The following is a 72,089-nucleotide window of genomic DNA, read 5'->3' on the forward strand; positions in this document are numbered from 1 at the left end:
TATGGCCATCAGCTTGTGCTTTTGATCTCCATATCCAAAGCACCGACATGATGTCCATCATCACCGGCATGACACCATGATCTCCATCATCATGATCTCCATCATCTTGTTGCCATTGAGGTTGTGACAACAACTATGCTGCTACCACTATTGCTGTAACACGCAGGTTTTCACTCCTGTTTTTTTCCTTTGCGGGATTTGACCCCCGTCTTTTTTTCTCGGTGTTATCGGATTTCTTTCACTCCTCGTTATATGAAGGTGGTCATTTATCCTTGCCTTCCCTATCCAACCAGAGATTTCCCTCAGTCCAACCTTGCCATGCAAGATCTTTTCTCAGGGTTTTCCCGTCCTAACCATACCTTCCGAATTGCCGGAAGGGACACCCTAATCCTTTCAGTTTCAAATGAATCCAATTTCCTTTGCCCTGTTGCCTCCCCAACCTTTTTCCAATGATCATCCCTTATCTCTAAACCCTGGATATGCAAAAATATTGCTAAGTCATTTGCAATATTTATCATTTATAATTAATTCCTTTTTCTGTCAGATGAAGGAATTAAATCCAGGAAAATATCTATACATCTCCAAAGTTCATGAAAACTTGTGGAGATATTCTTCGTGATCATATTGAGCTCCCATAAAATATTTGCCATTATAAGATGAGTGAAAATGGCATTTTCCTATTTAATGCCAATATTGCAATTTGGGCACTTTCTAAAGGAACTACCATTTTGGTAGACAGGAAAAATCCCAAATAAATTGTGGAGCTTCTCCTATCCATATCTTCCCCATTTCCATCAAGATCCCAAGCCCCATAGTTCAAATTTCAGCACAACATCAATTTACCAATTCTATCCAGAAGGGAAATTTGCAAAGGAAGTGCTCTATTCCTTGATCTCCTTGAGATGAAACTTTTTATGGTGGTTTACATTGCTAAATCACTAATGAATACCAAAAATCAGCTCAATCCCTCTATCAATCTTTTCCCATCAATTTTCCTAAGTTTCTGCCCCTTTGGAAGTGTTGTGAAGGAAGTACCATCTGGCATCCCCAAATGAGCTGAAATTATTCCAACATCTCCATATATTCAAATAATTCCCTTGCACCAAATTGGTGACCAATCCATTAAGACATTTGAGCCCATCTCCAAATTCTAGTTTTTGGACCAAATTTTGGTTTGTGAAGGAAGTATATGCAAATGAGGTTTGAGTGACTTCAAATTTAGCAAGCTTATAATTCTCCCTATCATATTTCATTGTGACAAAGATTAAGCTCCTCTTATTCATCCATCTCTCCAGAAATAACCTCAAACACCTTGCTGTCAGAAACTTCTTTTGCAAGTTTTCCCATCCCAGCACCTTCCATTTGACTCCAACCTCAGATCTCATCCATTTGAGCAATGAGGGAGCTGTTGGACATAATTGGCCATGCAGGAAAGTGCTAGAGCTTGTAGTGCACATGGTGACGGCAGGCAGAGCGCGCCAAATGAATGCCCTATGCAATGGGGCCCTCGGCCTCATCCGCTTCCTCTTCTTCTCGAGTCCTCTCCAGGTCTAGTAGCTAGCCCGTGATCGTGCGGTCTTTTTCCCCCTCTTATCCTCGCCATGGACGCATCTGCCGACCACCGGAGCGACGCCGATCCTCCTGGAGCTTCGGCCACCGGCAAGAGATGCCCAGAACCTTCCTCCCGAGCCTATTTAAGGACCCACCTGAGTCCCTTTTCCTCTCCAGCAACCTCCTCGCCCCCCAGTCCCTCTTCTCAAGGCGGAGCTCTCTGCTCCTCTTCTATGGCCGACTCGCCGCCGCCGATCCCCTTGGCCGAATCGTCCCTGAGGCCCTTCCCCTGAAATTTTTTCTTCGGGTGCGGGAATCCCTGGGAGTCCATGAAGTTGCCGCTGGCACCCATTCCTGCGGGGAGGCCTCACAGATGACGCTCCCCCTCGTAGTTCTCCGGCCTCTATGGTCTTCCCGTGGCGCCGTCGTCGTAGCCTTCGCCAGGCGTTCCTGCAGCCACCAGCAGGTATGGCATGGCCCGGCGGAGCCTCCGAACTCGTCGAATAGCCCCCTCAGGCGGCGAGGCGGCGAACCCCCACCGGCGCCCAATGCCCTCTGCTCTCCATTGCAAGGAAGAAGATGAAGGTAGGAGGAGGAGGAGAGAGAGATAGATGAGGTGGGCCCCGCCCATCAGATAGAGAAGAAGTCAAACCCCCGAGACCGCACAATTTTAAGTGGAGGCGTATTTCTAAAAATACGCTTTCGCTTAGAATAAAGCGTATTTCTGGAGAAGGCGCCAGCGGCTGAGCTCTCACGACCCGATTGCAAATATCAGAATGGTCCTTCCACTTCAAATGCTTATATCTTTTGCTTGGGACTCCGATTGAGCCCCCTTCGAGAGAGATCAGTTTCCGGTGATCCTTTCCGCGCACTTTCCACACCTCTTCCGGGAGTATCCTTCGACGCCACGCAAGACGACCATCTAATATATGCCCTCAAGCTTTGCTCTGTGTTGTTCCTGCATGAATAAATTAATATGCTTGTGATCTTATGCATAGTAGTGTGCTGTATGAGATACTGACAAACCCTTGCTCGCATTTTCTTTAATGACGGCACCACGCCTGAGTCTGAGCTGCTTTCGGCCGTCCGGGGTGGATGGCAACTTTATATTTCTCTTGTCAACGGCTAGCTCGTGTTCTAAGCTACTTTTCGGCCGTCGTGGGCAATTTTTGAATTTCTTTCCGTGGCAGTGACCCTATGCTCTGAGCTGTTCTTGGGCCATCTTAGGGAACAACTACATTCTTCTTATCAACACCGCCTCATGCTCTGAGCTGCTTTCCAGACATCTTGAGCCGGGGTTGAGTGATTCCGGTAATGTCCCAGATCTATGTTGTAATGACCGTTCTGGTGGCTACCGATTTATTTGCCGGTTTTATGCGAGGGTCTAACTTATAGCTAGAACTTGTAAAGTAATAGTTTTCCATTTACATCCTGTCGTATTAATGACTCATGACATAGAGATAGGTTGTGGTGTTTCTATCGTTGCTATTTCATACACAGTTACCATCATGTTAAGTTATTGTTGATAAACAACCATGCTTAATAAATATGTTGTAAAACCAAACCTAGTGGGTCGATCTCGAGTCACCTGTCCAGGCTTATATGTGCAACCACATTTGCCGATATGGGACGACCGTGACTTGGGCTGATCGCGTGACCTTTCACCAGTACGTCTAAAGAGGGAGGGTTATGCACGTGTGCTACCCTGATCAGGTAGGCGGTGATAATCCTGTGAGCCCAGTTGAGTTTTTTGGGTACCTGTCCCCGGTTGGGACAATTTAGTTTCGCCACGACGATGGCAGGTGTCATGAGGACACAGGGCCACCCAGGGAAGGACTCCAGGGGAGTATGAATGCCGATGGTATGATGAAAGATTCACGGGTCAGACAAGTTTCGTTGGAGCAACACTGGTCCAGCCGAATGGGATCACGAGGTCAGTGCTCCATAGTGTGGGTAAAGTGTACAACCTCTGCAGAGTGTCAAATATATTCGAATAGCCGCGTTCACGGTATTGGACAGCCCGTCGAGACCTCAGTAGGGGGTCAAACATAGCAGTGATAATAATGATGGAAGAACTCGCCTTGTGCCGACATCGGATGATGTCCGGTATATGACATGTTAGCCATGGGATGGCTATGAGATGAGTGGTCGGATGACCACATGAGTTGGATTGGATCCAATTCAGATTGGATCGTGAGAATATTTGGAGTATAAATAATTTACCTAATATGCTTTACCTTATCATATTTACTTTAGTAGTTATCTTGCTGGATAATCCTAATATATCATGATACACTAGTAGAAAACAGGGCATTGAGCCAACCACATTTGACCCGGATTGGATATAAACCGGTTCTGAAGGGTCTGTCCGCTGGGCCCCCTCCCTGCAGCAAATGGCCGGAAGGCCTTTAGGACCGGTTTGTAACACAAACCGGCCCTAAAGGTTTTTGGACCGTTTGCTGCAGGGAGGGGGGCCCAGTGGACAGACCCTTTAGAACCGGTTTGTATCACAAACCGGTTCTAAAGGTTTTTCTCATTTTTGCAGCAACTGCAGGGCTTCGCTGTCAGACCCTTTAGCACCGGTTTTTGACACAAACCGGTCCTAAAGCCCTCCCCTCCTTCCTCCCTGAGCACCCTATATTCCACCCCATTTTTTCTAGCTCGAGCTCAACTCCATTTTTGCTCTCTCCTTCCTCTTGGGAGCTCTAATCCATCCCCATTTTTCTCCACCATTTGTCAAGATTGTTGGCACCCATCGGTCCTACGGTTAGCATCAACATTCCCTCTTCCGGCATTGCAAGTTTTGCTCGTTTTCTTGCTCATTTCATTTTTGTTGTGCTAGCTAGCTGTTTGATGAAATGCCTAAGCTAGAGAGAGTTCATCATTTGTTATGTATACATATGGAATTTGAGCTCAAATTTAATTATGATTTCTGGTTTTTTTAGTGTCACGTGCCTTGTCCCCTTCCTCACCGCCGTCGATCGCCCCGTCACCGACACAACCTTGGTGAGCCTATTGTTTTTATTTACCAAAACAAATTTTGATTTGTATGATTTACATATTTACTTGTATATAATTTTCTTATTGTGTAAGATTTGTTTTATATGTATAGCGCCATGGGTTTGATATCCGTCCCCGTTGGCCCTCGTCCAGTCTATGATTCGGATGTGGTATGTTATCTTTTATCACTACATATTTTCATTTCCTGATTATATGACAATTAATTACGCCGACCAACTTGACATAGATATTTTTATCTAGGAGGTAGTGGAACCGGAAATGCCAATCGACCCTATTGGTGAGAAGTTACACTTAGTTGAACAAGAAAATGTTGGCCTGAAAGAAAGATTGAAAAAAACTGAAGAAAGGTTAGAAAAAACTGAAAGAGAGAAGATGACCTTGGAAAAGATTCTTGCCGGTGTCGTCGATGGTCACAAGAGCGAGATGGACGCAATGCGTCTGAAGATTAGAAAGATTAGAAAATATGCAATTAGTAAAGAGGCTTGGTATCATTATGCCGTCGGGTCAATTGTTACCTTTGTTGCGATTTTGATCGCATTTGTTGTTGTTTTTAAATGCATTAATTAGAGAGAGTTTTTATGGTTGGTTTCAGTGTGTGTTTTAATGAGAACTATATATGTATGGTCACTACGCTACTTTGGTTTTAACGTGTGATGAACTTTTTGTATTAATTAATTAATTTAGTCATGATGATTTAGCATAATGGTTTTTGATAAATTTATATAATGCAGATGAACCGGCAATGGATGTACAGTGATCGATGTCGTCCCGAATTCCTTAATGGCATGCATAGTTTTCTCAATGTGGCTGAGAAAAACAGGCAGAATGGATTTATTTTTTGTCCATGTAAAAAATGCCAGAATAAGAGGAATTTCCCTAACTCAAGAACCATACACACCCACCTGTTGCAAGAAGGCTTCATGCCCAGTTATTTTTGTTGGACCAAGCACGGAGAAAGAGGGGTTGTAATGGAAGACAATGAAGAAGAAGAGGATAATGATAACTATCCTATGTTCGGTGAACACGGTGATACTGAAATGGGGGAAGACGAGCCTGAACTTGAGGACATTGTTGATGAGTCTGATGATGATCTTCGTCAGGTCATTCGTGAAGAACAGATAAACTGCGGAAGTGAAAACGAGATGTTGAAGTTGGAGCGCATGTTAGAAGATCACAAAAAATTGTTGTACCCAAATTGCGAAGATGGCCAGAAAAAGCTGGGCACCACCCTGGAATTGCTGCAATGGAAGGCAGAGAATGGAATATCTGACAAGGGATTTGAAAAGCTGCTGAAAATAATGAAGAAGATGCTTCCAAGAGATAACGTGCTGCCCTGCAGTACGTACGAAGCAAAGAAGGTTGTCTGCCCTCTAGGATTGGAACTGCATAAGATACATGCATGCATCAATGACTGCATCCTCTACCGCGGTCAACACGAGAATTTAAATGCCTGCCCGGTATGCGGTGCATTTCGGTATAAGATCAGGCGAGATGACCCTGGTGATGTTGAGGGCGATGACCGCCCGAGGAAGAGGGTTCCTGCCAAGGTGATGTGGCATGCTCCTATAATACCACGGCTGAAACGTTTGTTCCGAAACAAAGAGCATGCCAAGTTGCTGCGATGGCACAAAGAAGACCGTAAGGAAGACGATATGTTGAGACAACCCGCTGATGGGTCGCAGTGGAGAAACATCGACGATAAGTACGAGGACTTTGCACGTGACCCAAGAAACTTAAGGTTTGGTCTAAGTACAGATGGCCTGAATCCGTTTGGGGAGCAGAGTAGCAGTCATAGCACCTGGCCCGTGACTCTATGTATCTATAACCTTCCTCCTTGGTTATGCATGAAGCGTAAGTTCATTATGATGCCGGTGCTTATCCCAGGCCCGTCGCAACCCGGCAACAACATTGATGTGTACCTGAGGCCACTGGTTGATGAACTTTTAGAGTTATGGGCTGACGAAGGTGTACGTGTGTGGGACAAGTACAAACAGGTGGAATTTGACCTACGAGGGTTGCTGTTTGTAACCATCAATGATTGGCCCGCTCTTAGTAACATCTCAGGACAGTCAAACAAGGGATACAACGCATGCACACACTGTTTAGGCGAGACTGAAAGTATACATATAGGCAAGAATGTGTACCCGGGGCATCGTCGATTTCTTCCAGACAGGCATCCCGTAAGAAAGAAAGGAAAGCATTTCAAAGGCGAGGCAGATACGCGGAGGAAGCCAACCCTCCCTAAAGGTACTGATATATATGACATGGTCAAAGATATAAAAGTAATCTTTGGTAAGGGTCCTGGCGCACAATCTGTTCCGAATGACGCCGACAACCACGTAGCCATGTGGAAGAAGAAATCTATATTCTGGGAACTACCCTATTGGAAATTCCTAGAGGTTCGCTCTGCGATTGACGTGATGCACGTGACGAAAAATATTTGCGTGAACCAGCTAAATTATTGGGCGTGCATGGGAAGAAGTCGAGAGATACACCAAAAGCACGGCTGCACCACCAACGTATGCACGAACGAGACGACCTGATGAATCGAGAGAATTTCAAAGGTCCTGCCAGCTACGCTCTTACCAAGGAAGAGAAGGAGATCTTTTTCCAAGTCCTGAGCAGTATCAAGGTCCCGTCTGGCTACTCGTCGAACATAAAAGGAATACTAAACCTGGAAGAGAAAAAGTTCCAAAACCTAAAGTCTCATGACTGCCACGTGATCATGACCCAGTTACTTCCGATTGCATTGAGGGGGCTTCTGCCAGAAAACGTGCGAGTACCCATTGTGAAGCTGTGTGCATTCCTCAACGCAATTTCTCAGAAGGCAATCGATCCAGCAATTCTACCAAGTTTACTGAAGGACGTGGTCCAATGTCTTGTCAGCTTCGAGTTGGTGTTCCCACCAACCTTCTTCAATATTGTGACGCACCTCATAGTTCACCTAGTCCAAGAGATTTCCATTCTCGGTCCTGTATTCTTACACAATATGTTCCCCTTTGAGAGGTTCATGGGAGTCTTGAAGAATTATGTTAAAAACTGTGCTAGGCCAGAAGGAAGCATGGTCAAGGGCTATGGAACAGAGGAGGTCATTGAGTTTTGTGTTGACTTTATTCCTGACCTGAACCCGATCGGTGTTCCTCAGTCGCGCCATGAGGGGAGACTGCGTGGAAAAGGCACGCTAGGAAAGAAATCAACAACATGTATGGACGAGCAATCTTTCACTCAAGCACACTACACAGTTCTAGTTAATTCCAGCTTGGCGGCTCCATATATCCAGGAACACAAGGATATTTTACGCTCGGAATACCCGGAGCAACCTGAAGATTTCATTGCTAAAGAACACGCGAAGACTTTCGGCGGTTGGTTGCAAAGACGTCTCATTAATGACAACATTGTTGAAGATGAGCTATACTTGTTGGCCAAGCAACCATCTTCGACTGTATTGACCTTTAAAGGGTAGGAGATAAATGGTAACACATTTTACACGGCAGACCAAGATAAAAAGAGCACCAACCAAAACAGTGGCGTCCGGTTTGATGGAAATGACGACAACGGGCAAAGGGTCACATACTATGGTTACATAGAGCAGATATGGGAACTTGACTACGGACCTTCCTTTAAGGTCCCTTTGTTCTGGTGCAAATGGTTCAACCTGTCAGGCGTGAAGGTAGACCCGAAGTACGGAATGACAACAGTGGATCAGAAGAATCTTGGGTACGGCAATGATCAATTCGTCCTAGCCAATGATGTGGCTCAGGTTTTCTATGTGAAGGACATCCTATAAAAAAAAGTTACGTGAAGCCGCCTTCATCATATTCCGACGATTCCGTAAAACCCTAAACCGACGATTCCGACGATTCCGATGATTCATAGTTTACCCTAAACCGACGATTCCGACGATTCCGTAAAACCCTAAACCGACGATTCCGACGATTCCGACGATTCATAGTTTACCCTAAACCGACGATTCCGACGATTCCGTAAAACCCTAAACCGACGATTCTGACGATTCCGACGATTCATAGTTTACCCTAAACCGACGATTTCGACGATTCCGTAAAACCCTAAACCGACGATTCCGACGATAACGACGATTCATAGTTTACCGTAAACCGACGATTCCGTAAAACCCTAAACCGACGATTCCGACGATTTCGTAAAACTTTCCGACGATTACAATTCCGTAAAACTTTCCTACGATTCCGACGATTCCATAACTGCGGGGAAAGTTTTCGACGATTCCGACGATTCCGTAAAACTTTCCGACGATTACAATTCTGTAAAACTTTCCTACGATTCCGACGATTAATTCCATAACTGCGGGGAAAGTTTCCGACGATTCCGATGATTCCGTAAAACTTTCCGACGATTCCGTAAAACTTTGCGATGATTACGACTCCGACGATTCCGTAAAACTTTTCCGTAAAATTTCCGGTTCCGTAAAACTTTTCCGTAAATAATTTTGCTAAGTTAAATTCTTGTTACTAGCAGGTGTTGAGCTATGGATCCCCAAGAACCACATGATCAGCACGCCGATCAGCTCGCGGAAATGGGTGAGGCGGAGAAGGAAAGATACATGTGCCAGATGATTTTTGAAGATGCAACGGCCATATATCATGATGACGATGGTGGGCATGCGTTTAGCAATCAATTTTTGAACGACTCCGGTGATGGAGCTGAGAATATAGAAGATGTAGTAGATGAAGAAGTGCCCTCCGGAACAAACTCTGCCAATGTATATCTCAAGTCACTGTTGACACAACAATTAATTTGTATTGCACTTACTAACGAATCATTATTTTCCCGTTTAGGTGCCCTCCGGAACACCTAGCGCAAGTACTGAGACAAATTCGAAACGAGGCCCGGCCGCAAGGTTGAAAGATACTGCAAGGTACTCGATCGATAAAGTTGCTGCTGATGGCAAACCACTGGAACCCCCAGAAACTTATCGCAAATTTGTAAATCAGTGCGGAGTTGTTGTAAGAGACCTGGCCCCGATCAACTTAATAGAATGGAATAAGCCGAAGACCGGCGCCAACGTTGGAGCTACTTATGTCGATGACAGATTGAAAAGAGTGCTTTGCGACACGGTTTGGCTAAATTTCAGCGTAGCGGAAGATAAGAAGAAGAAAGTCAAGGAGTGGGCTTTGAAGAAGATGGCCACACAATTCCAGAGGTGGAAGAAAGACTTGTGGAAGAAATATAAGGACGAAGATCCAGTTTTCACTGGGCACCTAGTGAAGATAAGAGACGCTTGGCCTGATTTTAAGGCGTACAAGAAATCGGGTGTCTTTACATCCTGATCAGCCACAAATACGGAGAATGCGAAGAAGAAGAAATATCACCATATTTTGGGGTCAGGTGGCTACATGACTGCCCTGCCTAGGTGGCGACGCTATGAAGATGCGCTTCTGAAAAGAAATATCATTCCACAGACACATGACTGGCCCGATAGGTCCAAGTTCTGGTTGTTGGCGCATGGGGCAACGTTGGACGCTGAGACTGGGATGATTGTTGCCGAGGGACCATGGTCGGAATAAATAAGACAAGTCGTATCAGATCTAGAGAAGGCAATAGAAGTTGTTCGAAAAGGAACTTTTGTTCCCGATAGAGAGAACGACGAGTTGACGAAGGCACTCGGGAACCCCGAAAAGTGGGGACGAACACGAGGCTTTGGAGCCACTACCCCGTGGAACCAAGGGTTTCCAGCGGACCTTGGCACTTACAGAAGCCTTGGTAGAAGCAAGAGGAAGGCGCTGGAACGGATAGCGACATTAGAAGAAAAGGTGTCGTTTCTCTTGAAGAAAGGGGGACACCCTGTACCTGACACTGAAGAGGAGGAAGAAGATCCTGCACCTGACGCTGATAGGCAGCAATTAGAAGACGATCCTGTAGCAGATGCCGTCCCATCTCAGCATAGAAGCAGCGTGGGTTCCACGCAGCTGCAGCTAGAAGACGGTCCTGCAGTCGAACCGTCGGCGCCTCACTACCCCATGGATGATGTCACGGAGAAGACAAACTGTGAGATACATATGCCAATGGGGAACATATCCTTCATGGTGGCGTCAGGCTATGCTTTACCGAATCAACCTGGAGCAACCTACCATGGTGGTCAGATTCCAGCATCCCATGCTCGTGTCGGGTTGTCAACAATTACGCCGGGATGCCAGTCAATTGAGCTTGATATTCCTGGAGGTGAAGGCGAGAGTACACTGGGAGAAATGGAGCTTGGTATCATCTTGTGGAAGAAGAAACACATCGTGTTTCCTAACGCAGCGCCAGGGCCACCGACTCCTCCAGGTACAATTATGCACCACCTCCAACAATTACTGAATGTTGCACCACATGTAAGCCTATTTTTAATAGTTTTTTCACTTTCGTACAGAGAATGCACGACCTCCAAGTCCACCCCCCAACGCACCTCCAAGTCCAGCCCCCAACGCACCTCCAAATCCACCCCACAACGAAGATAGGGAGCCCGAGGCCGAGTGTCCATCGCCCGTGCACTCCAGTGAGCCGACGGATGCGCGCACTACGGGTACGGCAAAGCGGAAGCTGCAGTTCAGAAGAAACGGGAGTCCTCCCAAGAAGAGAGAAAGGAAACCCAATAAAGTCAAGACTCCCCCGAAGTTACCAGGCCTGATGACTCCGGAGGAACTAGACGAGGCCGTGAAAGCCAAAAACAAAGCATGGTTCGCACGGTTTCCCCTGAAGCCCCCTCCAGACATGTGGAAGGAAACTCTGAAGAACGTACCAAAGTGGAAAATTGAGCGCACCATCGACAACTTATATTATCCTGAACCGCCGCCACCGCCGCCCCTTTCAGACTATGAACGGTTCATTGAAAAGATGCACACCGCACAGATGAAGCAGGCGGAGCAGATGAAATGCGGGAAACAAGTTCCCCAGCTCGGACAACAAGAAGCACAGTCAATTGCCCCGCTCAAGGTGTTATCTGACCAGGCTTCAGTGTCCGGTCCATGCATGGGCGACGTAGGTTACGCTATTGCTGATGTGGTATATAAATATAAGCCCGAGCAGCCTCTGGTCGAAAATCCTAGTGCTCTAACAACCCAACTATAGAATTTACATGGTTGGTACTTGGAGGCCGCAAGGCAAAAGAGACACTGTATCATGGCGGCAGTTCAGGATCAACACTACTTCGGAGAGTACGGTGAGGAGGTTGGGTTCGATGATTTTTTCCAGATGTACAATCAACGTGCCCTCGACAAAGCTATCGTCAGCTGCTACTGTTTGTAAGTGATTTATTTGTGTAATTTAATTATTTAGTTAAGCTCGCGTTCATTGCCCGTATAATTATCACTCACGAGACATTCTTTTTGTACGCTACTATGCAGAATGAAGATTCGTGAATGCAGGCTGGCAGGAATCTGGGACTTTGGGTTCATTGACCCGTATTTGTTTCATCAAGAGACAATAGAAAAGTTCAACAAGGATACACCGGATGATTTGCTAAGGTTTTTGAAGCGACAAAGTACCAAAAAAGAAATACTTTGGCCCTACGCATTCAAGTGAGTGTTACTGTCTTGTACACATTCCATTTTGCTTACCTGATGTTAAGTGTAATTGATGAGTATGCATGACTGCGTGTGTACACGTGCGCAGGTCCCACTTCATATTGTTCATCATTAGAATCGATCAAGGAGTGGTTGAAGTCTGGGACCCGTTAACCTGGGACGCTGACAAATGGAAGAGCGCGCGTCAGATGCTTCAAAGGTATATATATATCGGCCTCTTTCGTTCATCGGCCTCTTTTTCGTTCATTTCCTGATATCAAGTAAGTAATAATTAACTCTTGTATTCATTTTTCTTTGTCGGCCAGGGTTTGGCAAATGTTCATCAAGGAAGAACCCGGTACATGGGCAGACAAGCTCCACTTTCAGATTAACAAAGTAAGTAGTACTACGTACCCTGGTTTCAATACCATTACCATTCTCTTGATTATTATTAATTTGACTGAATTATGTTCTCGTATATAGGGCGTCCCGCAACAACCACAGGGCACTGATTATTGTGGATACTACGTTTGCGAGTACATTCACAGGATTATCAATGAGAAATCCCGTACTTCCAGAAATCTAGAGGTACGCAACCGGATCTTCATAACTTCATTTATGTTGCCATCAATTATGTTAGTTTTGTTCATAACTTAATTGTTTTCATCCACTTATTTTAAAGCTGCAACGAAAGCGGGCGATGCTAAGACCAATCCAACGTTGCAAGGCAGTTGCAGAGGAATTGGCAGGATTTCTCCTCACGCAAGTCATAGATGAAGGCGGAGAATTTTTCCATCCTATGAACCAATAGCCTGCTCCCTTCTCTATGCAAGTATAGAGCTATATATAGGAAACAAACTTCAAATTATGTAATGATAATCGGTCCAGTACTTCGTGTTACATGTATATATGTACTTTTATTTGGTGCATCAACATTTAACCGCAAACACGGAATCGGAGAAACACTTAACCGCAAACACGGAATCGGTGTTTCCGGATACGTGTTTCCGATTACGTGTTCATAAAAAACGGAACACGGACACACGGAATCGGAAACACGGAATCGGAAAGACGTAAACGGAAATACGGAACCGGAAACACGTAAACGAAAACCCTAAAAATACGGAACACGGAAACACCGAAATACGGAATCGGAAACCCTGAAAAGAAAAGGAAAAAAAAAAGAAAAAAAAAGCATTAGGACCGGTTGGTGTTACCAACCGGTCCTAAAGGTCCTCTGCCTGCGCGCACTTTTCGGCGCCCACGTGGAGGCCTTTAGCACCGGTTTTGTAAGAGACCGGTGCTAAAGTGGGGGGCCTTTAGTCCCGGATACGTAGCACCGGATGTGTATCCGGGTCCAAAGGCCCTTACCAACCGGTTCTAATACCCCTTTCTCCACTAGTGATACTTAATCCTGCTAGGTAGGTAAGCTATGCCATGATAATTAATATTGCTCTAATAATAAATACATGCTTGAATGCCATAGATTGCTTTGCTTAGTGTATATGTTAGTTTGGTTTGCTTGCGAGTACATTCAAAAGTACTCAGCAGCTTTTAACATGGCCAGGTTCACATAAGGATCCGTCGTCTGACAGTGCGGAACTTGAGCGTTCGCGGACTAGGTGCGTAACCGAGTCAGATCCCTGTGGATTGGAGCCGCACCAGGACCATGCTGCCTTGGATAGAGCTTTTCCCGCTGCCATCACCCTTGTAGTTCATGATAGAAATGCCTGTGTTCATGATACTTGTTGTAAACGTGCATGCCAGAGTGATTTCCTGGGCTGGTGTGTGCGGTGACCGTCTGGCTACAGTGGTAATCAGGCGGAGCGCCACAATTGCTAACTCATAGCGATCAAGTAAAGCAAAAAAGGCACAAATAATTAAAGACAACCCTATGGCTCTTGTCGGTTGCCTTATTCATCGACATGCAAGTCGTGATAATCTATACAAAACATGATCAGCTCATACATAATATATATCTCATCATGTCCTTGGCCCTATCATATCACAACATACCCTGCAAAAACAAGTTAGACGTCCTCTACCTTGTTCTTGCATGTTTTACGTGGCTGCTATGCCTGACTAGCAAGAACCATGCTTACCTACTTAAATTCACAATGTTGATATGCAAGTTGCTATTTAACCTTCTACAAGGACCGCCTTTGTCGAAACCGATTCAACAAAAGTGGGAGAGACAGACACCCGCCAGCCATCTTTATGCAACAAGTTGCATGTCAGTCGATGGAACCAGTATCTCGTACGTGGACGTAAGTTTGGTCCAGGCCGCTTCATCCCACAATAACGCCGAATCAAGATAAGAGTAACGAAGTAAGCGATCTAAACATCAACACCCACAAACACTTTGTGTTCTACTCGTGCATCTTATCTACACATAGACTTAGCTCTTATGGCACTGTTGGGGAACAACGCATGGAAAACAAAAAATTTCCTACGCTCACCAAGATCTTCTATGGAGATCAACAACTATGAGAGGGGGAGTGCATCTACAGACCCTTGTAGATTTCTAAGTAGAAGAGTATATAACACGTTTGATTTACTCGTGCTCTTCACGATCCAATCGGGTTCCAATCCGATCGAGCGCTAAACTGACGGCACCTCCGCGTTCATCACACGTGCGGCTTGATGACGTCTCATCCTTCATGATCCAGCAAGAGAGCAAGGAAAGTAGATGGGATATCAACTAGCATGACAACATGTTGGAGATGGTGGTGTTGGAATTATGCCCTAGAGGCAATAATAAATATAGTTATTATTATAATTCCTGTATCAAGATAATCGTTTATTATCCATGCTATAATTGTATTGAATGAAGACTTATATACATGTGTGAATACATAGACAAAACACTGTCCCTAGCAAGCCTCTAGTTGGCTAGCCAGTTGATCAAGGATAGTCAGTGTCTTCTGATTATGAACAAGGTGTTGTTGCTTGATAACTGGATCACGTCATTAGGAGAATCACGTGATGGACTAGACCCAAACTAATAGACGTAGCATGTTGATCGTGTCATTTTGTTGCTACTGTTTTCTGCATGTCAAGTATTTGTTCCTATGACCATGAGATCATATAACTCACTCACACCGGAGGAATACTTTGCTGATTGGAAACAACGTAGAGTTTTTGGAGAGCATAAAGGATTACTTGAATAAAACTTCCTCTATGAAGGACCTAGGAGAAGTTGCTTACATTCTAGGCATTAAGATCTACAGGGATAGATCAAAACGCCTGATAGGACCTTCACAAAGCACATACCTTGATAAAGTTTTGAAGAGGTTCAAAATGGAACAGTCCAAGAAAGGGTTCTTGCCAGTTTTACAATGTACGGGATTGAGTAAGACTCAGTGCCCAGCAACTGATGAGGATAGAGAGAATATGAGCACCTTCCCCTATGCTTCAGCCATAGGTTCTATCATGTATGCAATGCTGTGCACTAGACCGGACGTTAGCCTGGCCATAAGTATGGCAGGTAGGTTCCAGAGTAATCCAGGAGTGGATGACTGGACGACGGTCAAGAATATCCTAAAGTACGTGAAAAGGACTAAGGAGATGTTTTTCGTGTATGGAGGTGACGAAGAGCTCGCCGTAAAAAGGTTACGTCGATGCAAGCTTTGACATAGATCCGGACGACTCTAAGTCGCAGACCGGATACGTATTTATTCTTAATGGGGGTGCGGTAAGCTGGTGCAGTTCCAAGCAGAGCGTCGTAGCAGATTCTATATGTGAAGCGGAGTACATGGCTGCCTCGGAGGCGGCTAAGGAGGGTGTCTGGATGAAGCAGTTCATGACGGATCTTGGATTGGTGCCAAGCGCACTGAATCCAATAACCTTGTTCTGTGACAACACGGGTGCCATTGCCCTAGCAAAGGAACCACGGTTTCGCAAGAAGAACAGACACATAAAACGACGCTTCAACCTCATCCGCGACTACGTCGAAGAGGAGGACGTAAATATATGCAAAGAAGCATGATCAACACCAGAACTGTATGGGTGTTAGATTTATTACAATGTAATTCGCATGATGATGTGGGGGCTAGATTATTGACTCTAGTGCAAGTGGGAGACTGTTGGAATTATGCCCTAGAGGCAATAATAAATATAGTTATTATTATAATTCCTGTATCAAGATAATCGTTTATTATCCATGCTATAATTGTATTGAATGAAGACTTATATACATGTGTGGATACATAGACAAAACACTGTCCCTAGCAAGCCTCTAGTTGGCTAGCCAGTTGATCAAGGATAGTCAGTGTCTTCTGATTATGAACAAGGTGTTGTTGCTTGATAACTGGATCACGTCATTAGGAGAATCACATGATGGACTAGACCCAAACTAATAGACGTAGCATGTTGATCGTTTCATTTTGTTGCTACTGTTTTCTGCGTGTCAAGTATTTGTTCCTATGCCCATGAGATCATATAACTCACTGACCCCGTTGGGAAAAGGGGGAAGGACTCCTCCTTCCAAACCTAGTTGGACTCGGTTTGGAAGGGGAGGGTTGCCCCCCTCCGCTCGGCCGACCCCCTTGGGAGTCCTTGGACCCCAAGGCAAGGCTCCCCCTCCTCCCCCTATATATACGGAGGTTTTAGGGCTCATTTGGGAAAACGTTGCCATGGCAGCCCGACCACATATCTCCACGGTTTTACCTCTAGATCGCGTTTCTCCGGAGCTCGAGCGGAGCCCTGCCGAGATAAGATCATCACCAACCTCCGGAGCGCCGTCACGCTGCCGGAGAACTCATCTACCTCTCTGACTCTCTTGCTGGATCAAGAAGGCCGAGATCATCGTCGAGATGTACGTGTGCTGAACGCGGAGGTGCCGTCCGTTCGGCACTAGATCGTGGGACTGATCGCGGGATGGTTCGCGGGGCGGATCGAGGGACGTGAGGACGTTCCACTACATCAACCGCGTTGACTAACGCTTCTTCTGTGCGATCTACAAGGGTACGTAGATCAAATATCCCCTCTCGTAGATGGACATCACCATGATAGGTCTTCGTGCGCGTAGGAATTTTTTTGTTTCCCATGCGGCGTTCCCCAACAATGGCATCATGAGCTAGGTTCATGCGTAGATGTTTTCTCGAGTAGAACACACAAGTTTTTCTAGGCGGTGATGTGCGTTTTGCTGCCCTCCTTAGTCTTTTCTTGATTCCGCGACATTGTTGGATCGAAGCGGCTTGGACCGACATTACTCGTATGCTTACGAGAGACTGGTTTCATCGCTACGAGTAATCCCGTTGCTCAAAGATGACTGGCAAGTGTCAGTTTCTCCAACTTTAGTTGAATCGGATTTGACCGAGGAGGTCCTTGGATGAGGTTAAATAGCAACTCATATATCTCCGTTGTGGTGTTTGCGTAAGTAAGATGCGATCCTACTAGATACCCATGGTCACCACGTAAAACATGCAACTACAAAATTAGAGGACGTCTAACTTATTTTTGCAGGGTATGCTTGTGATGTGATATGGCCAACGATGTGATGTGATATATTGGATGTCTGAGATGATCATGTTGTAATAGATAATATCGACTTGCACGTCGATGGTACGGCAACCGGCAGGAGCCATAGGGTTGTCTTTATACTAATGTTTGTGCTTGCAGATGCGTTTACTATTTTGCTAGGATGTAGCTTTAGTAGTAATAGCATGAGTAGCACGACAACCCCGATGGCGACACGTTGATAGAGATCATGGTGTGGCGCCGGTGACAATAAGATCGTGCTGGTGCTTTGGTGATGGAGATCAAGGAGCACGTGATGATGGCCATATCATGTCACTTATGAATTGCATGTGATGTTAATCCTTTTATGCACCTTATTTTGCTTAGAACGACGGTAGCATTATGAGGTGATCTCTCACTAAAATTTCAAGACGAAATTGTGTTCTCCCCGACTGTGCACCGTTGCTACAGTTCGTCGTTTCGAGACACCACTTGATGATAGGGTGTGATAGACTCAACGTTCACATACAACGGGTGCAAAACAGTTGCGCACGCGGAACACTCGGGTTAAGCTTGACGAGCCTAGCATGTGCAGACATGGCCTCGGAACACATGAGACCGAAAGGTCGATCATGAATCATATAGATGATATGATTAGCATAGGGATGCTTACCACTGAAACTATACTCAACTCACGTGATGATCGGACTTGAGCTAGTGTAAGTGGATCATGAACCACTCAAATGACTAGAGAGATGTACTTTTTGAGTGGGAGTTTAGCGAGTAATTTGATTAAGTTAAACTCTAATTGTCTTGAACATAGTCTAAGTCCACGTTGCATATATTTGTGTTGTAGATCATGGCTCACGCGACAGTCACCCTGAATTTTAATACGTTCCTAGAGAAAGCTAAGTTGAAAGATGATGGAAGCAACTTTGTAGACTTGGCTCGTAATCTTAAGCTAATCTTACAAGCTGGGAAGAAGGATTATGTCCTTAATGCTGCGCTAGGAGATGAACCACCCGCTACGGCTGACCAGGATGTTAAGAACGCTTGGTTAGCACGTAAGGAGGACTACTCAGTAGTTTAATGTGCAGTCTTGTATGGCTTAGAACCGGGAATTCAACGTCGCTTTGAGCAACATGGAGCATTTGAGATGTTCCACGAGTTGAAGTTTATCTTTCAGAAGAAAGCCCGGATCAAGAGGTATGAGACCTCTGGTAAATTATATGCTTGCAAGATGGAGGAGAACTTGTGTGTCAGTGAATATTTGCTCAAAATGTCTGGGTACTCAAACCTTCTAGCTGAGCTGGGGATTGAACTCCCGCAAGAGGCTATCACTAACAGAATCCTTCAATCACTGCCGCCAAGCTATAAAGGCTTTGTGTTGAACTACAACATGCAAGGGATGAACAAGTCTCCCGGCGAGTTGTTTGCGATGCTAAAAGTCGCAGAGTCTGAACTCCGTAACGAGCATCAAGTGTTGATGGTGAATAAGACCATTAGTTTCAAGAGAAACGGCAACGGCAAGAAGGGTAATTCAAAGAAGAGCGGCAAGCCTGTTGCCAATCCGACAAAGAAAGCCAAAGCGGGACCTAAGCCTGAAACAGAGTGTTACTATTGCAAGGGTATGGGTCACTGGAAGCGCAATTGCCCCAAGTATCTAGCTGATAAGAAGGCGGCCAAAGAAAAATCAGGTATATTTGATATACATGTTATTGATGTGTACTTAACCGGCTCTCGTAGTAGTGCCTGGGTAATCGATGCCGGTTCTGTTGCTCATATTTACAACTCGAAACAGGAACTGCGGAATAGATGAAGGCTAGCGAAAGATGAAGTGACGATGCGCGTAGGAAATGGTTCCAAGGTTGATGCAATCGCCGTCGGCACAGTTTCACTTCAGTTACCATCAGGATTAGTTATGAACTTGAATCATTGTTATTTAGTGCCTGCGTTGAGCATGAACATTATATCTGGATCTTGTTTATTGCGAGACGGTTACTCTTTTAAGTCAGAGAATAATGGTTGTTCTATTTCTATGAGTAACATCTTTTATGGTCATGCACCCAATGTGAGAGGATTGTTCATATTGAATCTTGATAGTGATACACACATACATAACATTGAGACCAAAAGAGTTAGAGTTAACTATGATAGCGCCATATTTTTGTTGCACTGCCGCTTAGGTCATATTGGTGTAAAGCGCATGAAGAAACTCCATGCCGATGGACTTTTGGAGTCACTTGACTTTGATTCACTTGACACGTGCGAACAATGCCTCATGGACAAGATGACTAAAACTCCGTTCTCCGGAACAATGGAGCGTGCAAGTGACTTGTTGGAAATCATACATACCGATGTGTGCGGTCCGATGAGCGTGGAGGCACACGGCGGATATCGTTATTTTCTCACCTTCACTGACGATTTGAGTAGATATGGTTATGTCTACTTAATGAAGCACAAGTCTGAAACATTTGAAAAGTTCAAGCAATTTCAGAGTAAAGTTGAAAATCATCGTAACAAGAAGATCAAGTTCCTACGGTCTGATCGTGGGGGTGAATATCTGAGTTTCGAGTTTGGTGCTCACTTAAGACAATGTGGAATTGTTACACCGCCTAGAACACCACAGCGTAATGGTGTGTCCGAACGTCGTAATCGTACTTTACTAGAGATGGTGCGATCTATGATGTCTCTTACCGATTTGCCGTTAGCGTTTCGGGGTTATGCATTAGAAACAGCTGCATTCACTTTAAATAGGACACCATCAAAATCCATTGAGAGGACACCATACGAACTGTGGTATGGCAAAAGGCCAAAGTTGTCATTTCTTAAAGTTTGGGGATGTGATGCTTATGTCAAAAAGCTTCAGCCTGAAAAGCTGGAACCCAAAGCGGAAAAGTGCCTCTTCATAGGTTACCCAAAAGAGACAGTTGAGTACACCTTCTATCTCAAATCCGAGGGCAAAGTGTTTGTTGCTAAAAACGGAGCTTTTCTCGAGAAGGAGTTTCTCTCGAGAGAATTGATTGGGAGGAAGATAGAGCTTGATGAGGTTGTCGAACCTCTCATCCCTCTAGATGGTGACGCAGGGCAAGGGGAAACCTCTGTCGTTGCGACGTCGGTTGAGGAGGACGTTAATGATGATGATCATGAAACTCCGGTTCAAGGTTCTGTCGAACCACGCAGGTCGACGAGACCACGTGCTGCTCCAGAGTGGTACGGTAATCTCGTCTTGTCAATCATGTTGTTAGACAACAATGAACCTGCAAATTATGAAGAAGCAATGGTGGGCTGAGATAGGATCCATGTATGAGAACAAAGTGTGGACTTTGGAAGTACTACCTAAGGGCCGCAAGGCTATTCAGAACAAATGGATCTTTAAGAGGAAGACAGACGCTTACGGCAATGTGACCGTTTATAAAGCTCGACTTGTGGCAAAGGGTTTTTCACAAGTTCAAGGAGTTGACTATGATGAGACATTCTCACCCGTAGCGATGCTTAAGCCCGACAGAATCATGTTAGCAATAGCTGCATTTTTCGATTATGAAATCTGGCAGATGGATGTCAAAACGGCGTTCCTTAACGGTTTCCTTAAGGAAGAGTTGTATATGATGCAACCCGAAGGCTTTGTCGATCCTAAGAATGCTAACAAGGTGTGCAAGCTCCAGCGATCCATTTATGGACTGGTGCAAGCATCTCGGAGTTGGAACAAATGCTTTGATGAGGTGATCAAAGCATTTGGGTTTATACAAGTGGTTGGAGAATCTTGTATTTACAAGAAAGTGAGTGGGAGCTCTGTGGCGTTTCTAATATTATATGTGGATGACATATTGCTGATTGGAAACAACGTAGAGTTTTTGGAGAGCATAAAGGATTACTTGAATAAAAGTTTCTCTATGAAGGACCTAGGAGAAGCTGCTTACATTCTAGGCATTAAGATCTACAAGGATAGATCAAAACGCCTGATAGGACTTCCACAAAGCACATACCTTGATAAAGTTTTGAAGAGGTTCAAAATGGAACAGACCAAGAAAGGGTTCTTGCCAGTTTTACAAGGTATGGGATTGAGTAAGACTCACTGCCCAGCAACTGATGAGGATAGAGAGCATATGAGTACCGTCCCCTATGCTTCAGCCATAGGTTCTATCATGTATGCAATGCTGTGCACTAGACCGGACGTTAGCCTGGCCATTAGTATGGCAGGTAGGTTCCAGAGTAATCCAGGAGTGTATCACTGGACGACGGTCAAGAATATCCTGAAGTACCTGAAAAGGACTAAGGAGATGTTTCTCGTGTATGGAGGTGACGAAGAGCTCGCAGTAAAAAGGTTACGTCGATGCAAGCTTTGACACAGATCCGGACGACTCTAAGTCACAGACCGGATACGTATTTATTATTAATGGGGGTGCGGTAAGCTAGTGCAGTTCCAAGCAGAGCGTCGTAGCAGATTCTACATGTGAAGCGGAGTACATGGCTGCCTCGGAGGCGGCTAAGGAGGGTGTCTGGATGAAGCAGTTCATGACGGATCTTGGAGTGGTGCCAAGCGCACTGAATCCAATAACCTTGTTCTGTGACAACACGGGTGCCATTGCCCTAGCAAAGGGACCACGGTTTCACAAGAAGTCCAGACACATCAAACGATGCTTCAACCTCATCCGCGACTACGTCGAAGGGGAGGACGTAAATATATGCAAAGTGCACACGGATCTGAATGTAGCAGACCTGCTGACTAAATCTCTTCCACGGGCAAAGCATGATCAACACCAGAACTGTATGGGTGTTAGATTTATTACAATGTAATTCGCAAGATGATGTGAGGGCTAGATTATTGACTCTAGTGCAAGTGGGAGACTGTTGGAATTATGCCCTAGAGGCAATAATAAATATAGTTATTATTATAATTCCTGTATCAAGATAATCGTTTATTATCCATGCTATAATTGTATTGAATGAAGACTTATATAAATGTGTGGATACATAGACAAAACACTGTCCCTAGCAAGCCTCTAGTTGGCTAGCCAGTTGATCAAGGATAGTCAATCTCTTCTGATTATGAACAAGGTGTTGTTGCTTGATATGTGGATCACGTCATTAGGAGAATCACGCGATGGACTAGACCCAAACTAATAGACGTAGCATGTTGATCGTGTCATTTTGTTGCTACTGTTTTGTGTGTGTCAAGTATTTGTTCCTATGACCATGAGATCATATAACTCACTGACACCGAAGGAATACTTTGTGTGTATCAAACGTCGCAACGTAACTGGGTGACTATAAAGATGCTCTACAGGTACCTCCGAAGGTGTTCGTTGAGTTAGTATGGATCGAGACTGGGATTTGTCACTCCGTGTGATGAAGAGGTATCTCGGGGCCCACTCGGTAATACAACATCACACACAAGCCTTGCAAGCAATGTGACTTAGTGTAAGTTACGGGATCCTGTATTACGGAACGAGTAAAGAGACTTGCCGGTAAACGAGATTGAAATAGGTATGCGGATACTGACGATCGAATCTCGGGCAAGTAACATACCGAAGGACAAAGGGAATGACATACGGGATTATATGAATCCTTGGCAGTGAGGTTCAAACGATAAGATCTTCGTAGAATATGTAGGATCCAATATGGGCATCCAGGTCCCGCTATTGGATATTGACCGAGGAGTCTCTCGGGTCATGTCTACATAGTTCACGAACCCGCAGGGTCTGCACACTTAAGGTTCGACGTTGTTTTATGCGTATTTGAGTTATATGGTTGGTTACCGAATGTTGTTTGGAGTCCCGGATGAGATCACAGACGTCACGAGGGTTTCTGGAATGGTCCGCAAACGAAGATTGATATATAGGATGACCTCATTTGATTACCGGAAGGTTTTCGGAGTTACCGGGAATGTACCGGGAATGACGAATGGGTTCCGGGTGTTCACCGGGGGGGGGGCGGGCAACCCACCCCGGGGAAGCCCATAGGCCTTGGGGGTGGCGCACCAGCCCTTAGTGGGCCGGTGGGACAGCCCAAGAAGGCCCTATGACCCATAGGAAGAAAATCAAAGAGAAAAGAAAAAAAAAGAGGAGGTGGGAAAAGGGGGAAGGACTCCTCCTTCCAAACCTAGTTGAACTCGGTTTGAAAGGGGAGGGTTGCCCCCCTTGGCTCGGCCGCCCCCCTTGGGAGTCCTTGGACCCCAAGGCAAGGCTCCCCCTCCTCCCCCGATATATACGGAGGTTTTAGGGCTGATTTGAGACAACTTTGCCATGGCAGCCCGACCACATATCTCCACGGTTTGACCTCTAGATCGTGTTTCTGCGGAGCTCGGGCGGAGCCCTGCCGAGATAAGATCATCACCAACCTCCGGAGCGCCGTCACGCTGCCGTAGAACTCATCTACCTCTCCGTCTCTCTTGCTGGATCAAGAAGGCCGAGATCATCGTCGAGCTGTACGTGTGCTGAACGCGGAGGTCCCGTCCGTTCGGCACTAGATCGTGGGACTGATCGCGAGACGGTTCGCGGGGTGGATCGAGGGACGTGAGGACATTCCACTACATCAACCGCGTTCACTAACGCTTTTGTTGTGCGATCTACAAGGGTACGTAGATCAAATATCCCCTCTTATAGATGGACATCACCATGATAGGTCTTCGTGCGCGTAGGAAATTTTTGTTTCCCATGCGACTTTCCCCAACAGGTGGTGTCATAGTGCCGGTTGGGCTTTGCCAAGCGCCTCTGGAACAATATACGAGGAAGTAACGGGAGAGATAGGAGGAAGGCTACAGTCGTGGGAGAGTTTACTGCCCCCTTGCGCCTTCCCACATTTATATAGGCGTGGACGGGGATGGTGGCTTGGCCTCGAAGCCCCTAGGGTTATTGGTGAAGGGGGAATGGAGGAAATGCATCCATTCCTTCCTTATTAATTAGGGATTTCGATCTTATACTTTCGGGATATGGTCCTATTCCTTTTAAGTACTAGTGTAGAACCAGGCAATAGTCCTTGTTCGTAAGGACCTTTAGTGCCGGTTCCGCAACCGGCAGTAAAGGGTGGGGACTAACCCCCCCCCCCTTTAGTGCCCGTTCGTCACGAACTAGGACCAAAGGCCCACCACGTGGCACGGGCCCGTGCGTGGGGGCTGGGGGCCTTTAGTCCCGGTTGGTTACACCAACCTGGAATAAAAGGTTTAGGGGTTTTGGGTTTATAATTTATTTTTCCTTTTAATTTTGTGTTTTCCATTTAATTCCTTTTCATTTCAAGCATATTTTATGCTACTACATATTGTACACGTTATGCATATATAAAAATAGAATTTCTCGCACAACCATTCACACATACACACATATATATACAATTTCTCCTACAATTTGCAGATCATTGCATGGAGGCATTACATCTTGTAATGGTGTTGTCCTTTGGGACTATGACCTAGTCGAGCAAAAATCCCGCTATTTGCTCTTGAATTGATTGTATGCAATCCGTTGGTAGGAGCCAATCCCACATGCCTTTCATCTTTATTAAAAAAAAGATCGATATGAATATATTAGTTGTGTATATATATATATATATTAGATCATGATAAAAAAGAATTGTGAATAGTGTTCTGGCAAACGTACCCAAAGTTTCTATCACTTTTGGACCTTTCGGACGTCATCATGTGAATGGTCTCGCAAACGTAGTATGCACATAAATTATTCCCTAGTGCCTACCTCATGCCCTTTACGAGAATAGAATTAAATCAGGTAATAATTAATGAAGCATGATAATGGTATTGAAACTAGAATTAAAGAGATGGTAGCTAGCAAGTAGTACTTAATTAATTACCTTGGGTCTCACCCATTTCAGTTTTTGTTTCCATGAGCCTTCAATCTGTTTGATGAACTTTTCCCAAGCCCTGCCCGCCGACAAATAAAATGAATAAAGGAGTTATTAATTAGTTGATATCAGGATATGAACTAAAGAGGCCGACATATGCACTTCCAATCCTAGAGGGCAGACAACCTTCTTTGCTTCGTACGTACTGCAGGGCAGCACGTTATCTCTTGGAAGCATCTTCTTCATTATTTTCAGCAGCTTTTCAAATCCCTTGTCAGATATTCCATTCTCTGCCTTCCATTGCAACAATTTCAGGGTGGTGCTCAGTTTTTTCTGGCCATCTTCGCAATTTGGGTACAACAATTTTTTGTGATCTTCTAACATGCGCTCCAACTTCAACCTCTCGTTTTCACTTCCGCAGTTTATCTGTTCTTCACGAATGACCTGACGAAGTTCATCATCAGACTCATCAACAATGTCCTCAAGTTCAGGCTCGTCTTCCCCCATTTCAGTATCATCGTGTTCACCGAACATAGGATAGTTATCATTATCCTCTTCTTCTTCATTGTCTTCCATTACAACCCCTCTTTCTCCGTGCTTGGTCCAACAAAAATAACTGGGCATGAAGCCTTCTTGCAATAGGTGGGTGTGTATGGTTCTTGAGTTAGGGAAATTCCTCTTATTCTGGCATTTTTTACATGGACAAAAAATAAATACATTCTGCCTGTTTTTCTCAGCCACATTGAGAAAACTATGCATGCCATTAAGGAATTCGGGACGACGTCGATCACTGTACATCCATTGCCGGTTCATCTGCATTATATAAATTTATCAAAAACCATTATGTTAAATCATCATGACTAAATTAATTAATTAATACAAAAAGTTCATCACACGTTAAAACCAAAGTAGTGTAGTGACCATACATATATAGTTCTCATAAAAACACACACTGAAACCAACCATAAAAACTCTCTCTAATTAATGCATTTAAAAACAACAACAAATGCGATCAAAATCGCAACAAAGGTAACAATTGACCCGACGGCATAATGATACCAAGCCTCTTTACTAATTGCATATTTTCTAATCTTTCAAATCTTCAGACCCATTGCGTCCATCTTGCTCTTGTGACCATCGACGACACCGACAAGAACCTTTTCCAAGGTCATCTTCTCTCTTTCAGTTTTTTCCAACCTTTCTTCAGTTTTTTTCAATCTTTCTTTCAGGCCAACATTTTCTTGTTCAACTAAGTGTAACTTCTCACCAATAGGGTCGATTGGCATTTCCGGTTCCACTACCTCCTAGATAAAAATATCTATGTCAAGTTGGTCGGCGTAATTAATTGTCATATAATCAGGAAATGAAAATATGTAGTTATAAAAGATAATATACCACATCCGAATCATAGACTGGACGAGGGCCAACAGGGACGGATATCAAAACCATGGCGCTATACATATAAAAAAAATCTTACACAATAAGAAAATTATATACAAGTAAATATGTAAATCATACAAATCAAAATTTGTTTTGGTAAATAAAAACAATAGGCTCACCAAGGTTGTGTCGGTGACGGGGCGATCGACGGCGGTGAGGAAGGGGACAAGGCGCGCGACACTAAAAAAAAACACAAATCATAATTAAATTTGAGCTCAAATTGCATATGTATACATAACAAATGATGAACTCTCTCTAGCTTAGGCATTTCATCAAACACCTAGCTAGCACAACAAAAATGAAATGAGCAAGAAAACGAGCAAAACTTGCAATGCCGGAAGAGGGAATGTTGATGCTAACCGTAGGACCGATGGGTGCCAACAATCTTCACAAATGGTGGAGAAAAATGGGGATGGATTAGAGCTCCCAAGAGGAAGGAGAGAGCAAAAATGGAGTTGAGCTCGAGCTAGAAAAAATGGGGTGGAATATAGGGTGCTCAGGGAGGAAGGAGAGGAGGGCTTTAGGATCGGTTTGTGTCAAAAACCGGTGCTAAAGGGTTTGACAGCGGGGCCCTGCATTTGCTGCAAAAATGAGAAAACCTTTAGAACCGGTTTGTGATACAAACCGGTTCTAAAGGGTCTGTCCACTGGGCCCCCCTCCCTGCAGCAAACGGTCCAAAAACCTTTAGGACCGGTTTGTGTTACAAACCGGTCCTAAAGGCCTTCCGGCCATTTGCTGCATGGAGGGGGCCTAGCGGACAGACCCTTTAGAACCGGTTTATATCCAATCTGGGTCAAATGTGGTTGGCTCAATGCCCTGTTTTCTACTAGTGATGATTGAAATTACCTGTCGACCATCCCCCTCACGATTGCATAGTCTCCTTCGTATTTAAGTAGCGAGTCCACTACTTGAACTTTTCGCTCGCCAACTTCAATGATTAGTAGGATCTAGTGAAATCTGCATGCACACACGTTTGTATAATTAAGCGGGCATGTGCACAACTCATCAACTTATTGAAATCTACTAAGCAAAAACAGAATTTGTAATACAAGACAATATCACTCACCCGAAGTTGTAAGGAAGTAGTATTTCTGGTTGGGTATTTAGTCGCACGAAGAACTCTAGCAAGCTTTTCTATGTGTATTTTCCTTCCCATTGACGCGTCCATGTCTCCTCATTAATGGTATTTGAGTCAATGAACCCAATGCCATAGCGTCCAGCTTTTTTCATTTCAAACATCTTCTTTCTGCATAATACCACAGAAAAGAATATATAGTGAGGATAATTACACGTAATGAACGAGCACTACAACAAGCTAGAGACATAAATTACAGAAAGAAATCACTTACAGACAATAGCTAATAACGAGATATTTGTCGAGTTCGTCTTGATTGAGTAATTGAAACATTTCTGGAAACGCAACCCACAAATCTTTTTATGGTAGTAATGCTCTGCCTCGACTTTCACCATGAGAGACTCTCGATCGGTAGTCTTTACTTCTCCCAGGTATCATTGATGCAATTCATACTTTCTCGTTGATAGAAGCGGGATCTGCTCGGGCTTGACCATAGGTTGGCCGTGGACATATTTCCATTTTAGTTCCCCATCTGTAAACATTTGGAAGTCCTTGATGCCTAGGAGTTGTTCTACAGTGATGTCGGCCTCTTTAGCCTGCCTTCCATGATCGTTGATTATTACCAGATGTTGTTGCGGTACTCACATGTCTGTGTAGTGGGGGGATCGATTGCATTGCTTGTTCTCCCAGCTGGGGCACAATTTTCCCCCATTTTTTGCTAGCTGCTTGGCTCGAGCTCGAGCTCGACTCCATCTTTTTTTGTTCTTGATATAACTTTATGATAGAGCGCTCATAGTATGAGTCCCTATGCTTGATAGCTGGTTGAGCATTATCAATAAAGTGTTGTATGCCATGCTCAGGTATTATGTCCTTTGTCGGTGGGTGTGGTTTCGATCCAGAATGGGCCTTAAATTGGGCTTGCACTTCATCTTAGTTTTCCTCCTTTGTCAGGTGGTAAGCTAACCTCGGAAGAGGCTTGAGCCTTGCACCATATCTAATTTTTTTGCCTCCTATTGTACCGCTAGCCGACGTAGCTTCGGCGCCTCTCTTCCGCTCTTGCTAAGGCAGCGGAGACGGCTGACATGGTGCTTGACTTGGAGGAGGAGTCGGCTAACATTGTGCCGTACTGGGAGGAGGAGGATTCGGCTGACGTGGTGCCGGACTTGAAGGAGGAGGAGTGAGATGACGCGGTGGCAGACTTGGAGGAGGAGCCGGCTGACGCGGTGTCGGTGGCCTTGGAAAGACGATGTAATCCTTTCTCCATGGAATGATATGATGTGTGGCCTCTCCCAGTGGGCGCTCGTCGTCACCTCCAGGAATCTCAAGCTTTAGCCCCAAATATCATGTCACCACTTCATCAACCCCAAAACGAGCATAGCGAGCTGGAATCGGATTGCAATGGAAGGTTGCTTCAGGGAGATTTGTATAAGCATAGCCGTCGCCACCTTGATGGATATGTTCTTCACTTTTATGTGTAGCTCAAAAGTTGTTGTATCTATGATATCATCCACAGGGTATCTATTCAGTGCATCATTACCCGGGGGCAGAACCCACATTGCTTCTTGGCATGGATGGGCCGGTGCTATCCAGTACTAAATCAGCTAGCTGCTGCAGCTGCTGAGAACCCCTTTACAGGCTAAGTGAGTCGTACTGCTACTGTTGCCACTTGAAAGTGAGTTCCAACTCCGTGTTCTTTGATTCTACAATGTGAAGGCGGTCTGCTTCCTGCTTCCTCTACTTCTCCTCCAGCTTCCTCTTCTGCTCCTCCTACTGCTTCTTTCTCGCACGACTTGTGTTGTCGGCGTTCCAGTCCACAAACCCCTGAAACCAAGGAGCAACGCCTTTGCCCCGTGTTCTTCCACGGTGTCCAGGCTTCTTCACGGCACACGTAAGCTCGTCGTTCTCTCTATTGGGCGTGAACACCCCCGTTCGAGCCTCTTCTGTTGCAACAAGTAAACTTTCATCGGCTCCTTAAGACACGCCCGCTTCATAACCTTGCCTGTGTTTGGGTCCAACTTCTCCCCATGCCCATAGAACCAAGTCCTGCACCTGGGGGCCAGCTCAATGTAAATGGAGTGACCCCTGCATCCATCTTCTCTTGCTCAACGAGATCCCATTTAGGCCGGGCCACCTCGTAGCCACCTGGCCCCAGCTTATGGTGCCACTGCTTTTTCTCGGCATTAATTTTGTTTTTTCTCGACCATTCCTGAGCTACTTACGATTCCTGGAAGTTCACTAAATCTTCCCAGTGATCTCATTCCTTCTCTAGTGTTCGTTTTAATTCTGGAGTCTGTTTTCCTGCACTGACATACGTGACCCATATAGTTTTCTTGTGGTTGTTGAATGCTATCGACATCTTCTTAAGAGCACTGTTCTTGACTTTCTCCAGATCTGCATTTGTCAAATGATCTGGTAGGGTGAAATGTGACATGAGCGATTTCCAAAGCAGATTTTTTGCTCTTTGGTCGACAAAAGTAACATTTGGATCTCCCTTTGCTGCCTTTTTCCATTCTTGAACGGAGATCGGGGTTTGGTCCCTGACAATAACTCTGGATTGACGAATGAACTTCTTTAAATTCTTCTTAGGTTCATCTGGTTCGCCATTAGGTTTGATGACATCGATGTTGTACTTTACGCCAGCCGACAACATTTTGGTCGGGCCTAGAACTGCCCTGCTGCTTGTAGAAGATATGCTCGATCCAGAGGGCTAAAATAAGAAAGATCGATTCGTTAATATATATACAAATCAACTAAAGCATGTGATGATCACCAGATGCCTTATATAAATATACCTCGACATTCTTTGTTATTTGAAGAACAACATTTCCTTCATCATCATTGTTCTGGACTTCATCTATTCGTTCATCTTCATCGAACTTCATACCATCACCGGTATTTTTCAGATATTGCAAGCCATCATGTTCTTCACTCTCATCTGATCTCGGGAAGCGTATGATCTCGAACAGGGCCTCTTCTCGTTCTCTGCCGGTATTGTCCATAGCTTTTATTTAACTAATCCAGAACTAAGATAAAACAATTTAGTATTCGATAACAAATTCTATGCAAATTTAACATTTTTTAAATGCTTGGATTGTGATTCTTATATACGAGGAACCTTTAGTCCTTGGCTAGGAACAAGGTTCAAAATCATAATAGATTCTCTTAACCTTTAAGGGATTTAACAAAATGGCGCCATTCTGTATGTGCAGAAAATGGTCCATATTTTTCCTGATCTCATCTACTCTTCTATATGTCACGTTGTCTAGGCTCAAAGGATTCAAGAAAACCATAGCTTCATCATTAGCCGGAAGTAACAGGCGCATGATGGTACGAAGCTCTCCAAAGTTGTTTTGGAACGGAGTCCCGGATAGGATAATTAGCATTTTGTTACGAAGTTCAGCAAGAGCCTTCCGAATATCTCTATTTGGAAGGCCTTTGCTGAAATTCGTACCAAAAAGCGATTTATCCTGTGAGGAACTCCGTCCCAAAACAACTTTGGAGAGCTTTGTACCATCATGCGCCTATTACTTCCGGTTAATGGTGCACCCATGGATTTCTTCAATACTTTGACACAAGACAACGTGACGTATAAAAGCGGGCATTCTTGATAAATCCCTTATTAAAGGACTAAGAGAATCTATTGTATACATACATGTACTAATTAATTGCAAATACATAACAAACTTTTGCAAATAAAACATTAAAATTTGCAACTTCTGCAAATATTAGTTGCTATACATTAGATCAAATGTCAAAATTCATCAACATTTTTATACACATTGTATTCATGCATATATATATATATAATAATTTCTATACATATTGGATCAAAATGTAAAAATTCCTCAAATGTCAAAATTCCTTAACTGTTTTCTATACATCTAGTAATCTAGTGAAAAACAATGTCAAAAGTTTTCTGAAAAATGTCAAAATTGCTGTACATATATACTAAAACATACAAAACATACATATAATTCATCTAACTTAAGAAAATGTGTCTGTGTGTGTGTTCGCGTTCATGCATATGGGTGTGTGTTTGTGTGGGCTCGGGGAGGGGCGGTCATGCATGGCGGCACAAGGGCGAGGTAGAGGGGGGAGCTCACAGCGGGGCGACAGCGAGGCGGGGCGAGTCGGGGGCGGCGACGGCGTCGGCAGCGTGGCGAGGAGCTCGGGGCCGGTGGAGCGGGCGCGGGCGCGGGCGCGCGGCGTCCTTGGCGGCGTCGCACCGGGCTCGGGGAGGAGCGGGCGTGGGCGGCATCGGGGATCGTGCGAGCGGCCGGCATCCGGGAGCGGCGACGAGCTCCGTCATCGGTAAGGTGAGATGGCAATGGTGTGGCGATGTCGAATAAGAGGTCGAAGAAGAGAAACTGAAATTTTTGAAGTTTGAGTGAGTATATGTATGCGGAGACCTTTAGTCCCGGTTGGAGCCACTAACCTGGACTAAAGGTCACTTTTGGCCAGCCGAAGCGGCGAGAAGCGCGGGCATTTAGTCGGTGTTGGTGGCCTCAACCGGGACTTAAGGGGGGCCTTTTGTCGCGGTTGAAGCCACCAACCGTGACTAAAGGTTGTGCGCTGCCAAACGAGGGGCGCGGTGGATGTTTAGTCCCACCTTGCTAGTTGAGGGGAGCCAACACCTGTTTATAAGCCCCGACGCAAGCACTTCATTGAACTCCTCTCTAATGCAGGCCTTCTCGGCCTACCTCACTTGCGCTGCCTTGGTGGGCCTACAGGGCCTTGCGGGCCTGCATCCTGGCCCAACTAAAGGTTGGGTTTCTAGTCGTATGCATGCCATTGTGGACTAGTAGGCGGGCTTTTTTAATTTACATATTCTTCATTTTTTTGTTTTTTACTTTATTCATTTTATTTTGTTTCCGGGTTGTTTTTTCTTTATTTAGAGTTTCTTTGTGAATCTTTTTTGCTTTAGGTAAAAAAAGTTATAAACTTTGTGTTATACCACTAGTTTTCAAATTTATATAGTTTAGATTTGAATTATTTGAAATTTGTGTGAATCACTAGTTTGTGAATAACTTTACTTTAAAAGTATATTTTTCAGTGATTCCTTTACTTCTGCTTAATATTAGTGTGTTTTATCAATATATTCAATTTGGTAATTCTTAGGTTATTTGAAAAAAGGAAATGCCTTTGTAACACATGAGTTTTTGTCCCAAACCGTGATACTTCGAAATTGATTGTCCATTTTGGACACGAAGTGCATCCCGTTTTGCCGTAACCCTATCAATTTTTTTGCACATGCTATGTGGGTTAAATGATGATACCATGCGAAATTTCAACCTTTTCAGAGATGATTTGTAGTTCTTTTCAATTTCAGGGTCATTTAGCTCAAAAATTCAGTAAATGCATGAAATATACTAAATGAAGTCAGAAAGGGTTGAAAATTGATAACGTGGCTTCGAATGGTGAAAACTGAACGCACAAAAAGTATGGAGTTGAACTTGCACAACATCTTTTGTCCTACCATCCCGCTACACTACTAGGGAAAACCCTATTAGTAGCGCTGGATATATTAGTACCAGTAGCACTGGTCCATGCGATACTGCTATCATGCTACAGCTAAAAACTAGTAGTAGCGTAGATATAGGCAGCGCTACTGGTAAGTTTAGTAGCAGCGCCTGATCACAGAAAGCGCTGCTGCTAATATTTTCCAGCGCTACTGCTAACGTTTACTACCAGAATGCATCATCATCGACAATATTAGCAGTATTCAGAATATTCACATAGCAGTCATATAACTCATATTCATATAACTCATATAACTCATACTCATTTAACTCATATAACTCATACTCATTTAACAACTCATATAACTCATATTCATATAACTCATACTCATACAACTCATACTCATATAACTCATACTCATATAGCTCATACTCATATAACTCATACTCATATAACTCATACTCATATAGCTCATAATCATATAGCTCATACTTATATAACTCATACTCATATAGCTCATATTCATATAACTCATTGTCATATAGCTCATATTCATATAACTCATACTCATATAACTCATACTAATAATCCAGCTGACGCCTCACAGTGCAGGCGGTGTCAACCCAAAGATAAGGAACCATCACTAGATCATAGCTCGGGTGATGTCCCTGGAGAACCTGCCAGGTATTGGAGAACCTGGCATCCAACGCAGCCATGTAGCGATAGACGTGCTCGTCCTCCTCCTTGGCACGACGACATACCACCTCCGTGGGGGCTGGCTCCCTCGTCACCGATAATGGCCCACGCGACCGCCACCAAAGAAGCTCTGGGTCAATGATGAGACCCGGATTCTGCACAAAGGTGCGGCCCCCGGAAGGTAGCACCTCCCAGTGCTAACCCAGCGGAGCCCAGTCTCGCACACGCTGGCGCATATCAAGAAGGTGGCGGCCACCTAGTCGACGACGAGGATGCGGGATGGGCATCATCGACGTCGAGACAAATTCCTCTGAATTTTTTAAGCTCATGTTTAATGTTTGAACCGAATATTACATGGCAACATCATAACATGGCAACATCATATGACAAATTAACCAAGTTCATATGACAAAAACTAATTAGCTCATGCTCAGGGGATCAACGCTCATGACAATATCATATGACAAATTAACCAAATATGAACTAGAGGGGAGCGAGAGCATGGTAGTACCATGCGGGGCGATGTCGGAGGTGGCCGGGGGCGACGTCGGAGGTGGCCGGAGGCGGCGGTGCTAACCCTAGGAGAATGACATAAATAGAAATTAAACAATAAGAAATTAGTTGTCAAATAGTTTTAAATAAACGACATAAATTACTTAATAAATATGGTTGAGGAACTTAAATAAATGACATATGATGAACACTCTTCTCTCATGTATGGTGGACATTCCCTCACCGACTTTTTGACCGTCGATGATGGTCGCTACTCCTACTTCCCCTAGTGCATAACAAATATCTAGCACAAGGAGAAGAAGGAGAAGCGACCCCCATGACAACAGTCGGCATTCTTATTCTCTCATATATGGTGGACACTCCCTCACCGATTTTTCGACCGTCGATGATGGTCGTTAATCCTACTTCCCCTAGTGCATAACAAATATCTAGCACAAGGAGAAGAAGGAGAAACGACCCCCATGACAACAGTCGGCATTCTTCTTCTCTCATATATGGTGGACACTCCCTCACCGATTAAACTTTTCCTATTAAACACTTACTAAATAAACTATTTCTAATAAACACTTACTAAAAATAGTAAAAAAACTACATTATACTTATTTTGAAATATAAGGTATCACAAGGAAATAAACAAAGAAATATGACATGTATATTCTAGCAACTATCCTAAATCAAAAAGTTGCATATCAACTAAATCATAGAAACTATCCTAAATCAAAATGTTGCATATCAACTAAACCCTAAAATTATACTACAAACTATTAAGTAAATTAGAATATTGCATATCAACAAGAAAATATGAACTAGCCTACTAAATCAAAATGTAGCAGGGAGGAGGGGTTGTGGATGGAGGAGGGAGGAGGGAGAAGGAGGGGCGACTGAAGGAGGGAGGAGGAAGGCGGAGCGAGGAGGGGCCGGCCGGCGGCGAATGGAGGAGAGAGCGAGGAGGGGCCGACGGCCGATGGCGAATGGAGGAGTGGAGGGAGGAGGGAGGAGGTGAGGCAGGGAGGAGGGATGAGGGGGAGGTGACGGCGGCAGAGGGAGGAGGGGGATTACCGAGTCCACGGAGGAGGGGGAGGTGACGGCGGCAAAGGAAGGAGGGGTAGGCGACGGCAGCGGCGAGCGGCGGGGGGCTGAGATGGAGTGACAGTGTGAGGGGGGACTGAGGGGCCGCCGGGAGTGAGGAAGAGCTTGGGAGCGCACGTATGGGGTGGATAAGGTGGGCATAGCAGCAACGCGGGTTCGTGCCCAGGGCTACAGGTAAGTAGACTAGCAGGAGCGCTAGTTTAGGAAGTGCGCTACTACTATACCTAGCCTGTCGGGAATGGTGTGGCAGTTATAGTAGTAGCGCGTTTTATAGGAGACACACTACTGATATGAGTTTATTAGTAGCGTTTGTTTTGTACACGCGCTACTTCTAAGTAGCAACATCATGTCCTTTTAAAAAGCGCTACTGGTAAGCTTCTGTGTATAAGGTTTTCCCTAGTACTGCTACCAACGAGGCCAAAAGGAACTTACGGAGATTAAGGTGCTCCTGTCAAAGAGCACCGGACCAAAGCATTAATAATCAATGGATACATGGAATCCTCAAACTATAGTCGATCCCCTTTGGTGTCCCAAGCTGTCACCATTTGGATCGCCGGTTCCGGACCATAATAGGTGCATACTACTCATAGATAGGATCAAGAACACAAATATATTCATGAAAACAAAAGGTATTCAGATCTGAAATCATGTCACTCAGGCCCAAAGTGACAAGCATTAAGAGTAACAAGTGGTAGCAAAGATGATAAACACCATAGTAGATGATAGGCCACATGCCCCCAACAATCCGACGAACTATTACATGATCTAACTCATCCAATCCGTACCACCCCCTTCACATACAGCAGGGAATTACTCACACATGAAAGGGGAAGCCATGGAAGGGTGATGGAGTGGTGATGGTGATGACGATGGCGACGATTTCCCCTCTCCGGAGGCCAAGGCAGCCTCTAGATTAGCTCTCCCGGAGAAGAACCGAGGGTGGCAGCAGCTCTGCTTCGAGAACTTGCAAAAAAGACTCTATTCTAGGATTTCTCCGTCATGGGTAAAAATATGAGCCAAGGTAGGGCACCAGAGGAGGTGGGGCCCACCCAGGCGGTCGCCCTGTGCGGCCAGGGGGCAGGCCGCGCCACCAGGTCGCCTCGAGGCCTAGTGGCCCCCTTGTGGCCCATCTTCTGGCCAATGGTTCCTCCCGGTGTGTGTATTTTCTCTATTTTTTGTTGGAATTTTTCGGGACGCCTAAAAATCCATTTTCCTGCACACAAGAAAACCATACAGGCAGCTCTTCTAAAAACATCGTCAGTCAGGGTTAGTTTCATACAAATCATGCAAGAATGAGGCCAAAACAATAGCAAAAGTGTTTGGAAAAGTCGATATGTTTGAGACGTATCAACTCCCCCAAGCTTAGCATATTTCTTGTCCCCAAGCAATTCAGTTCAACGAACTACACGTGACAAAGAAAACTTTGACAAAATCTTTTGCTTCATTAAATGTGTATAAGCATGCACTACGAACAAGTCTAACCAGTATTGAAGCAATGCTACAAAGACAATGCACGAAGCAATCCTTCGATCATGTGAAGAGTTTCAAACAACTTAATTGAATAATATGCAGCTGAAAATCATGACAAGATCACAATGCACATGACTTGGACATAGTAGAGTGGTATCTCGCTACCCCACATGAGTGAAGCAAAACATAAATGCTGACGCTCCTTCGGAGTCTTAAAGGAGACTAGAAATAAATACTTCAGAATAAATAATATCACGATCATGCAGAAGACAATGTGGTACTTTGGGACAATGCACATTACACTCAGAATGACAATTATGCTCTTAATAGTTGGTGACTTTTTATAAGAAGAGGATGACTCAACAGTAAAGTAAAATAGATAAGCCCTTCACAGAGGGAAGCATTGATTTGCAGAGGTGCCAGAACTTGAGCTTTTAAAACAAAGATGAATCAAAATTTTGGGTGGTATGCTTTCATTGTCAACATAACAACTAAGAGATCTCAATATCTTCCATGCTAAATACATTATAGGCGGTTCCCAAACAGAATAGTAAAGTTTTTTACTCCCCCTCCACCAATCGATCACACTCCATGGTGGGCCGAATCCACGGGTACCGTCCATACAATCAACAATCCTGGGGGAGGCTAGCATGGAAGATACTGATAGCCCCTAGCCGCTACATGAGTGATTCGGGCATACAAAACAAAATACTTATTTGAAGATTTAGAGTAATGCACATGCAAATTTACTTATGACGGCACATAAATAACGCATATAGGTAGATATGGTGGACTCATATGGCGCAATTGGTTTCAAGGATTTTGGATGCACAAGCAGTCAGTCCGCTTAGTACAAGAGAAGGCTAGCAAAAGACGGGGAAGCGACCGACTAAAGAGAAATTAATGGTCATAATCATGCAGAGCGACAAAGCAACATTGAATCGGCCATGAAAGTGATATAACTATTCTGAAAATAAGAAGATCAGCAAGGCTTGATAGACTTCTAGTCATAAGCATGTGTAAGCATGTGTCAAGTCAATCCAAAAACTCTTCGAAGGGAAATACCCCTCCAATATGCCAAACCATGAACAATGCAATGCATGCAAATCATTTCAATTACACATTATGCACTCCAGCTATTGTATACAAGTCATAAAGAAAGCATGAATTACTCGGAAAGCATTGTAAACATAGCACTATGTCGCTACAAGCTGGTCTCTAGATCATAAGTACATGCATATGTACAAAAGTAGAAACAAATATAGTTCATACCGTCTTTCCTTGTTGCATCGCTTCCGTCGATCTTCGTCATCATTGCATCTTCACTTGCACGATCGAACGTAGAAAGATATAATCAAGTGCAATTGCAACCATGGACGTGAGCTGAACTCTGCAAACACAGCAAACTAAAGAGAGAAAGGAAATCTTTTTGGGTTTTCCAAAGGTTAAATGAAAGAAAAAGAAAAGAGAAATCTTTTTGTTGTTTATACAAAGAAAGAACAAAGAAGAACATGCAAAAACTACAAAAAGATTAAAAAGGAAACCACGGATGATACAATGAAAGGAGAGAAGGGTACGTACTCCCCCAAGATTAGGCTTTTGGCCTAAGTTGAGCTTGGTTACTGCAGGCTCCAGGAGCTCCATCCGGCTCCGAAGTGGTACTGGTAGCTCCAAGAATTGTACGGGGCCTCGGGCGCGTAGACTGATGCCCGACTGTCCTCCCAAGAAGAAGGCTCCTCTTCCTCGGGAACAATCCCCTCCATGGGGTTGTGGAACTACTCCTGGATCACGAACTCGTCCAGCTCAATTGCGGTGAAGGACCATCCGTTCCTACCAGTATAACCAAACAGAAGTGGTGCTGGAAGATGGATCTCGCAAGTAGTCAACTCGTCAAACCTCATAATATAAACAAGGTTACCAAACTCATGCCTCTTCATAGCAGTAAGATCAAAGCTTATGAATGAAAAAGGCGTATCATCTGTGCGTACAGTGTGCTCGAGGTGCTCGATGATAAGTGTGGCATAAATGCCACCAAAGAGGCCCTTTGCCGCTGTTAGCGATGAGGCGACGTGCAATCAAAGACCAATATTATACGTGTTATCTCCTAAGAGGGCGACTGCCAAGATAGCAAGATCCGGAGCCGAAATGTTGCTCGTGTTGTCACGAGCTAACCTAGCAATATAGTATGTGAAATACCTGATGTGGGGAAACAAGATGCTGGAGATCTTCCCCCGGTGAATGTCTCGCGGATCCTTGCTACAAAGGGAGGCGAATAGGGATTGCAGCTCGTAGGGCTGAATTTTAATTTTGGTCGTCTTCCCGACATTCCACACACCTATAACATCAAAAAATTCTGCCAAAGACATGGTAAGGACATCCTCATATAATATGAATTCAATCATGGAAGTTTTATGATTATATCTAAACTAGTTGACAAAATAATAGGTGAGTTTTGGATACTGTGGTACACGTCGTGTAACGTGACGTGTCAAACCTGCGGCTGCACAGAGGTTATCAAACTCATCCTTAATACCTGCCGCCGCAAGGAAATCTGAACACGGGTACGCCATGGCACGTGTCGTGTCCGTCTCGTGGAGCAACTCCGGTGGCACGATATCATCGTTGTAACTTGTCCTCACAGTAGAAGGTGAAGCTGCAACTCTAGTTAGTCTATCGACAGGCTCGGGTCTCTTCTTCCCAAGCCATCCTTTTGCTTTTCCAAACAAACTCATTTTTGACATTTTTGGTACATCACAAAAATGAAGGTTTAAGAAAAATGAGTTGGAGAAAACTATTCTACTCACTTCCCTGATGCATAAACTTGCGTCAAAACTTCATAAATAAATTTCTAAACATGAATGCAAGCTCATATGAACAGCACCAAGAACTCGTAAATACTCTCAAATAAGAGTACCAATCAAAATTCTAATTCGAGGGGTGGAGGAGTCACATACCAAGGAGCAAATGCTCAAATTCTCAATGCAAATGATGGGCTATAGAGAGAGATCGAAATTTTCCACCAAGGATAGCAAGAACTCGAGCTCCAGGAGAAAAATCGGGATTTTTCGAGTGAGAGAGAGCAGGGAAGAAGAAGTACCTGGAAAGGGGACCAGGTGGGCCCATGCGGCCTGTGGGCGCGGCCAAGGGCCAGGTCGTGCCACCTGGCCGCCTGGACCAGGGGTGCCCCCCTGGTTGGCCCCAGGAGCCCCTGCGTCTATTTTTTGATGGAAATTTTTATTATAATTTTTCTGGAATTTTTCTGACAACTTCTCTTTCAAAAATTCTTCGAAGTATCGAAAGATGCAAAACTTTCGGAAAGCTCGAAGCAATGGTTAAACATATGAAGCTTTAAAAACATAAAACTTAGGTACAACAAGGAGGATGAAAGATAAAGGAAATGAAAACATGACAAGCTTCTCTTTTTACTCATATAAAACATCTTTGTTAGCAAGGTTGATCAAGTCCTACTACCAAACAGGTGATATATCAAGTAAAAAGTTTCACTTCTTATAATGTAATCATGGTACCTTTATTTTAATGGATATTATCCCCACCATAATGGTTTTGTATTTGTGGTGAAAATGTAGAGGACAATCGCACTCTCCAACCTTCACGGCCTCAATATTCTTAATAGAATTAAGGCCATTCCTTTTATCAACCTTCTTCGGAAAATATACCGTGTGCTCCTGCTCATTAACATTGAAAGTTACCTTTCCTTTATTGCAATCAATAGTAGCACCTGTAGTGTTAAGAAAAGGTCTACCAAGAATAATAGACATGCTCCCATCCTCAGGCATGTCAAGCACAACAAAGTCAGTAAGGATCAAGTAATTAGCAACTTCAACAGGAACATGCTCACAAATACCAACAGTAACGACTGTTGACTTATCACCCATTTGAAGAGAGATATCTATACGGATAGTTTATCTAGACAAAGCCTTTTCTAAAGAGAGAAAGGCATAACACTCACTCCTGCACCAGGATCACATAAAGCAGTTCTTACATAATTATTTTTTATGGAGCAAGGAATGGTGGGTATACCTGGATCACCAAGCTTCTCAGGAATTTTACCACTGAAAGAGTAATTAGCCAGCATAGTAGATATTGCCTCATTAGGAACTTTGCTTTTATTAGTAACAATATCTTTCATATACCTCGAGTACGGAGGCAACTTAATAGCATCAGTCAAAGGAATTTGAAGAAAAAAAGGTTTCATCCATTCACAAAATTTCTTGTAATGCTCTTCTTCTTTGGTTTTGAAAGACTTACCTGGGAAGGGCATTGATTTCTGTACCCATGGTTCTCTTTCGTTCCCATGTCTTCTTGCAACAAAGTCTTCTCTAGTATATCTCTTGTGCTTGTCAGGTGCTTCTTCTTCTTGTACTTCAGGAGGATTATTCTTCTCATTATCTTTATCAGGTTTAGCACCATCTTCAGTTTCAGCATCGGAAATAGATATACTATTAGGATCAACAATAGGTTCTTCATCAATTATGGGATCATTGGAGTTGTCAGCTTCCTTGTGTTTCTTCTTCTTCTTCGAGGAGTTGACAACGTCTTCCTGCAATTGAGAATCTTGCTCGATCCTCTTTGGATGCTCCTCCGGATAGAGGTGGTCCTGGGTGTGTACCACCTCGGGTCTTTATACCATATGCATGTGTATCAACTTGTTTGGCATTGTTAGCAAGCAAATCTTTTTGCACATTAGAAATTTGTACAAGATGAGTTTGAACCATATGAAAATTCTTATCAAGACCCTTAACATCATTAACATCAAGCAAACTTTTGATAGCGATAAAATTATGATGCAACTGGCTTTGGATCCTCTCATTAAAGTGACATTGCTTGATGATGAAATTATCAAGCTCATCTAAAAATTGATGAGGGGGCTTGCCATGAGGGATGTCACTTGCATTGAATTCTAAAAGAGAGTGTACCTCTAACATAGGTGGGTGAGTGATAGGTTGATGACGAGGTTATGGATATACTTCTCGCCCCTCGTTGGTTACCTCAAGTGGAAGGTGGAGATGTAGTCAGCAGCAGATTTCCCTTACACGGAGACTGTAAGGTTTATCAAACCAAGAGGACTCCTAGGCTCAAAAAGTAGGTGTCTTCCACCCTGGCGCTAGCAGAACATGTGGACCTGCACACACAACAAATAACTTTGCTCCCAACGAGTACAGAGAGGTTGTCAATCTCTCCGGCCTTGTAGTTTGCAAAGGATCAAAACACAAGCGGGAATGTAATAGTGATTGCAACGGAAAAGTAAATGAAAGCGATAAATGATGGAGGTGTGAACAATCATGGTGATATGGACCGGAGTCACATAATGTTCACTAGTGATGTCTCTCTCCCAAAAGACGATATACAACTATGCTTGGGTAAACAAATCACACTAGGGGCAATTGACAGAATTATGATCGCATCGCAATGCTAATTATGCTACTTGATAGTTAGAGGTTCAATAGTAATGGGCAGTACGCCAAGACAAGTAGACCGTTTATTCATCAAAGTCTACTTAATAATCATCCACCTTGAGGTATCTATCCAGAACATCTCTCCGGTATTAAGTTGCGAACCCCACCCAAAGTATAAACTCAAAGCAACGGACAACTGCATTAACGAACTATGCGTAAGGTAAACAATCCTTGCAACCATGGTGACAAGCACTGTTGTTTACTCCCTGGTGGCAACAAGCACATCCCCTAGTCTCATGTTTCGATCACTCAAGCTAGACATCGAGCGGCATTAACCCACAATCATGCATAACGCTCCCTCTTGGAGTTATGATCTACTACATGGCCAAAGCAATAAAAAGCAATGGAGAACATGCATGAATCACTAAGGAACACAATATAAAATGATAATCAAATATATAACTCATAACAATCTAAACATAATCTCATAATCCATCGGATCCCAACAAACCGAGCATAGCAATAGCAAGATAATTACATAGATGCCTTGATCATGTAGGGCAGCTGATAAGGACTAACCATTGAAGCACAAGATTGGAGAGAAGACATCACATAGCTACTGGTCATGGACTCATGGCCAAGGAGGACTACTCACGGCACGTCCGGAAGCGTCCATGGCGGTGGAGAAGCTCCCGGAGGTCAATCCTCCCATCGACGGGGTGCTGGGAAGAGGTCTCCTCACGCTTCCGATCTCGGAAGCGCTCCGGCGGCGGAATGATGGAGAAATTCGCGATACCAAAAAGCCTCCAAGGCTTTCCTCTCGGGAGTCTAAATATAGGCCAAAGGAGGGCACCGGAGGAGGTGGGAGCCACCCAGGCGACCTCCTGGCGCGGCCTAGGGCCTGGCCGCACCAGCAGGCCGTCTGGGAGGCCCCTGGCCCTCCTTCGATGATCTGAAAGCTTCTGTTTCGCTGATTATATATATATTTTTTCTGGATTTTTTCTGGCTTTGGAAAATTGGGTAAAAGCCCCTACAAAATAGACATTAGTAGACAGAAACTGGCACTGGGTGCACTGAGTTAGTAGGTTAGTCCAAATATGTGTAAAATGATATAAAAGTGTAGCAAAACATATAACAATGTCACCCAAAAGTTCATGGAACAAGCAAAAATTATAGATACGTTTGGGATGTATCATAGGCTCACATAATTTCTCAATAGGAGGTAGATTCTTCACATCTTCAGCTTTAATACCTCTCTCTTTAATAGACTCCCTGGCTTCTTGCATAACTTCTGGGCTCAAGAAAAGCATACCCCTCTTCTTTGGTGGTGGAGGTGGTTCAGGAACAGACCAATCATCATGATTTTTAGCTATCTTGCCCATTAGTTCTTCAGCGTCGTTCGGTGTTCTTTCCCTGAAATCACAAGCAACACAACTATCCAGATAGGTTCTAGATTCATAGGTTAGACCAGCATAAAATATATCAAGCAATTCATTCTTAGGGACTCCATGTACCGATCTAGCCTTGAGTAAAGTGCAATACCTCCCCCAAGCTTTAGGGAGGTGCTCATCCTGCAACTGTTTAAAGTTGTATATTCTTTCTAAAGCAGCATGTTGCTTATGAGCAGGACAATATTTAGTGACAAAATATTGAGCTAAGTCTTGAGGACTCTTAATGGAACCACATGGTATGCATCATACCATGCTTTAGCATCTCCCTTCAAAGATAAAGGAAGTAGCTTAGTAACATAATAATTTCTCTTCTTGTCCTCTGTAGTGAATAAGCCATCCAACTCAGTGAGTTTTGTAAGGTGTGCAATAGCATCGTCATTTTCTCTGCCATAAAAGGTGTCATCTTCAACTTTGGATATAAGTGAAAGATCGACAGAGAAATCAAAATCAGCATCCTTAATGCAAATAGGATATGAAGCAAATTCAGGATCAGGAGTGAATTTGTTCTTCATAGAATGCTTTTCAAGCAGCTTCTTAACAGCAGCAGGGTCAGAGTCAGCACACTCTGTAAACTCCCTGCATAAATCATCATCAAGCTCAATATAATCATCATCAAGAATTCTTTCCTTGAGACCACTCAAGTCTGGGTAACCAAAGGATCTACCAATGGGGTAGCGTGTAACAGGAATTTCAATTCCAGACTGCTTGGTAGCCTTAGCAATCCGATACTCAATAAAATAACCAAGTAATCCAGTCTCATCAATAGTAGTAGAAGCATCATCAAAAGTATCATACATAGCGACGGACTCGGTAGAACCAGCATGTTGTGGTGGCGAAGCAAACTTACTCATAACGGAAGGTGAATCAAGCGTAGTGCTAGTCCTAAGAACAATACTTTTTCGTGTAGTGGATGGTAAAATCAGAACCTTGGGGCCTCCTTTCTTACCCAGAGCAGATAAATCGCAGCAAGCAAAATAACCCAAAGTAGACTTGTAAATAAAGCTATGCTCCCCGGCAATGGCGCGAGAAAATAGTCTTGATAACCCACAAGTGTAGGGGACTGCAACAGTCTTCGCGGGTAAGATAACCCAATTTATTAATTCGACGCAAGGGGAGCCAAATAATATCTATAAGCTTTAATAGTTTAGTTGTCAATTCAACCGCACCTGAAAGATACTTGCTTGACAACGAAATATTAGTAGCAATAGTGATATGGAAGTGATGGTGGCAACAGAAATAATAGTGGCACAGCAACAAAAGTAAAACAGCAAAACTAAAGCAACTTGTGACCAGCAGGATTAAAACACTGTAGGCTAGGCACATGGATGGTCGGTCATGGATGAGAGATATCATGTATTTAACTTGGGGCAAGCCACACAGAAAAGTAATGATCATCTAGGCAAATATCAAACATTAGGCATGTATCCCAAGGTAGTCGTCCATGCTTGCAATAAAAACTTGCACAACATATTTTGTTCTACCGTCCTGCTACCAATGGAGCCAAAAGGAACTTATGGAGAATAAGGTGCTCCTATCAAAGAGCACCAGAACAAAGCATTAACAATAAATGGATACATGGAATCCTCAAACTATAGTCTATCCCCTTTGGTGTCCCAAGCTGTCACCATTGGGATGGCCGGTTCCGGACCATAATAGGTGCATACTACTCATAGATAGGATCAAGAACACAAATATATTCATGAAAACATAAGGTATTCAGATCTAAAATCATGGCACTCGGGCCCAAAGTGACAAGCATTAAGAGTAACAAGTAGTAGCAAGGATGATAAACACCATAGTAGATGATAGGCAACATGCCCCCAACAATCCGATGAAATATTACATGATCTAACTCATCCAATCCCTACAATACCCTTGAACTACAGCTGGGAATTACTCACACATGAAAGGGGAAGCCATGGAAGGGTGATGGAGTGGTGATGGTGATGACCATGGCGACGATTTCCCCTCTCCGGAGGCCAAGGCAGCCTCCAGATTAGCTCTCACGGAGAAGAACCGAGGGTGGCGGCGGTCCGCATCGAGAACTTGCAAAAACGACTCTGTTCTAGGATTTCTCCATCATCGGTAAAAATAGGAGCCAAGGTAGGGCACCAGAGAGGTGGGGCCACCCACGCGGCCTCCCTACGCGGCCAGGGGGCAGGCCACGCCACCAGGTCGCCTGGAGGCTTAGTGGCCCCCCTCTGGCCCATCTTCTGGCCAATGGTTCCTCCGGGTGCGTGTATTTTCTCTATTTTTATTAGAATTTTCAGGGATGCCTAAAAATCCATTTTACTACACACAGGAAAACCATACAGGCAGCTCTGTAAAAACAGTGTCAGTTCGGGTTAGTTTCATTCAAATCATGCAAGAATGAGGCCAAAACAATAGCAAATGTGTTTGGAAAAGTTGATACATTTGAGACGTATCAGAAATTAATCAACCTTATGTACCATAACTATTACAAACATTCCCTTCGGTTTGTCCAAAGTGGGACTTTCCAGATATATAAGTCTGGAAACTCACTAGAGAAGAAAGTGATGACAGTGAAGCCGCTCACATCCTAGAGTAGCATCTTTGGGTGTAAATTTTTTCTTTATGTGTCTACCTTTGAGCCGTAACCATGGACAATCTTCATAATTTAACTGGATGCTCACGTCAATATTCACCGTGAAGGGAGCAATTTCATGAAACTTTTCATAATCTTCTGACATGTCTGTCTTGTCCTCCACTCCCACGATGTTTCTTTTCCTCGAAAGAACTATGTGGCGCTTTGGCTCATTGTATGATGTATTCGATTCCTTATATTTTCTTTTTCTCGGCTTGGTAGACATGTCCTTCACATAGAAAACCGGCGCCACATCATTGTCTTGTACAAATGGTTCATCTATGCATGCAAGATTGTTGAGATCGACTATTGTCATTCCATACCGCGGGTCTTCCTTTACCCCGCCTCCTCTCAGATTGACCCATTTGCACCGAAAAAAGGGACCTTCTAATCACGTCCATAGTCAAGTTCCCATATCTCCTCCATGTAACCATAATATGTGTCCTTTGGCCTATTGGTGTTTTCTGCATCAAAGCGGACACCACTGTTTTTGTTGGTGCTCTTTTTATCTTGGGAAATCATGTAAAATGTATTCCCATTTATCTCATACGCTTTGAAAGTCAATATATTCGAAGATGGTAACTTGTACAACAAGTACATCTTATCTTCAACAGCATCGTCATGCATGAGACATGTCTCCAACGAACCGGCGAAAATCCCCGTTTGTTCACGTGTAATCCTGTCGTCAGACTGCTCCGGGTGTTTGGAGCATAGAATATTCTTGTCTTCCTTGATACACGGAGCCACCAAGGAGGAATTTTGTAGAACTATGTAGTGTGCTTGAGTGAGACAATGCTTTCGGTCCTAGCGTGCCTTTTCCTGCCAGTCTGCCCTCATGCTGTGATTCAGGAACATCAATCGGCTAAAGGTCAGGAATAAAGTCAACACAAAACTCATTGACCTCCTCATTTTCATGGCCCTTGGAGATGCTTCCTTCTGGCCTAGCACGATTATGAACATATTTCTTTAAGACTCCCATGAACCTCTCAAAGGAGAACATATTGTGTAGAAATACAGGACCCAGAATAGCAATCTCTTCGGCTAGCTGAAGTAGTACGTGCGTCATGATGTTGAAGAAGGATCGTGGGAACACCAAATCAAAACTGACAAGACAATGCACCAAATCATTCTCTAACCTTGGTATGATTTCTGGATCAATTACCTTCTAAGAGATTGCATTGAGGAATACACATAGCTTCACAATGGCTAATCGAACCTTTTTCGGTAGAAGGTCCCTCAATGCAACTGGAAACAGTTGCGTCATAATCATGTGGCAGTCATGAGACTTTAGGTTTTGGAACTTTTTATCTTCCATATTTATTATTCCCTTTATATTCGACGAGAAGCCAGACGGGACCTTCATACTAAGCAGGAATTCAAACAAGATTTCCTTCTCTTCTTTGGTAAGAGCGTAGCTGGCACGACCCTAATGTATTTCATCTTTTCATTGCATACATTGCTGGTCCTCCCGTGCCTCCGGTGTATCTTTTGTCTTCCCATACACGCCCAAGAAGCCTAGCAGGTTCAGGCGAAGATTCTTCATCACGTGCATCACGTCAATTGCAGAGCGGACCTGTAGGTCTTACCAATAGGGTAAGTCCCAAAATATAGATTTCTTCTTCCACATGGGTGCGCGTCCGTCAGCGTCATTCGGAACAGATTGTCCGCCATGACCCTTTCCAAAGATTACTTTTAAATCCTTGACCATATAAAGTACATGATCACTAGTACGGTGGCGAGGCTTCTTCCGATGGTCTGCCTCACCTTTGAAATGCTTTCCTTTCTTTATTACGGGATGCGTGCTCCGAAGAAATCGACGATGTCCCAACTACACATTCTTCTTATAATTATCCAAATATATATACTGTCGGTATCATCCAAACAGTGCGTGCATGCGCGGTATCCCTTGTTTGTCTGTCGTCAAAGGTTACTGAGAGCAGGCCAATCATTGATGGTCACAAACAACAACGCATGTAGGTCAAATTCCTCTTGTCCTTGCTCATCCCACACACGTACACCTTTTTCATTCCAGAACTGTAAGAGTTGTTCAACTAATGACCTTAGGTACACATCAATGTCGTTGCTGGGTTGCTTAGGACCTTGGATGAGCACTGGCACCATAATGTATTTCCACTTCATGCACAACCAAGGAGGAAGGTTGTACATACATAGAGTCATAAGCCAGGTGCTATGTTTGCTCCTCTGATCCCCATAAGAATTAATGTCATCTGCGCTTTGACCAAACCATACGTTCCTTGCATCAGCTGCAAAGTCCCGCCACTTTCACTCGATTTTTCTCCACTGTGACCTGTCGCATCAACTCGATTTTGGAACAAACATTTCAACCGTAGTATTATAGGAGCATACCAAATCACCTTGGCAGGAATCTTCTTCCTGTGGCGCTCGCCCTCAACATCACCAGGGTCATCACGGCCGATCTTATAGCGCATTGCACCACATACCGGGTATGCATTCAAATCCTTGTACTCACCGCGGTAGAGGATGTAGTCATTAGTGTTGGGACCCTGATCCTAAGCCATTGGAATCCAGCCTGTAACACATCGCATCCCTTTGTGGTCTCACGCACGGTTAACTCCACGGCTGTAGCCTTACCTTAGCCGGGACCGTTTGCGTCTTTTGACTCACGTATGCGATAGTGTCGCTAGCAATCCAATGTCAAAGAACCCGGATCGACATGTCTAGTCATAAACCAAAGTGGCAGTACCGCACAAGGACAGGCATACATGACCCAACAAAGCAGGTGTCGGTCATCAGCGAATGTAGACGAGTCGTAGCAAGCTACAAGGACTCCATTACATCGCGTGACATTTCCCCAAAGAGGACAGACACAGCAGCTAAGAAGGACACATGCCGGTCAACCAATGTGTCCGGAGCAGTAGCGAACTACCAAGGCTCACTGGTCACAAAGGGGCATTTCCTTGTAAGGAATGCTACTAAAGCTCACGACTAGGTAATCGAACCCCATACATATCAAGTACGACACACGTACGCATGGCATACCGATATGTATAGATACATCGATGGCATCACAACATAACCATAAACATAAAACCTTTATTTAAGAGGCTCGGAAGAGCCACACACATAATATTACACATTAAGGGTCTCACGACCCATAATAGCAGTCATTCAGTTACAAGCCAGCGGAAGAGTTTAAACTGTCTGAGTACAGACAGGGCAACTAGATGGTACATGGCCTGACTATACTACAGACCCAACGTAGGGCCAGATCGTAGCTGGGACACCAGCTACTCGTCGTCGTCGATGTCTACGAAGAACCCTCCATTAGGGTCATTAGCAACCTCTGCAACATTTATTAAGCAAACATGAGTACGAAGGTACTCAGCAAGACTTTAGGACAACTAACTACTCATGCAAGGTATCAAAAGGTATTGTGGGGTTTCATGCGGAAAGCCAGCATTTGACTCGTGTTTAGACAACTTGCATTTTTAAATAATTTTGACAACTTGACTTCTCGCTCACGAGTCCACTAACACCACAACAATACACTATCGTGGAATCATTCCGTCTCCGTACGGAAATGCCGTCCACGACACTCACGCTTATCTTGGCAATTTTATGAGTAGCCATTGAAATTATCTATGAACAACATATGTCTCCAAGTAGTCCATATCCGCGGACGCGGCTATTCGAATAGATCATAACCCTGCAGGGGTGTACTTCGTCACACACGCTCTCGCCACTTATCGCCATGTGCACGTCATGCACCTCGGCAACCTTCAAGCGGAAGCCCAGCGAGGGAGTCGGCCACGACCGTTAACCACACTAGTACCTAGTCCAGGTTTATCGCCTATCTGAGAGTAACCCGTACGGAAGTCCGGCCGAGGTTTCCGCCACGGCCTCAAACGATGTGCGCAGGGTTCCCAAGCCCACCATCCGGGTGCCACTTGGTACACCGTGCCACTGCCTACCGCATCACGGCCCACCTCTCAGGTCAGCACCATGCACGGCCTCCAGCATTACTATAAACACCAGAAACTACTTGCAACTCCTGGACCGAGTACTACGCGATTAATAGGCCGAGCGGGGCCATATTTCAGGGCCCAGCATGTGGTAGTATCTAGTCTTGGATTACATACACGGAACTCAGTTCCTAAGGACGGTTCCAATGAAACAACCCACCATGTACTCCTACACAGCCTTTCACCGGTACCTTTACCAAATCAAGTTCAACACACAACCTTTGCTCACCGAACACATTCTCACAATTCTGTTCATCTCCCAGATGACAGACCATACACAACTCTAAGCATAGCATGCATAGAAGGATAAGGCACATCATAGCTCAAGCAACTACCAGGTATGCTAGGTTGCAAGGTTCGGCTATTTACTGTGACAAGGTTAGGTCATGCAAAGGAAGTGGGTTCAACTAACGTGGTAAAAGCAGTTGAAGCATTTGATCCTAATGCAATAAATAAGTGCAGGAGCAAGAACATGGAATTATCAGGATGATCAAAAGGGTTGCTTGCCTTGTTGGTCAGAGGAGGGACGATATCCGTCAGACGGATATTCGGTGGGATCCGGGGGTGCGGAGCCTACCGAAATGAATGGCAACATTCAATAACAATCATATGCGATCAAAATGATGCATGAGCATGGCATGAGAATGCAAGGTGATAAGTTATTATAATCAACATGTATTAGGTTTAGAGTTGATTTGAATCACATTCGAATATCAATTCAAACGGGGTATTCTCGGATACCGGTTTAATTGATTCGACCTGATGCTCAGATCAACTTGATGTTAGCATGCATGAGATGTCATTGTTAATGTACTAATTTGTAATTAGGACAGTGTGTGATCATGGCATTCATATGAAATTTGAATATTTTCCAAATTCCATTTTAAAAGTAATTATAAGAATTGAATTATTCCTTATTCTACATTTTAGGGTTCTGTAACTTTTTCAAACATGATTGAAAATAGCATATTCAGATTCCTTGAATTTTTCTGATACTTTTTCATATATAAATTATTTTCATTGGAGTTACAGATTAATTTCTATGATTTTTACAAGTTTTAGCAATTGCCTGGATTTATTTCTATACTGGAAATTCTCTTTACTGCATCAGCCTGACGTCAGCAGGTCAGCCGACCTGTTCAGGTCAAACCTGAGAGGGGGGCCCACTGGTCAGCCTCTCTGGGACTAATCCCGCGCTGACCAGTCCCTTAACTACGTTGACTTGGCCTTGGGCCCACTGTCAGCGAGTGATTAAGCCCCTAAGCTGCTGGGTTAACTTGGCCACGTCGGCCCCCACCGGAGCATGGCCGGCGGCGACCACGGGCGCGGCGGAGGGCTCATCGGAGAGAGCTAGACAGCACATCGGCCGTCGGTTTTGGGCGCAGAAAGGAGCTACGGGTAGCTGGTGCAACGCCGCATCTAGCAGGGCCATCAGGGGAGGCTAGGGTCGCCAGGAGAGGCGCCGGCGACGAGCTGAAGCGGCGGCCGAAGCTCGGACTTCTACGGTTGATGGCTTTAGGGCACGGGGAGGACAGCTGATGGGCTCATCACACTCCTGGAGGCTCTAGGAGCTCGATCCCTAGCTCGAGCGCGTGGAACAGGCACCACAGCGACAACAACGACATGACCGGCGGCGAGGAGCTCTCGGCCTTGGTGGGGAACGGGGCTACGATGCATGGAAGAGGGTGGGGCGAGAGGGGAAACGATGACGAGCTCACGGCGGTTCCGATGGTGTTGTTGAGGGGCTCAGGGGTGCGCCGGAGGGAGCGAATCGAGGGGAGAGGTCCGGCGACCGGAGGTGGAAGACGATGGCGTTGGGGCGATGTAGAGCTCGGGGAAGCTTCGGCTTCTGCAGAGAGGACCAGACCGACGAGGCGAAGCTGCTGGACTACTCGGAGGAAGGTTCCCGTGGCTAGAAGCGCTGCGGCTCGAGCTCGAGCTCGTTGTAATGGCGGCAGCAGGAGGGAGGAAAAGATCCGAGAGGAGGGGGAAACCGGTGCCGGGGAATGGATAGAGGAGGCCTCGGGGAGCATATCCCCATTGTCGCGCAGTCCCGGGGGCTCTGGAGCTCTCCACGGCGAAGCAGGAGGTGGAGGGGCCTCCGTGGTCGATCTCCCCTCTGCCAGAAGGCAGAGGAAGAAGACGACCCTGCCCCTGGTGGGCTGGGCCTCCTCAGGCGTCAGGTAAGGTTTTTCTTCCTCTTATTTCTTTTCTGTTTTGTTCTGTTTTGCTAACTAATGTTTTGCTATTTATTTCAGCTCCAAAATGGTGGTAAAAACTATTTTAAGCACACCTGAATATTTGTTATAATATTCCCAACCATTTCCAAAGTTTTCAACATTTTTGAAAATTTATAGTTTCTGATTTCAAATTTAAAGTTTGAAACCAGTGGCTTTTGCATTAATTTAAAATGCTTAAAGTGTCAAGAAAATAGTTTTCTCCAATGCTCATTTACTTTCATGATTTATCAGAAAATTTGAACTTTTCTTGAGGCCATTTTGGGTTCATTGATTTCAACTAGTTTGAGATTTCCTTTATTTAAAGTAGTGGCTAGGGTTTTGAGTTTTTCCTTTGCCACTTTCTTGTTCTTGTTGAAACTTCTTAGATGCAAAATGCAAAGAAGACATGAGCACAAGACTAACTTGCTTAAGGTGTCAGGGATGTGACAACTCACCCCAACTCAAAAGAATCTCGTCCCGAGATTTAGAAGTCGTCGGGAATAACGCAGGATACTCAAGTCGGAGACGATCCTCTCTTTCCCAAGTTGCCTCCTTTTCAGAATAATTTGACCATTGAACTTTAAGAAACTTGAGGTTTCGACGTGGAGTGGTACGCTCAGCTTGATCAAGAATATGCACGGGGTATTCTCGGTATGAAAGGTTATCTTGGAGATCAAGCGTTTCGTGGTCCACTTCACGGATAGGATCCGAAAAGCAACGCCTGAGTTGCGAGACGTGGAAAACATCATGAACCTTGGAAAGATGCGGAGGAAATTCCAACTGGTAGGCAACTTCTCCTCGTTTGGCAAGAATGCGAAAAGGACCAATGTAACGAGGAGCCAATTTGCCCTTGATACCGAATCGATGGGTACCCTTCAAAGGTGTAACCCGAAGGTAAGCCTTCTCGTCAACTTCAAAGGTCACAGCCTTATGATGACGATCATATTGGCTCTTTTGACGAGACTGGGCTGTTTTCAACTTTTCACGAATAATGCGAACCTGCTCTTCTGCATCCTGGATCATATCCGGGCCAAAGAGTTGCCTCTCTCCGGTTTCTGACCAATTTAGAGGTGTTCGACATCTTCGTCCATAGAGAACTTCAAAAGGGGCTTTGCCCAAGCTTGATTGGTAACTATTGTTATAAGCGAATTCGGCGAATGGAAGGCACTTTTCCCATTTCATACCGAACGATATAACACAAGCTCGGAGCATATCTTCTAGGATTTGATTCACTCTTTCTACTTGACCACTTGATTGGGGATGGAAAGCCGTGCTAAAAGATAGGTGAGTCCCCATGGCATTCTGAAAACTTTCCCAGAAGCGAGAAGTAAAGATACTTCCACGGTCCGAGTTAATCTCCAGGGGAACACCAAGATTAGACACTATTCGAGAGATATATAACTCTGCTAGCTGGCTAGCTGTTAAACTCTCACGAACATGAAGAAAATGAGCCACTTTGGAAAGACGGTCAATGACCACAAAGATAGCATTATTCCCTTTCTTGGTCTTGGGAAATCCGGTAATGAAATACATGCTAACTTTATCCCATTTCCATTCAGGAATAGCTAGAGGTTGAAGGGTGCCAGGAGGCCTTTGATGTTCTGCCTTAACTCGACGACAAACGTCGCAGTTAGCAACGAACTCAGCAATTTCTCTCTTCATCCTAGTCCACCAGAACCTCTGGCGTAGGTCCTGATACATCTTAGTACTACCGGGATGAATAGTGAGAGGAGAATCATGAGCCTCCTTAAGGATTAACTGCCTTAGATGTGGGTTCTTAGGAACCACTAGACGATTCTGGAAGAACACAACACCTTGATCATTCATGGAGAATTCCTTAGCGTTTCCGCTAAAAATATTCTCCTTGATCCGTGATATACCCTTGTCACGCTTTTGGCCAGCTATAATTTGATCCTTAAGAGTAGGCTTCGCCACCAGGGTAGAAAGGAATCCTTGAGGAACAATATGAAGATTCAACTTCCGAAAGTCCTCATAGAGATGTGGTTGACCTTGTTGTAGCATCAAATTGTTACAATAAGATTTACGACTTAGTGCATCGGCCATAACATTGGCCTTCCCCGGGGTGTAAGTTATCCCTAAGTCGTAATCCGAGATCAACTCAACCCACCGTCTTTGCCTGAGATTCAAATCCGGCTGGGTGAAAATATATTTCAGACTTTGGTGATCAGTGAATATTTCGCAACGATTACCCAGAAGGTAATGTCGCCAGGTTTTTAGTGCATGGACCACAGCTGCAAGCTCAAGGTCATGTGTGGGATAATTATCCTCATGTGGACGCAACTGTCGAGATGCGTATGAGATCACATGACGATCTTGCATGAGAATGCAACCTAATCCTTGTCGTGAGGCGTCGCAATAGATAACAAAGTCCTTAGAAAAATCTGGTGGTAGCAACACAGGTGCGGAAGTCAGGCATCTTTTCAGTTCCTGAAAACTATGCTCACACTGTGGTGTCCACTCGAACTTTTTATCTTTCTTGAGGAGTTCAGTTAGAGGCTTTGCAACCATGGAGAAATTATCGACAAAGCGGCGACAATAGCTCGCTAGACCAAGAAAACTCCTAACTTGCTTAACTGATTCAGGTTGAGTCCAATCAAGGACAGCTTGAACTCTCTCGGGATTGACAGCAATACCCTTACCAAAGATTACGTGTCCTAGATAGCTCACTTCTGGTAACCAGAATTCACATTTTGAAAATTTGGCATAAAGGCGATGCTCTCGAAGTTTCATCAATACCAGCCTTAGATGCTCGGCATGTTCTTGTTCATTCTTTGAGTAGATGAGAATATCATCGAGGTATACCACGACGAATTTATCCAAATACTCCATGAAGATTGAGTTCATCAGTCGAGAGAAAGTGGCTGGGGCATTGGTTAACCCGAAGGACATGACGGTGTACTCATATTGGCCATAACGAGTAACAAAAGTCGTTTTTGGAATGTCCCCGTTCTTAATCTTAATTTGATGGTATCCCAACCTCAAATCCATTTTGGAGAAGACTGAGGATCCAGCGAGCTGATCGTACAGATCGTTGATCCTGGGGAGCGGATACTTGTTCTTTATGGTGACCAGATTAACTGGTCGGTAATCTACAACCATCCGATCCGTTCCGTCTTTCTTCTTGACGAAGAGGACGGGACAAGCCCAAGGAGAAGAGCTAGGACGAATGAAACCCTTGTTCAAGGCCTCATCTAATTGCTTTTTAAGTTCGGCTAGCTCCAGGGGTGCCATCTTATATGGTCTTCTGGCTATTGGGACAGTTCCCGAAACAAGATCTATCACGAACTCTACATCTTTGTCAGGTGGAATTCCTGGCAGTTCCTCTGGAAAGACATCCGGGAAGTCACGGACTACCGGAATGTCTTCAAGTTCCGGAAGAGGATTGGCATTTAGGGAATAGAGTTGGCATTTGGCAACTCGAGTGGAAACATTTACTATCTCACCCGAGGGATGGGTAAGCTGGACATTTCTAGAATGAGTATCAATCTTGGCATAGTGACCTGACATCCAATCCATGCACAAGATGATATTAATATCCGAAGATTTCAAGGCTATCAATGAGGCTAGAAAAACTAGCCTATCTACTAGAATTACATTGTCATAGGTTATCCTAGAGGTTTGCCATTTACTACCATGGGTTTGGACAACCAATGGGGTTGGCATATCACAAAAAGACATGTTATGCAACTGTGCATAACTTTCTGAAATGAAGGAATGAGAAGACCCAGTGTCAAAGAGAACAGACGCTGGGTGATGATTAACAAGAAGCGTACCCAGCATGACGTCGGGATCCTCTACAGCTTCTTCTGCTGACACATAGTTCACACGGCCACGTGCAGGAGTTGGCTTCACATAAAAAGCTTTGCCCGACTTGGCTTGCCCGACGGACTTTCCGGGTTGCTTGGCACCCACATTCTGAGGACACTCACGGGAATAGTGCCCTGGTTCTCCACACTTGTAGCGTATCACCTGGTTGGCACGTGGTGCAACATTGCCAGCTGGACCACCATAAGCTTTTGCTGGAGGGTTGGCCTGATTCGTCTGAGGCGCCACGTAGGATGGCCTCGGAGTGTATCTTGGTGGCAGAGAACTGTTTGGAACCCACAGCCTGCATTTTGGAAACACGGAACCAGAAGATGAGCCAAAGTCACGGGAGTGCTTCCTTGTGGCCTCGAAGTCAGTATGACCAGTCTCCGCACTGATCGCCTTGTTGACCAGGGCCTGAAAGCTTGCACACTCATGGAGGCGCAGGTCACGACGGAGCTCAGGGCTCAGACCCTTACGGAATCTTGCTTGCTTCTTGGCGTCAGTAGACACCTCCTCTGTTGCATAGCGGGCGAGGTTACCGAACTCGCGGCTATAGGCATCCATAGACAACTTGCCCTGAGTGAAGGCACAGAACTCCTCTCTCTTTCTGTCCATCAGGCACTTTGGAATATGGTGCAGACGAAAAGCGGCACTGAAGTCTGCCCATGTGGCTACTGGTTCAGCGGGACGCATAGCTTCAAAGTTCTCCCACCACAGATTGGCGCGTCCCTCTAGGAAATATGTCGCAAAGGTCACCTTGTCGGCCTCAGACACATTCGCAGAGCGAATCTTGCGTGAGATGCTGCACAGCCAGTCATCAGCATCGAGGGGATCGACGGAATGATGAAACTTTGGAGGATTCAACTTCACAAAGTCATTGAGGGACACTACGGCATTCCTAGGCTGTCGAGCCGTATTCTGCTCAATACGCTCTAGTAGTCGATTGGTCTCCCTTTTGTTTCTCTCTGCCTCAAGCATCACTTCCACCAGAGAAGGCGGGTGAGGCAGGTCTTCCTGCGACGCTTGACTACCCTCGCCTTGCTCATGAGCAGGGGCACGGTTCAACCTGGTGAACACCATCCTGACAAACAAACTCATAGCTTAGACCAATATGATATCAATACTAGCTATGGATTAAGAATGTACTGAACACACGGAATGCGGAAATGAATATCCGAACAGCATGGTAACAAGCAACTGCTATATATACACCACGGTTCATACACACCCTTACATAGTTCAGTACAAACTTACTCGAAGAGCAAACTACTAAAATTATGAAACTACTCCTCAGAGGCTTACAAGCTTCCTATACATTATTTATCTAGGCCTCCGGAATTCATTTCACATTACATGCATACTTCACAAGTCATGCAGGACTGTGAACGTACGGCTACTACCATACTATCCTTCCGCTCACAGCTCAGGCATCCGCATAGAACATCTCATATAGATTACCTCCATGACCTGGAAGCTCAACCTGCGGATCAGGAAACACTCTAGCCTGAGATCCCTGGGATCCATAAGGACACGGATGTGGCCTTCATCCCCTGACTGGTGGTAGGAGGGGTCCCCGAAGAGGTGTGACTCCTCCTATAGCTGGCCAGTCAACGTGAGCCGGAAGATGGGTCCTAACAGGGTTCAGCATCTCCATCTCTCCATACCCTGTCTGGACTACCGATGCCAGCTGCGTCAAAACCGTCCACATACGGGCACGGGTAGCATAAAGCTCCATACGGAGAGCACGAGCATCCCTGTCTCTGTTCTCTAGTATCTCAACAGTGGACTGCAGTAGTGGATCCTCCATAGAAGAATCAAAATAGACTCCACTCAGGTATCCCTCTTCACCAGGCTGAGAGGCCGGAACATAGCAGAACTCTGAATTCTGCAGCAGTGCATGTGTCGCTCTCATAATGGTCAGCATTGAGTAGGCAGCATCCTGTACTGCCATGTCAACAGTGACCCCCAACCCATAGGACCAATGGATTGGCTTCTCCGCTCCAGGGTAGTCTGGAAATACCCTAACAGTGCAGATGTACTGGCTCTGGTTGAAGTCTCGGTACTGTTCCTCTACTGTGTACTCGGGGTACCAGCGGTAACCGCACACCGACATCACCCTGACCAGCATGGCCGTATGACCCGGCACATCAATGCACCTGGTCAGATGTACCACCTGACGAGAAGGACAGCCAGGCATCTGTAAATAGAGAGTAATGCAAAAGCATTAGAGCTCTGACTGAAAAATTGGGCAGCATAACGGCTGTAAATGCTCAAAAACAAATTTTCAGACAACCCAAAAATGGAATAGCGTAACCACTCAACTATCAAGTTCAACTCTCTGATCATCAAACCTACTTCCTTTTTCCCAGGAATAAAAGAAACCCAATATCTCTTGACCCGTAGTCCTATAATCTACCGATGAGAAACACGAGCCTAGGAGAAGATGAGTAACCTAGTCCTTAATTCCCGCTGAAAAGACGAGGATGACCAGAATAGAATATCTTGAGAAGAGAACAAGAGTCTTACGTTCCCTTCCACAAACAATACCCTTATATATAACTAAAGCAATTCTAGACTCAACTTCGACCAGTTTGGCTTAGTAATCCTACAGTCAGTCAGGCTCTGATACCAACGCTGTCGGGACCCCGATCCTAAGCCATAGGAATCCAGCATGTAACACATCGCATCCCTTTGTGGTCTCACGCACGGTTAACTCCACGGCTGCAGCCTTACCTTAGACGGCACCGTTTGCGTCTTTTGACTCACGTATGCGATAGTGTCGCTAGCAACCCAATGTCAAAGAACCCGGATCGACATGTCTAGTCATAAACCAAAGTGGCAGTACCGCACAAGGACAGGCATACATGACCAACAAAGCAGGTGTCGGTCATCAGCGAATGTAGACGAGTCGTAGCAAGCTACAAGGACTCCATTACATCGCGTGACATTTCCCCAAAGAGGTCAGACACAGCAGCTAAGAAGGACATATGCCGCTAAACCAATGTGTCCGGAGCAGTAGCGAACTACCAAGGCTCACTGGATCACAAAGGGGCATTTCCTTGTAAGGAATGCTACTAAAGCTCACGACTAGGTAATCGAACCCCATACATATCAAGTACGACACACGTACGCATGGCATACCGATATGTATAGATACATCGATGGCATCACAACATAACCATAAACATACAATCTTTATTCAAGAGGCTCGGAAGAGCCACACACATAATATTACACATTAAGGGTCTCACGACCCATAATAGCAGTCATTCAGTTACAAGCCAGCGGAAGAGTTTATGACTAGATCATAACCCTGCAGGGGTGTACTTCGTCACACACGCTCTCGCCACTTATCGCCATGTGCACGTCATGCACCTCGGCAACCTTCAAGCGGAAGCCCAGCGAGGGAGTCGGGCACGACCGTTAACCACACTAGTACCTAGTCCAGGTTTATCGCCTATCTGAGAGTAACCCGTACGGAAGTCCGGCCGAGGTTTCTGCCACAGCCTCAAACAATGTGCGCAGGGTTCCCAAGCCCACCATCCGGGTGCCACTTGGTACACCGTGCCACTGCCTACCGCATCACGGCCCACCTCTCAGGTCAGCACCATGCACGGCCTCCAGCATTACTATAAACACCAGAAACTACTTGCAACTCCTGGACCGAGTACTACGCGATTAATAGGCCGAGCGGGGTCATATTTCAGGGCCCAGCATGTGGTAGTATATAGTCTTGGATTACATACACGGAACTCAGTTCCTAAGGACGGTTCCAATGAAACAACCCGCCATGTACTCCTACACAGCCTTTCACCGGTACCTTTACCAAATCAAGTTCAACACACAACCTTTGCTCACCGAACACATTCTCACAATTTTGTTCATCTCCCAGATGACAGACCATACACAACTCTAAGCATAGCATGCATAGCAGGATAAGGCACATCATAGCTCAAGCAACTACCAGGTATGCTAGGTTGCAAGGTTCGGCTATTTACTGTGACAAGGTTAGGTCATGCAAAGGAAGTGGGTTCAACTAACGTGGTAAAATCAGTTGAAGCATTTGATCCTAATGCAATAAATAAGTGCAGGAGCAAGAACATGGAATTATCGGGATGATCAAAAGGGTTGCTTGCCTTGTTGGTCAGAGGAGGGACGATATCCGTCAGACGGATATTCGGTGGGATCCGGGGGTGCGAAGCCTACCGAAATGAATGGCAACATTCAATAACAATCATATGCGATCAAAATGATGCATGAGCATGGCATGAGAAGGCAAGGTGATAAGTTATTATAATCAACATGTATTAGGTTTAGAGTTGATTTGAATCACATTCGAATATCAATTCAAACGGGGTATTCTCGGATACCGGTTTAATTGATTCAACCTGATGCTCAGATCAACTTGATGTTAGCATGCATGAGATGTCATGTTAATGTACTGATTTGTAATTAGGACAGTGTGTGATCATGGCATTCATAATGAAATTTGAATATTTTCCAAATTCCATTTTAAAAGTAATTATAAGAATTGAATTATTCCTTATTCTACATTTTAGGGTTCTGTAACTTTTTCAGACATGATTGAAAATAGCATATTCAGATTCCTTGAATTTTACTGATACTTTTTCATATATAAATTATTTTCATTGGAATTACATATTAATTTCTATGATTTTTACAAGTTTTAGCAATTTCCTAGATTTATTTCTATACTGGAAATTCTCTTTATTGCATCAGCCTGACGTCAGCAGGTCAGCCGACCTGTTCAGGTCAAACTTGACAGGGGGGACCCACTGGTCAGCCTCTCTCGGACTAATCCCGCGCTGACCAGTCCCTTAACTACGTTGACTTGGCCTTGGCCCCAGTGTCAGCGAGTGATTAAGCCCCTAAGCTGCTGGGTTAACTTGGCCACGTCGGCCCCCACCGGAGCATGGCCGGCGGCGACCACGGGCGCGGCGGAGGGCTCGCCGGAGAGAGCTAGACAGCACATCGGCCGTCGGTTTTGGGCGCAGAAAGGAGCTACGGGTAGCTGGTGCAACGCCGCATCTAGCAGGGCCATCAGGGGAGGCTAGGGTCGCCGGTAGAGGCGCCGGCGATGAGCCGAAGCAGCGGCCGAAGCTCGGACTTCTACGGTTGATGGCTCTAGGGCACGGGAAGGACAACTGATGGGCTCATCACACTCCTGGAGGCTCCAGGATCTCGATCCCTAGCTCGAGCGCGTGGAACAGGCACCACAGCGACGGCGACGACATGACCGGCGGCGAGGAGCTCTCGGCCTTGGTGGGGAACGGGGCTACCATGCACAGATGAGCGTGGGGCGAGAGGGGAAATGATGACGAGCTCACGGCGGTTCCGATGGTGTTGTTGAGGGGCTCGGGGGTGCGCCGGAGGGAGCGAATCGACGGGAGAGGTCCGGCGGCCGGAGGTGGAAGACGATGGCGTTGGGGCGATGCAGAGCTCGGGGAAGCTTCGGCTTCTGCAGAGAGGACCAGACCAACGAGGCGAAGCTGCTGGACTACTCGGAGGAAGGTTCCCGTGGCTAGAAGCGATGCGGCTCGAGCTCGAGCTCGTGGTAATGGCGGCAGCAGGAGGGAGGAAAAGATCCGAGAGGAGGGGGAAACCGGTGCTGGGGAATGGATAGAGGAGGCCTCGGGGAGCTTATCCCCGTTGTCGCGCTGTCCCGGGGGGCTCTGGAGCTTGCCATGGCGAAGCAGGAGGTGGAGGGGCCGCCGTGGTCGATCTCCCCTCTGCCAGAAGGCAGAGGAAGAAGACGACCCTGCCCCTGGTGGGCTGGGCCTCCTCAGGCGTCAGGTAAGGTTTTTCTTCCTCTTATTTCTTTTCTATTTTGTTCTGTTTTGGTAACTAATGTTTTGCTATTTATTTCAGCTCCAAAATGGTGGTAAAAACTATTTCAAACACACCCGAATATTTGTTATAATATTCCCAACCATTTCCAAAGTTTTCAACATTTTTGAAAATTTATAGTTTCTGATTTCAAATTTAAAGTTTGAAACCAGTGGCTTTTGCATTAATTTAAAATGCTTAAACTGTCAAGAAAATAGTTTTCTCCAATGCTCATTTACTTTCATGATTTATCAGAAAATTTGAACTTTTCTTGAGGCCATTTTGGGTTCATTGATTTCAACTAGTTTGAGATTTCCTTTATTTAAAGTAGTGGCTAGGGTTTTGAGTTTTTCCTTTGCCACTTTCTTGTTCTTGTTGAAACTTCTTAGATGCAAAATGCAAAGAAGACATGAGCACAAGACTAACTTTCTTAAGGTGTCAGGGATGTGACAATTAGCGCATGCATGCATCTTCTGCACCTCTAATCCTAGAGGGCAGACAACCTTCTCTGCTTCACACGTATTGTCGGGTAATTCGTTGTCCTTTGGAAGCATCTTCTTTAACATTATAAGCAACTTTTCAAATCCTTGTCAGATACACCATTCTCTTCCTTCCACTGCAGCAATTCTTTAGTGGTTCCCAACTTTCTCTTGTCAGCTTTGCAATTTGGGTACAACAATTTGTTGTGATCCTCTAACATGGGTTGCAACTTCAGCCTCTCCTTTTCACTTGCGCAGTTTTTATTTCCATCGCCAATGGCTCGACCAAGATCATTAGCGGGCTCATCTGATGCCTCTTCTTCAGCTTCTTCCTGCATTGCCGGCTCAGCTTCTTCCCCCATTGTTGTACCATCGTATTCAGGTAATCCATGGCCAGGATAGTTGTCGTCGTCCTCTTCTTCTTCATTGTCTACCATCATAACCCCTCTTTCTCCGTGCTTGGTCTAAACATTATAGTGGGGCATGAAACCGAACTCAACCAGGTGGATGTCAATGGTTCTTCACTTAGAGTAATTCTGATCATTCTTAAAGACAGCACATGGACAACACATAAAGCCATATGCCGCTTGTTTGCCTCAGCCGCAATCAGAAAAGTATGCACGCCTTTAACGAACTGGGGAGAGCATCGGTCATCGTACATCCATTGTCGGTTCATCTTCATTACACAACACCAAAAAGACCAAATTAATACAAGTTCATACATAAATTTCATACACACTTATTCTCATAAAACAACATACAAACTCTCTAGCTAAAGCATTTAAATGCAACAACAAATGTGATCAACATCCCTACTAAGGTAACAATTGATCCAACAGCACAATGATACCAAGCCCCACTATCAATGGCATATTTTCTAATCTTTCTAATCTTCAAGCGCATTTCTCGATCTTGATCTTGTGATCTTCGACCACATCGACAACATACAACTCCAGTTTCATCTTGTCTTCTTTAATTATTTTTAATTTTTCTTTCAAATACTCGTTTTCTTTTTCTACTAAATTTAACCTCTCGACAAGAGGGTCAGTTGGAATTTCCGGTTCACATACCTCCTAGATAAAAATATCTATGTCAACTTGATGGTCATAATTTGTCATAAACACGAAATGCAACAAATAGTTATAAAAGAGAATATACCACATCCGAATCATAAACCGGACGAGGGCCGACGGGGACAAATATCAAAACCATGCCACTATGTATAACAAACAACGTACAGGTAAGAAAATTATACAAGTAGCTATATATCTAAATCTCACAAACATGATTTTTTTATAAGAAAGATAATAAGAACAAGAGGTTCGCCAAGGTGGTGCCGGCGACGGGATGGTGCGGGCGATCGACCGTGGTTAGGACGGGGACGGGAAGGCACTAGGTAAACCATACCTACATATGTAAACTTAAAGTTAATTTGAGCTCAAATTGCATATAAATCTAATAAACTAACACATATAATTACTCCCAAAGTAAAACCCACAAATCACTATACTTATAAAAGCATTGCAAGAGCTAATCTAGCAGTGAGAGATAAAAGGACAAAGTTGCTAACCTTTGTGATCACTTGGATGGACAAATTTTGGGCAAAATAAAGGACAAGCTCGAACTTTTTTGAAGAACAAAAAGGAGAGGAAAGGGGAAGAACAGAGAGCTCGATCATGGGCTGGACGAAGGGTTTATATAGGAAAACATTTTTAGCCTGGGTCCATGACACAAACCGGGACTAAATGTGAGCTTCTAGTACCGGTTCATGCCACGAACCAGGACTAAATGTGCGAGTGGGGCCCCAGCCTGCCACCACCCCTGTAGTCCCGGTTTGTGTCACGAACCGGTACTAAAGGTTCAACACGAACCAGGTGTCGTGGTAACGATTCCGCCAATAGAAAGAGGGTAGGATAACGGAGCATGATCTATCAAGATGCACATGGGTGACATGGTGGTTTTAGCGAGTTCAGGCCTCTCACAGTGGAGATAAAAACCCTACGTCTCGTGCTCCGGAGAGGCTTTGTTTTATCTGTCATGGACATGAGTTACATGGTATAGGGAGAGCCAGAGCTCCAGGGAAGGAATGAGCCCGCATGGGGAGAAGAAGCAGATGTCCCTAGCTATGTGGAGAGGGTGGCTTATATAGAGTGCGCCACCTCCTCACCTCTTATGTTACAAGATGGGGCATTGATGCCATAATGTCAGCCCACTACAGATGTCTTGCCGACTGTTGGTATTTGCATGACCGAGTGAGTCATACGGCCGAGTGGTTTACTGTCATCCGAGGGGATGGAATGTACTTGTCTGTCTGCCGGAGGGAACTTTGGAGTTGGAGGGCTTCTACATCGAGATCATCGCCCCTCCAATGACTCGTGAGTAGTTCACTTCAGACCTACGGGTCCGTAATTAGTAGCTAGATGGCTTCTTCTCTCTCTTGTATCTTCAATAAAAAGTTCTCCATGATCTTCATGGAGATCTATCCGATGTAATCCTCTTTAGCGGTGTGTTTGTCGAGATCCGATGAATTGTGGATTTGTGATCAGATTATCTATGATATATATTTGAGTCTTTGCTGATTTCTTATATGCATGATTTGATATCCTTGTAAGTCTCTCCGAGTCTTGGGTTTTGTTTGGCCAACTAGATCTATGATTCTTGCAATGGGAGAAGTGCCTGGTTTTGGGTTCTTACCGTGTGGTGACCTTTCCCAGTGACATTAGGGGCACCAAGGCACACATCGTGTTGTTGCCATCAAGGGTAACAAGGTGGGCTTTGTCATAGATATGAGATTGTCCATCTACATCATATCATCTTGCTTAAGGCGTTACTCTGTTCTTTTGGACCTAATACACTAGATGCATGCTGGATAGCGGTCGACGTGTGGAGTAATAGTAGTAGATGCAGAAAGTATTGGTCTACTTGTTTTGGACATGATGCCTATAGATATAATCATTGCCATAGATGACGTCACGACTTTGCGCGGTTCTATCAATTGCTCGACAGTAATTTGTTCACCCACCGTCTACTTGCTTCCATGAGAGAAGCCACTAGTAAACACTACGGCCCCCAAGGTCTATTCACACCTATCGTTTCCACTTTCGTTTTTACTTTGCTGTGTTACTTTGTTGCTTTCAGTTCTCACTTGGCAAACAATCTATAAGGGATTGACAACCCCTTCATAGCATTGGGAGGAAGCTTTTTGTGTTTGTGCAGGTACTTGTGATACTCCTTCACTGGATCTATACCTTGGTTCTGAAACTGAGGGAAATACTTACCACCGCTGCGCTACATCACCCTTTCCGCTTCGAGGGAACACCAACGCAAGGCTCCAAGGACACGGGGGAAATCCTTTGCATATTTGCCTAGGAAGTCCCTTAACGCGTAGCTGTAGCAGAAGGATTCCTGGTGCCGTAGCTGAGCAGTATCAAGACAAGAACAGTCTCCCATCAGCACGTGTTTCTGGCGCCGTTGGAAGGTCTTTTGTTGCAGTAGCAGAAGTATTTTTGGCGCCGTTGCCCGGGAAGGAGAGATCTATCCAAGTAGGTCTCACAAAATCATCTCTTGCATTCACTTTTTTGCGAGTTGCCTCTCGTTTTCCTCTCCCCCATTTCACATTTGCCGTTTTCATTTGCCTTTCTCCTTTGCCGTTTTATTTTGCTCGTTTCACTCTCTCCTCCTCCTCGTTTGTGTGTGACATAGTCCATCAATGGCTAGACCCACCACTCCAAACGATACCCCTGAGAATGAAGTTCTCATTTTTAGGCAGAATGAGGAAGAAAATTTAAAGGACCCTTGGTACAGGATTTGCAATGCTCAAAGTAGATCTACTCATAAGCAATCCACTACCGTTCTTCTTCGCAGTTTCTATGTTGGAATTTCTCCTTGGAATAGGTATATCCTTGATACCATTGTAGGCGGGAATTTTTTGGGGAGCCATACTGTTGACTCCTATGGAGGTATCATGAATTTGGTAGGCTCACCCCCGCTCATGGTTAATGGAACTACCTTAACATTGGAACACGTGATGCAAAGGCTTGACGCTATTGAAAACAAAATTGCCATAGTTAAACTTATTGAGGGTTTGGATAGAAAGATCCACAATCAAATTACTCAGTATGGATCCAAAGTGGGAAATTTTTTGAAAAAATTAAGGGAGAAGGAACTTATAGTTAATGATTCTTCTAGAATTGGCAAACTAGAAGATGTCATAACCAACTTGGGTTCCGCTTTTGCCGCTGTGCAAAATACTCCAAATCTCACTCTCAAAAAGACCGTCAAGTCTGTTTTTGTCCCTAAAGCTTGTGGTGAGTCATCCAATAAAGATGAAGATCTTAAGATGATAAATGATCACACTACTTATGGTTTGAGCACCAAAGATGACTATTCGTGATTCCATCACCTTTTGCCTAGCTAAGGGCTTTAAACAAAAGCGCTTGTTGGGAGGCAACCCAACGAATCTATCCTTTTTCTTTCGGTTTTGTGTTTTACACACTTTCATAATTCTGTTATGATTGTGTTTTTTGTGTTTCTTTTTGCGTTTGTGCCAAGCAAAACCGTTATTATTAGTCTTGGGGGTGATCGTTTGGTCATGCTAGAAAAGACAGAATCTTTCTGCTCACGAAAAGAATTTTCATTTTGTTTCTGTAAGAGCTTTTGAGTTGATTCTTTTTGCTGCTGATTGCTACGCAAATTTTTCAGACTGTCGTAATGTTTCAGAATTTTTGAAGTACCAGAAGTATACGAAGTATACAGATTTCTACAGACTGGTCTGCTGTTAACAGATTCTGTTTTTGTTGTGTTGGTTGCTTATTTTGATGAAACTATGGATAGTATCGGGGGGTATTAGCCATGGAAGATTGAAAATATAGTAACCCAACATCAACATAAGTAGAATTTAAGTTTGCTACAATACCTAAGGAAGTGGTGGTTTGCTTTCTTATACTAATGTTATCACGAGTTTCTGTTTAAGTTTCGTGTTGTGAAGTTTTCAAGTTTTGGGTGAAGTTCTTATGGACAAAGAGATAGAGTTGCAAGAGCTCAAGCTTGGGGATGACCAAGGCACCCCAAGAGATTCAAGGATGTCGTAAAATCCTAAGCTTGGGGATGCCCCGGGAAGGCATCCCCTCTCTCGTCTTCGATCCATCGGTAACGTTACTTGGGGCTATATTTTTATTCACCACATGTTATGTGTTTTGCTTGGAGCGTCTTGTATTGTAGGAGTCTTTTATTTTTGTTGTGTCACAATCATCCTTGATGCACACCTAGAGAGAGAGACATGCACTCACCATGATTTTGTCGAGCTTCACTTATATCCTTTGGTAGACAATTCAGCTCGCATGTGCTTCACTTATATCTTTTGAGCTAGTTGATTTTGCTCTATGTGCTTCACTTATATCTTTTAGAGCACAGCGGTGCGTGGCTTGGTAGTTGATCTATGCCTTGAAAGTAGTCTCAAAAGGGGTAGTTATCCAAAGGAATACGAAATTTCCACCTTCATGTGCATTGAATAGTTAGAGAAGTTTGATTCATCTCAATTAGTTTTGAGTTGTGGTTGTGGTAATATTGAAGTTATGCTAGTAAGGTGTTGTGGATCTTGAAATAATTGTGTTGAAGTTAGTGATTCCCGTAGCATGCACGTATGGTGAACTGCTATGTGATGAAGTCTGAGCATGATTAGTCTATTGATTGTCATCCTTTGTGTGCGGTCGGGATCGCGCGATGGCTTATACCTACCAACCCTTCCCCTAGGAGTATGCGTTGAATGCTTTGTTTCGATTACTAATAAAACTTCTGCAACAAGTATATGGGTTCTTCATGACTAATTTTGAGTCCATCGTTTAGATGCACTTTCACCTTCCACCATCACTATCTTATTAGTGTCGTGCAACTTTCGCGGTGCACAAAACCCACCATTAGCCTCCCTCAAAACAGCCACCATACCTACCTACTATGGCTTTTTCAAAGTCATTCCAAGATATATTGCCATGCAACTACCACCATGACATGTGCCACCACTTCTACATTGCCATTGCATGATCGTAAGATAGCTAGCATGATGTTTCCATTAATGTCTATGGCATCCTAGATCATTGTCACGGTACACTACCGAAGGCATTCCATATAGAGAAATCGTTGCTCTAAGTTTTGAGTTGTAAGTGTGATGATCATCATTGATGGAGCATTATCCCATGTGAGGAAATAAAAGAGGCCAAAGATGCCCACTAAAATATAAATAAATAAATAAAAGAGGCCAAAGAGCCCATTCAAAAAAATGAGAGAAAAAGAGAGAAGGGAAAATGCTACTATCCTTCCACACTTGTGCTTATTAAGCACCATGATCTTCATGATTGAGAGTCTCTCGTTTTGTCACCACCATATAGCTAGTGGGAAATTTTCATTATATAACTTGGTTTGTATATTCCAATGATAGGCTTCCTCAAAATTGCCTTAGGTCTTCGTGAGCAAGCAAGTTGGATGCACACCCACTAGTTTTCTTTAAGAGCTTTCACATACTCTTAGCTCTAGTGCATCATTTGTATGGCAATCCCTACTCATTCACCTTGATATCTATTGATGAGCATCTCCACAGCTCATTGATATGCCTAGTTAATGTGACCATCTTCTCCTTGTTTTCCTTGCAACCTCCACCACACTCCACACCACCTATAGTGCTAAAACCATGGCTCACGCTCATGTATTGCGTGAGACTTGAAAAGGTTTGAGAAAGTAAAGGTGTGAAAACAATTACTTGGCCAATACCGGGGTTGTGCATGATTTAAATCCGGTGTGCAATGATGACAGAGCATAGCCAGACTATATGCTTTTGTAGGGATAACTTTCTTTTGGCCTTGTTATTTTGAAAGTTCTTGATTACCTTGCTAGTTTGCTTGAATTATTATTGTTTACACGTCAATAGCAAACTATTTTTTGAATCTAATGGATCTGAACATTCACGTCACATAAGAGGAGTTACAAAGGACATCTATGCTAGGTAGCATGAAAGCATCAAAAATTCATTCTTTATCACATCCCTACTCGAGGACGAGCAGGAGTTAAGCTTGGGGATGCTTGATACGTCTCAAACGTATCTATAATTTTTGATGGTTTCATGTTGTTATCTTGTCATCTTTGGATGTTTTGTGTACCTTTTATATCTTTTTTGGGACTAACTTATTAATTCAGTGCCAAGTGTGAGTTCCTGTTTTTTCTGTGTTTTTGGCTCTTTTTAGATCTGATTTTGGAACGGAGTCCAAATGGAATAAAATCCCCGAAATAAATTTTTCCCAAAGGGAAGAAGGTCAGGGGGCTTGAGGGCCAAGCCAGGAGAGCTACAGGGGGCCCACAAGCCCTACAGCCGCCACCAAGGGCGGCGGCTAGCAGGCTTGTGGCCTCCCTGGCGCCCCCCAGACCTAGCTCCTTCGCTTATATATTCCGTAAAATATAGAAAACAAAATCAGGGAATCCACGAAAACACTTTTCCGCCGCCGCAAGCTTCCGTTTCCGCGAGATCTCATCTAGAGACCCTTCTCGGTGCCCTACCGGAGGGGACTTTGGAGTTGGAGGGCTTCTACATCAACATCATCGCCCCTCCAATGACTTGTGAGTAGTTCACTTCAAACCTACGGGTCCGTAGTTAGTAGCTAGATAGATTCTTCTCTCTCTTGGATCTTCAATACAAAGTTCTCCATGATCTTCATGGAGATCTATCCGATGTAATCCTCTTTGGCGGTGTATTTGTCGAGATCCGATGAATTATGGATTTGTGATCAGATTATCTATGATATATATTTGAGTCTTTGCTGATTTCTTATATGCATGATTTGATATCCTTGTAAGTCTCTCCGTGTCTTGGGTTTTGTTTGGCCAACTAGATCTATGATTCTTGCAATGGGAGAAGTGCTTGGTTTTGGGTTCTTACCGTGTGGTGACCTTTCCCAGTGACAGTAGGGGCACCAAGGCACACATCATGCAGTTGACATCAAGGGTAACAAGGTGGGCTTTGTCGTAGATATGAGATTGCCCATGTACATCATGTCATCTTGCTTAAGGCGTTACTTTGTTCTTTTGGACTTAATACACTAGATACATGCTGGATAGCGTTCAACGTGTGGAGTAATAGTAGTAGATGCAGAAAGTATCGGTCTACTTGTTTTGGATGTGATGCCTATAGATATAATCATTGCCATAGATGACGTCACGACTTTTGGTGGTTCTATCAATTGCTCGACAGTAATTTGTTCACCCACCGTCTACTTGCTTTCATGAGAGAAGCCACTAGTAAACACTACGGCCCTCGGGTCTATTCACACCTATCATTTCCACTTTTGCTTTTACTTTGCTTTGTTACTTTGTTGCTTCAGTTCTCACTTGGCAAACAATCTATAAGGGATTGACAACCCCTTCATAGCGTTGGGAGCAAGCTTTTTGTGTTTGTGCACGTACTTGTGATACTCCTTCACTAGATCGATACCTTGGTTCTCAGACTGAGGGAAATACTTACCACCGCTATGCTATATCACCCTTTCCGCTTCGAGGAAACACCAACGCAAGGCTCCAAGGCCACGGGGGAAATCCTTTGCATATTTGCCTAGGAAGTCCCTTAAGGCGTAGCCGTAGCAGAAGGATTCCTGGTGCCGTTGCTGAGGAGTATCAAGACAAGAACAGTCTCCCATCAGCACGTGTTTCTAGCGCCGTTGGAAGGTCTTTTGTTGAAGTAGAAGTGGTTGATTAAGACAAATGGGGACAAGTAAGTTAATTTTCTCTTATTTAACCTTTTGCCTTCATGTTTTCTCAAATATCTAATGTTTTGGCTTTAATTTGTCATACTGCAGGGGTTGGATTGTTGCCAAGGGTGTCCGCAAGCCCAACAGCGTCCTTGGTGTGCTTTTCGTCAAAACTTCCTAGGGTTTGTTATGTTGCCCGGTCGGGAGCGAGAGGTAGGACTGACCTGGGAGCACTACTTGGGTGCCCCGGCCCCGGCGGAGGTGGAGATCGACGGTGTTTTGTGCCACACAAAGGCCGACATGGTGATCCGACAGTTCTGGGTAATTTCTCCTTCACACAATTATAAATCAACCATAGCTAGTTATTGTACTAATCAGTGTTGTCTCGTTTGCAGACCTACTATAGGTGTGAGGAGGGATACGAGGA

Source organism: Hordeum vulgare, chromosome 4H (assembly GCF_904849725.1).
Source record: "Hordeum vulgare subsp. vulgare chromosome 4H, MorexV3_pseudomolecules_assembly, whole genome shotgun sequence".
NCBI lineage: Eukaryota > Viridiplantae > Streptophyta > Magnoliopsida > Poales > Poaceae > Hordeum > Hordeum vulgare.